This window comes from Diceros bicornis, chromosome 5 (assembly GCF_020826845.1).
Source record: "Diceros bicornis minor isolate mBicDic1 chromosome 5, mDicBic1.mat.cur, whole genome shotgun sequence".
NCBI classification, from domain to species: Eukaryota; Metazoa; Chordata; class Mammalia; order Perissodactyla; family Rhinocerotidae; genus Diceros; species Diceros bicornis.
In genome coordinates, this window is record NC_080744.1 from 38575042 (window position 1) to 38644213 (window position 69172).

The following is a 69172-nucleotide window of genomic DNA, read 5'->3' on the forward strand; positions in this document are numbered from 1 at the left end:
TTCTCCTACTACTTTGCCTCTTGACTATTGGCATGTCTTGTGGCGAGCAGAAGGCCCCACGTGGGGCAGTAATAGTTCCACCACCGAGAAACAAACCCAGGCCACCCGAAGCAGTGAGAGCACCGAACGTTAACCACTAGGCCATCAGGGCTGGCTCAACTTCTTGTAATTTTAGAAACTAAAAATACAGGATTTTATGGACTATGATTCCAATTTTATCATCAACATTTCTGAAGAGTTAAAATTTAGTTTATTTTAGTGACAGCCGAAGTATCTAGACCAGTCCTCCCAAAGTCCTTGACTAGATATATTTATTTACCTTTTAATTGTGAGATATTTTACACACAAAAGAGTACATTTAATTTATATGTACATTGTAAAGAATAATTTAAAAGCAATGAGGGGGGCCAGCCCAGTGGCATAGTGGTTGGGTTCACGGGCTCCACTTCAGCAGCCTGGGGTTCACAGGTTTGGATCCTGGGCACGGACATATGCACCGTTCATCAAGCCATGCTGTGGCAGCATCCCAGATGTAGAGGAAGATGGGCACGGATGTTAGCCCAGGGCCAATCTTCCTCAGCAAAAAGAGGAGGATTGGCAATGGATGTTAGCTCAGGGCTAATCTTCTTCACCAAAAAAAAAAAAAAAAGCAATGAGGTACCCACCCCATAGCTTAAGGAATAGAACTTCACCAATACCTTCCACTCATTTTTTTTTTAATTTTATTTATTTATTTATTTTTTCCCCCAAAGCCCCTGTAGATAGTTGTATGTCATAGCTGCACATCCTTCTAGTTGCTGTATGTGGGACGCGGCCACACCATGGCCAGAGAAGCGGTGCATGGGTGCACGCCTGGGATCCAACCCCGGGCCGCCAGCAGCGGAGCGCGCGCACTTAACTGCTAAGCCACGGGGCCAGCCCCCTTCTACTCATTTTTAAGGATTCAGTTCAATTAGTATCTCTTGAGATACACTAAGGGATTAACTACGATTGTGTTGATGGTGAGAAAAGAGTGTTTTTAATACCCTTTTTCCATTTTTTTCTCATTTTTCTGAAATAAGCATGTGTTTCCTTTGTAATAAGAAAAAATATTAACTTTATTTTAGAGAGAATAAAAATTCACTTCCTCTGGGAAACCTTCCCACACCACCACCTTGGTAGAATCAATCTTTTTATCTTTCTTTGCTCCTCATGCTCAGTTACCTCCATGACACTTGGTGCCATGATTATTTGCTATCTGTCTACGCCACTGGACTGCTCACTCTTCCAGGATGGGGTTCATGCCTGATTCATCTCCTCATCCCCTGTACCTAGCACAGCTCCAACGCAGAAGCCATCCATGAAAGCTGAATAGAGGAAGGAGGAAAGAAGGAATGACCAATATCCAGGCTCTGCCACTTTGACGATGCTTTCAGGACGAAAAGCTGAGTTGTGAAAGAACAATTTCTCCTCCTTTTACAGGGGAGGAAGATCTTCCAGATAAACTGATTGTGGCATGAGGCAAGGCCAGACGGGCAGACCAAGGGGAAATTCATTTCTCCCTGGATATTAAAGATGTTATCTGGCGAGCGTGCGGCTGCCAGGGCAGTCAGCAGCGGGGTGAGTGAATCTGGATGGAGCTCTCTATCTTACGCTGCATCTGCAGACCAGTTTTGCAAATGTAATAAAGCCCTAGCAGCCTGAGATATGCACTCCTTCCCATCCCTCCACAGCCCAGCCTTAGAGAGGAGAGCAGAGCAGACCCCAGATTCCTGTTCTGCTCTCTGCCCAGAACATGAGAGCCTTATCTACCTGGCTCTGCCCAGAGAGGTGACATAGTCAAATGCCTTGGAATAATGGCCTTACCCCTTATGTCTAACCTCTAAGGTACTTGACACTTTAAAAAATCATTCTTATTGTTTTAATTGTTCTTAGAAAATGTTTAATGGCTACAAAAGAGTATTTATAATACATGTATAAAGATTGAGGACATTTATAACCCTTTGCACCCACCCTTGTCCTAGTGGAAGAAAGAGAACATCAGTTTTGCCTTTTAAGACTCCTGCATGTCTGTCCCCATCCTGTCCCTTTCCCTTTTCTCAGGGGTAACCACTACCCTGAATATTACATTTATCATTCCTTTACTTTCCTTTATAATTTGGCCACATGTTTTTATCCCCAAACAATTTATTGCTTAGTTTTGCAACTTTGTGAGCCTTATGTAAATATAATTATTCCATATTTTTCCAAGATTTGCTTTTTCACTCAGCACTTTCATTGCTATACAGTTTCCACTGTATGAATCTAAAAATTTACTCCACTTTCGATGGACATAAGGACTGTTTCCAGTTTCTTCCTCACTACAAACAGTGCTGTTAGGAATATTCTTGCACATGGATCAGGATTCGTGTCAGTGAGTTTTCCTGAGGTTTATCTGGGAGAGATTTGGCTGGGTCATAGGGAGGCATCTAGCTTTACTAGATGATGCCAAATTGATTTCCAAGGTGATTGTAGCAATCATAACAATTTGCAATCCCAACAGTAGTGTTCCAGTTGTTAGACATCTTCACAAATACTTGATGTTTACAGATTTTTGTGTGTGTGCAAATCATTAAGGCAATATCTCACTGTGGTTTAAAATGTAGTTTAATTTGCATTTCTGGGATTTCCAATGATATTGAACATCATGTTATATGTTTATTGGCCAGTTCCATTCCCTCTTTTGAAAAGTGCCTATTTGAGTCATTTGCCCATGTTTCTTCTACTGATTTATCTTTTTCTCATTGATTTGTAGGAGTTCTTTGTATGTGCTGGACATTAATCCTTTGTCAGTTTAACAAATCTTTTGTTAAGCACGTATATGTCTTATCTCTCTAGCTAAATTGTTAGTCCTGGAGGTAGAGAAGAGGGGTAGAGACTACAGAATAATAAATTAGACCAGTAAAGATCCTTTAGGAGTACAACTTCCCACTTCCCTTAGAGCACTCTCCACATCCGTCCACGTGCTGGAGGCACAGGGCGCGCTCTGTAAGTACCCTTCAGTGAAGTGAAGATTTGTCAAAGGCAGGGAGGGAAGGTTACAGGCTGTTGTTTTGCTTTGTTTTTTAGAGAACCAATCACAACAAGGCAGGTCAGGAATGTTGAGGTGTCAGATTTTGATACATCCAGAAGAGGGCGTGCACACGTCGAAGTGAACTCGATGCCCTCTCATTGGAGGCTGGGGCGGGGGGAGTCGTTTCTGTTGCCCCAAGAGTCGCCCCGTGTTCTCCTGCGCGTGAGCCACGTTTCTCCAGCTTCGCGAGAAGCTCTCGGAACTAAGGGCCCAGATCGGTTGGGTTAAGTCCTTCCAGGCCTGGCACCCGGCCAAGCGCTCAGTTCCTTTGCAGATTTACCTACAGGGCCACAGAAATGCGAGGCCCCGCTGCTGTACTGGGAATTACCGTCGGGGAGGCGGGAATGAGCAGTGCACCCGAGTTGGCATTTCAGCTGTAGCCCCAAGCCTCCTTCTGTCTCCCGCGCGCTGACGTCGTCTCTGGAGACCGTGTCTTGGGGACGGGAAGTGGGGATCCGCTAAAAGCTTTAGAGGCGTCCCTGAGGTCGGCTCCCTCCTCTGCTTCACAGGGACGAGGGTGGGGACCAGCAGGACTTTGGAACCTGTTACTGGAGGTGTTGCAGTAAGAGGGCGCAGAGACAACACGCGCGCCTGGCGCCACGGCCCGCTGCAGCCGGCCGAGCCCGGTGGGCCACTCCTCTCCAGCCCGCGGGTAAGGGAGCGGCCCCCCTAACACGCACCCCTCCTCGCGGCGGGACCGCCGCGGAAGCCACGGTCGCACCCCGCGTCCCAGGGCGATGCCTGGAGGGCAGGGGGCGGGCCCCAAGTCGCCGAGGGCCGGGGCGCGTCACGGGCGCCCGCTCCTGATTGGCCGGCCGCGGCGGTCACGGGCCGGGCGCACCGGGACTGGAGCCACCGAGGCCGGAGCCGGAGTAACGGGACTCGCGGCGGCGGGTCGCGGTCCCGGAGCCCGAGGAGCTGGCGTCGACGCCGGCCTGAAGCCAAGGGTGGGAGCCCGGCCGGGACGCGCGCACCATGCCCTACCTGCTCATCAGCACCCAGATCCGCATGGTGAGTACCCGGCACCCGGCCAGTTGGAGTTGGGGCCGGGCCTGGGCCGAGGGGGCTGCGACCGCCCGTGGCGCCTCATTCCTGGGCAGCGCCCGCGGGTGCTTGGACCCGGAAGCCGCCCGGGACACGCCCCCTCGGGCCGTCGGGAGGGAGGCTGCGGATCGGACTCAGCCCGGGTTCTGGCACTCAGGGAGCTCTGGCCGGCCCGCCGCCTCCAGGGCCGCGAAGGCGGCCAGGTGCGTAGGTCCCGGCGGCTCCTGTCCTACCTGTCCGCGGGAGGGGCCCCGGAAGCCCTCGCCTCACCTGTGCAGCACGCACCGCCCCACACAGAGCCGCTCCGCGGGGGGAAAAGTGGAATAACCTGAGGGAAAGAGGTTTGGAAAAGAAAAGGACGTGCTAAGACACTAAAACACCTGTGCCAAGCGCCTGGCCTATCCAGAGCCACTAGCTGCAGCCATAGGCACTTCCAGGAAGAGCGATCCCGAGGCCCTAGGAAGGGAAGAGAAGAAAGAACTTCGTGCTCGTGAAGAAGGAAAGGGAAAACAGGCCTTAGCATGAGAGGTGGGGAGAACACCAGCCAGGAGTCAGAAGTCACGCCCCTTTCTCTGGCCGCAATATCCTGGTCCAAGACAGTGCTGGTCGCCCCAGGAGTTCCCTTTCAGCTTCAGAATGATATGACTGGGTCCCCCAGCTGGGCAGCAGGATGCTCCTCTGTCCCTTCCCACTCCCCAGTGCTTGGGTGATCCATCCGAGGGTACACAGCTTCCTTGGGATGAAGGAAAGGGCTAACCACATGACAGGAGGGGTCTCGGCAGTGCCCTAGGGCAAGAGTTTGAGAACAAGTCATCTGTGCAGGTGTTAAAATGTTGACTCCTGGGCCCGTCGCCAGACCTCCTGAAACATTGTAAGCCTGGGGCTTGGGAATTTAGTGCTCCTCAGGTGATTCTTTATATTTTTTTTAATATTGCAGCTTTATTGATATATAATACATACTAACCATAGAATTCACCAAAGTGTGCAATTCAGTGGGGTTGTTTGCTTTTTTTTAAAGCATATTTAGAGTTGTGCAACCATCAGCATAATCAATTTTGGAACATTTCCATCACCTTAAAAAGAAACCCTGTTCCCATACCCTGGATCTTACCCGTCACTCCTCATTTCCCCTGAGGCCCCCAGCCTTAGGTAACCATTAATCTACTTGCTGTCATAATACTTGGTCTTTTTGTGTCTGGCTTCTTTCACGTACGTAATGTTTTCAGGTTTCATCCGTATTGTAGCGTGTGTCAGTACTCATTCCTTTTTATTGCCAAATAGGATTCCATTGTATGGGTATACCGCGTTTTATCTATCCATTCATCAGCTGACAAACATTTAGGTTGTTCCTACTTTTTGGCTATTATGAAAATGCTATGAACATTGGTGTACAAGTTTTTGTATGGAGGTATGTTTTCATTTCTCTGTTCTCCAGATGATTCTGATACACACACACGGGCGGTGGTGCCTGGCATGCAGGTGCCAACAATCAGGCAATGCCCAGCTCAGCCTGGAAGGGCTAGAGAGGCCCCACACTGCTCAGCCTGATCACTGACAGGCCCCACCGCTTCCCAGCTTGTGCTCAGCCCCCAAGGTTCCTCATACCCGCTCTAGCCTTTAACTGAAGCTGGCTCAGGGCCAGCAGGCAGGGGAAGAAGGAGACATGAGACCTTCCACCTCTACCTGGCAGCCCGCCGAGCAGCCGCTGTGACTTACCTTGCAGGAGGTGGGCCCCACCATGGTGGGCGATGAGCACTCAGATCCAGAGCTAATGCAGCATCTGGGGGCCTCAAAAAGAAGCGTCCTAGGAAACAACTTGTAAGTAGTGGCATTCCTAAGTATCTTCTCCCTAACGGCCCCTAGGCCTGTCCCTGTTCCCTTTACACAACCATCAAGCCCAGGGACAGTACTACTGGCCAGCCTCAGAGCCCCTTGGCCTGCATTCTGGGGCTCTGACCTTTGCAGGGTGGGTCCGTCTGCAGCCTCATCACAGACCCCTGAGGCTTGCTCTGAAAGCTTTCCCACTGGCCCTCTCTTCACAAGAGAACCCCAGGACAGAGCCCCGTTCCCTGGGTATAGGACTCTGTAAGTGGACTGTTCCTTGCCCTGCCCTCTCATCTCCAAGCTGGATCCCATCAAGGCAAAGACAGGCACAGAGAGAAATGTTTCTGTCTTGAAGAGCCAGCTGAGTAACAAAGCGAAGCTCTAGAAACAGGGAGAAGGCAGCCTGTGTCCTACTTTCGGCTCAGCTGCTGCCTAGGGACTCAGCCACTTGATGCCCAGTTTGGGGCTTGAGCCCTTTACCCACTTGACGGCCCTTCAGAATCAACCCTGAAAGAAGAGAAACCAAGCATTTTCTATGCTGGGAAGCGGCACCCAGAGCCAGGAGCTATTATTAGGGGCCAACCTGTTGCTCCAGGACTGCAGAACAGCCAGGGCAGCAAGAGGGGGCAGAGGCCTGGGGGAGGACCCGGGGAGAGCACGCCACTCCTCTGGAATAGTGCAGTGGCCCAGGGCACGTGGGGCTGTCGTCAGACTAACACGGGTTCTGCTATCTGTACGACACGGGGAAAGTGGTAACTTCTTAGGTTGTTAGGAGGAATGATGAGATCAGGCAAGCAAAGTGCTGAGCAGGGGAGGGGGCAGGGAGTGTGCACTTAGCCTGGCACCCGGAAGGCACCCAGCAAATGCTGGTCACTGCTGTGAGTATTCCTGGCCAGACCCCGTCCTCAGCAGATACCAGCTTTGTATTTGTATGCAGAGCTTGCCCTGTGTCCCCCCCTCACACTGCCCTCTCTTCTCTTTGCAGTTGGGAGTACTACGTCAATGACCCCCCTCGCATAGTCCTGGACAAGCTGGAACGCAGGGGCTTCCGTGTGCTGAGCATGACGGGGGTGGGCCAGACGCTGGTGTGGTGCCTGCACAAGGAGTGACCCCCTCACATGAGTAGTAGACGGGGCACCCCTTTGGAGGGGTTGCCATGGGCCCCAACCTCCCCCCTCCTCCCACCCCCCGACCCAGCCTCACTCACTGCCCTGCCCTTCTCTTCCCAAATCATCACTCTCCTTGGCCCAGAACACTGGGCAGTGAACGGCCTTCCCTGAAACCTGCCTCAGCAGGAGGGAGGGCAGGGCCCCTTACCCTGGTGCTCCCTGCTGCCCTTCTGGCTTCAGGCCTGGCCGAGGGCCCTGGAAGGGGCCATGTTCTGTGGGCAGGCCTAGGGGCCAGCAAAAGCCAGGCTACCCCTGGCCAGGAGCTGGGCAGACCATGGCCCCAGGACTGGGCAGGAGGGTCTTGCATAGCTAGGCCAAGCCAATAAAGCGCTGTGATGAGTGGTTGGTCCTCTGCTGGGCACTGCCTCTCACCACGCCGAGCGCCTCTCGGGGAGGTCTGCCTGCTCCCGGGGAGGGAGAGCCAGGCCTGGGTGGAGCCCTTTGAGGCAGAGCCCAGAAACAAGGGCCACGCTCAGGCAGGCCAGCACCTCACACCTATGTATGCAATAGAAGTAGACTCTTTAAAAAAAAAAAAATGTTTATTGGTGATATGTAAGAAACGGGCTGTGGGGGGCAGGGCTGGAGGCTACGTGGGCTGTGCGGTCTTGTCCTCCTGCTGCATCTGGGCGATCAGCTGTTGCCGCTCAGCTGCCTGGCGCATGCGCATCATGACGAGGCTCTCGTAGTCCCTCTCAGACAGCACTGAGCCCTGGAGGACAAGGGGTACGCGGGGGGGGGGGGGGGGGTACAAGGGGGCGGGGAGGGGTTAAGAGCAGCAGAGCACAGCTCCACAGTCTCTAGACCTGGAGGTCGGGGCCCAGGCAGAGCTGCAGTCAAGAGTCAACGAGGGAGGATGCCAGGAGGGGAAGGCCCCTGGAATAGCTTGCAATCCCAACTTCCCCATATCCCTTCAGAGCAAGCAGGCCTTTCGCTGCCAGGCCCGCAGCTGGCTCCCCTTCCGCCCATCTCAACCAGCTGTCACTGCCAACTCCCCTTTCCCAGGCCCTTCACAGCTACAGTCAGCTCTGCTTCATCTTTCCCGGGTGAATCACTTCCTCATGCCCTAGCCAGGCCCTCATCTCCCTTCATTTCCTCTCAGCCCTTTATCTGACACTCATTTCCTCCACCCTGTGGTTTCTGCTTCTCAGTTTCCCAGTGAAGGCAGGTTGTCAGAGGTACAGGAATCCACTCCGCTCTGCCAGGCAGAGGCGAGAGCGCTGCCCCCGATCCCTGTAGTCAGGCTCCTGCCGAGGACACAGGGGCAGGGAGCCCCACCCTAGGAGGAGAGAGAAACAAGCATGGGGCCAGCTCGCCTCCTAAAAATACACACCAGGGCTCGCTCCTGCAGGGCAGGGCTCGTGGCTTTTTCTTTTATGATCTTGCCAGCACAGTCCAAGGGATTAAATGGTGCTATATTTTAATAATCAAAAGAATAATAAACAGTCACCTCATTGGGCCAAGGCTGTGGGGTGGAGAGGCTGCTCTACAGTGGAGCCCTGAACCACCAACGCCACACCCTGATAAGGTCTGCAGTGGGAATTAAATCACTTCCTCCCTCAGTGCAGCTGAAGCTGTGTGAAGTGTGAATCCCACCTGGCTTGGCACAGAAGAGAGCCAGGCCAGGGGGGCTGCACAGAAGAGAACACTGCTGAACCCTGTTCTCTGGTACCCCGAGCTGGTGCACTGTCATGGAATAAGCCCGGGAGGAAGCCTGGTGGTCAGTGACCCGGGGAATAAGAAGGGAGTGGCTGGGGTTAAGATGCCAGGCCAACTGGTTTGGAGTTAAGGGGTGTACAGAACCAGAAAGCGATATTCAGCTCAGATGCCCCTGCTCCTCCTCTCTCCCGGGCTGCAGCAGAAGCTCCGACAAGAGTTGCCCTCCCAGCCCGACCCACCTACCTAAGCTTGGCCCAGAGCACTAGCTGACAATTCAGGGTAGCCCCATGTGGCCCAGCCCCCTCCACAGAGGACAGACCCCAAATGAGGCCCAGGCAGCCAGAGGCGAAGGAGTGGAGCACAGGGGGGTAGGAGGCAGCAGGACTCAGGCCCTCAACTGCTCTTTCTTGCTGAGGCCATCTGGGTCAATCGAGGAGGGATGAGGAAACAGAACAGCTAGACTGGGTGTCAGGCCAAGGGGAGGACAAATCTTTCCTCCCCAAGGTAATGCTGCTGTGCCAAGAAAACTTGGAGTCACCCTGGCATGCCCCAAGCCCAGCCCTGGCAGGAGACAGCCCTTTACAGGCATGGGGCTGCTCGCTGCTAACACACCCTCTGCCTCCTTCCCCCCATACCTGCAGGTTCTGCTAATGAGGGCCTGTCACCAGGCCCCAGAGCTGAGTCACCCACACCAGGGACAGGTCTCTCTTCCTTCCCCAACAATTGTTCCACATGCCTGCCTTTCAATTAACTCCCACCCTCCCTGGGCTCCTCCCTCCCAGACACACTGGGGGCTGGGGAGCCGGGCCTGCCTCCTAGGGCCCAGGGTGGTGGGGCTATGAGGGAAAAGGAGGCAGCGTGGTGACACATAAAGGAAGGCTGCCCCCAGACGATTCCCCAGAGTAATCTTAAGCTCCCCAGTGCCCTGGGGTGTTGGCCACGGCTGCCCAATCCCTGCCTGCGGATGCTGCAATTACCTCAGAGTATGAAACCTGGCTTCCCACCTGACTGAGTCAGCTGCAAACAACAACACATCTCCACCGCCACACACCGGCACAAACAGCCACGCCACTCATCAGAGTCCAGGAGCCGCCGGCAGAGAGGCACAGCCCTGCACTGCTCTGGAGATGGGTGCAGGGGCCAGGGAGAGAAGGTGAGCTGGGCCCATGGGAAGCCCAGCACTGGGGAAGGGGCACAGGCTGCTCTTGCCTGGAGAGATCCACTGCTGACTCCACGGGAGCTGCCCTCACTCCGGCTCCAGTAAGTGCCGCTGCTTCCTCTTAGGGTTTTTTCCACTGCTCTATCAAGTCACCAGGCCACTCCTGTCCCTCTGGGAAACTCTCAGCTCTCTGCTCTCCTCGACAAAAGCACCCTCTTTCTGGGACCGCATCTCACCACCCAAGATGCTGGCCAGAGGCCTCTGCTCCTAGCCCACTAGGGCTGTCTCCCTGACTCCTGACATTCACTGCTCCAGCAGAGAACCAGATGGTCCCCAGCTGCTCTTGAACCAGGCTTCGGAGGTACCAGGCTTGTCTGCTGGCTCCCCTGGGTGCCATGGAGACCTGGCGGAAAGGCTCCTTCCGCAACGCCTCCTTCTTCAAGCGGCTGAGCCTGGGGCGGCCGCGGCGACTCCGGCGACAGGGCAGCGTGCTTAGCCAGGCCAGCACAGCTGGCGGGGACCATGAGGAGTACAGCAACCGAGAGGTCATCCGGGAGCTGCAAGGAAGGCCAGATGGCCGGCGCCTACCGCTGTGGGGGGATGAGCAGCCCCGGGCCACCCTGCTGGCCCCCCCGAAGCCCCCGCGCCTCTACCGAGAGAGCTCCAGCTGCCCCAACATCCTGGAGCCCCCACCTGCCTACACGGCTGCGTACTCGGCGACCCTGCCCTCGGCGCTCTCCCTGGCGGGCGCCCTCCACCAGTGCTCCAAGGAGGACCTTTTGGACACTCCTCCCTTCCAGAGGACACCTGCTCCGGACCTCAATGATGCCTTCTTCTCCTTCAAAGTGGACCTGGGGATTTCACTTCTTGAAGAAGTTCTACAGATGCTGAGGGAGCAATTTCCCAATGAGCCCAGCTTCTGAATGGGGTGAGGGTGGGCAGAGGTGGGGTGACTGGAAGAGCCAGAGCCTGGGGACCCAGGGAAGGAGGGTACAGTTGTGGATCAAGAAGAAGGTGGGGATAGGAATCCAGGGTCCTGCCTGCCCTCTGGGTCCCGAACAGTCCTCCAAGTCACCCCAGAGTGCAGGACAGAGGCGCAGAGGCAAGCTGGAAATGTTGTGAGGGGGGCACTTGCTGGCAGGAGCCCTGAAGGCAGCTGGCTGGGAAAGGGAGGCCACACCTACAACCACAGGGACCAGGCAGAGGCCAGCAGGGGGGAGGGCGGCGCAAGGGGCAAGTCAGGAGGTGGAGGACACACAGACCGGGCAGATCAGACCGGTGCCCTGAGCCAGCCCCCTCTGAAGCCACTGTCAACAGAGAGAGGTTACAGGACAGGTCTAGGCAAAAGTGTTCCAACTCAGGCCGCAGAGGAAAGTGGGGAGATGAGGGGAAAGGGATGACAGGCTTGACCTTGTCCAATATGGTAGCCACTAGCTACATGTAGCTGTTCAAGTTGGAATTAATTTAAATTAAGTAAAATTAAAAATTTAGCTCCTCAGTTGCACTAGCCGCATTTCAAATGCTCAGCAGCCACACGTGACTGACTAACGGCTACCACACTGGACAGTGCAGTGGGAATAATAACATCATTGGAGAAGGTTCTATTGGACAGCACTGGCCTAGACCATGGCCTAGAGCTCCCAGTGGTGTGGTGGGAAAGTGGGAAGCATACAGGCCTGCAAGGGAAGGGAGGGGCTGGTAGAGTAGGAAGAGCAAGGCACATACAGATAAAGAGCATAACTCAGGAGAAAGGCCAAACAAATCTTAGCAGAAAAGGGGGCGTGAGAGACTCAAGCTGCCAACACAGCTGCCCAGAGCACTCCCTAGTGCCCGAGGAAGGTGGCTCTAGGTAATGCCAGCCAAAGGCACAGACACAGCTTGCAAAGGGATGCTTTGGGGAATTCCCAGATTTATTAGTGATGGGAGCCCTCGCGAAATGCACCAAAAACAGTGGTAGATTTCCCTCCTTCCTGCTCCCATGAGAACACAGGAGGACTGGATCAGGGGATGGACCCAAACTCATGGCTGTTACCATGAAGAGGCACAGCTGGTGTCCAGAATCCTTCACCAGGACTGCAGAGCTCTGCCTTGCCCGAATCCTCTGACAATGGGGGCCTGCCACCCAGGGCCAAGCCCAGTGGGTCAAGGCCACAGGCTGTACTACCGCCCCACTCTGTGACCTGGCCAGAAGACTTGAAACCAGAGCCCAAGTCGGCTGGGCCATGTGGTTCTGACACACCAGGCCTTTCCAAGCAGGGCAGAGGGGGAGAGGGAAGCTTCAACGCACACTGCTTCCACACTCCAAACTTTGTGGCCTCCCCCTCCCTCCTCCTGTGTGGATGTGCCGAGCTGAAAGACTCCCCTCTGGATGCAGGAGATGATGAATAAAGTTCGTTCTAACACAGTTCTGGGGCTGGGAAACGCTGGGACTTAACAGTGGGGGAATGAAGTCTCTAAAGAAGGGTCTTGAGTCGGGTTCAGACCAGTTCATTTTCCTGCTCTGTCTAGCGTCCGGGACACACTCCCAGGAAGCTTCCCGTCCTCATGGCCAGGTGAGGGGCATGTAGGGGAGCAGGGGCGGCATGAGTCAGGCAGTGAGAGCAAAGCCCTTGCGACGCACCGAGGGCGTTCTCCCCACAGAGGGGACTGTGAACACATCAGCCTGAAGCTCCCACACAGCCCCCCAGGCCACTTCAGAGAAGGGAGAGTTCTTGGCCTGAAAGCTCTCTGTCCCACCAAAGTGGGGGCAGGTGTGACCAGGGCCCTATGTGTGTATGTGTGGGGAGTGCTGAGCGAAAGCCTTCATGGAGCTGGGAGGACTAAGAGCTAGTGTTGGGCACGTGTCAGCTAAAGTCTGCTTCACCACGAGTCGGGCACCCAGGCAGCACCTCAGGGTCAGCAGGTAGCCAGTGTTATTTCTAAAGAGGAGATATTGCCTCTTGACAGTAGGTCCCTGGCTGGGACAGACACATCTGGAAAACGAGTCGGGGAAGGAAGCAGCTGCCCGTGTCACCTGCCCCTTCCCCACAGCACTGGGTCATCTAAGCACCAAATGCTTCACACCACAACCAAGCAACCCACAGGCCAGGAAAACCCCTTTGGGTGATGCTGAGAGCTCCAACAAAAGACTGGGACGGGAGGGAAAGTGAGGTCTAAGAATTCTGTGTGGGGTGGGGCCCCCTGGCCCTCAGAGACAAAGAGGGGTCAGTATGGAATTGCAGTCCTGCTCGGGTGGGCGGACCTGCCAATCTCACTCTACTCCCTGTGACCTGGATTTGCAAGGAAAGGGCTCTAAGAAGAGCCCAAACAGGAAAAGGGCCCCCAAACCCTGAGCAGGCCCAGTTGGGTGAGGCCTGGCTCCTTACCTGTGACAGTCCCGGGTGGCCGGGGCCCACTGCGCCCTGGGGCCGTCCCTCCAACCAGGAAATCTTCAGAGGGTTATTGACCAGGCCCACTTCATTCTGGACAGCCAGCTCCTGCCAAACACAGCATCCAGTCCTGGTCCCATCACTGCCATCAGCTGTACAGTGGCTCTCTCTACCCCCACAGAAAGAGCCAGAGACAGCACTCACGTCCTCCAAGAGAGCCAAGCAACATCAGCAACCTTCCTATGGTGCTGTGCTGAAGCTCTGACCCTCCTCGTGGGCGAGTGGGGCGTATGAGCCTTCTGACTGAGGAGTGGGAGAAGGGGAGAAGGCAGTGCGGTGCCCCAAACTGGAGGTATGCCGGCTTCCACAGGAGGGTGGAGGAGGGTGTGGAGCCAGGCAGCAGAACACGAAGTCGGTCTGGAGCACTCTCCCATCCATGCCTTTGCTCATGTGTCACTACTCCCGGGAGCTGGGGGGCTTCTAGGGAACCCTGGCTCTGAGCTGAACCAGAGACCCCTGGGAGTGTGGATACCGAAGATCAGAGGGCCCACAGAATTGGGTCCCTGCCCTGAACTGGCAGGGCACGGGCAGACCCCCCAAAGCCTCCCGTGGCACTCACCGCAGCCTTGACGGTCGCAAACTCCACCACAGCAGTGCCTGCCTTCTTACTGGAAAGCACCAGGTTGAGCACCTCTCCATACTGTAGGGACAAGGGGGCCCTGATGAGCATGGCTCAGCCTTCAGGATGCCCAGTTCATGCCAGAGACAACCCGGGCTGCCCTGAGGCCCGCCGGGGCCTTTTCAGCTGGGGGATAACTTTTTGTTGCTAGGTTCCCAGAGAGGGGAGATCAGAGATGGGAAAGAAAGGACTTTTTCCAGGCATGCAGAAAGACAGCAAAGGAGAGCTGGGCAAAGGACAGGGGACTTAGAACGGCAGAGCTGCACAGCTGCCTCAGCAATTGAGGGTGGTGAAGAGAATGGGGCTTTCATGCCAGATGCCCACCTTCTCTCTCCCCACACTCAGCCAAGCCCTCTGCTTCTAAGGATGGCAAGGGCTAGACCTGGGCAGAGAGGGCCAGACCAGGCTGGAGGGGACACACGGCAACACAAGTGACTGGACGGCCGTGGCCTGGGGAGAAGTCTCTAGGCTGTCCTGTGGTCTATGAGACAGAAAACCAGAAGGCAGGTAGAGACGGCAAGGGAAGTTCAGGCACGGAGCTCCTGGGGTTTGGGCTGAGATGCAGCCTGAGATGATAGGACAGAGGGAAGTCAGCAGGGCAGACCTTCTGAAAAAGCCACAGGAGGACGTCTCTGGAGTAGCCGCCTTCTGACTTGGCCTCCTTCTTGCACCTCCATTTCAGCTGAGAAGACAGCAGTGGGCGTCACCATTAACCACTAACCTTCGCCTGAACGGTACAGACCCTGCACCTGAGCTTTAGTCTGCACACACACCCTGCCAGTCTTGAAGGCACCTGTAATCTAGGGAGCACTCCCCAAAAATGTGTTCCCCTTGAAAATGACAGGCAGGCGGCCTGCTCACCCACAGCCATGCTTCCAGCCCTGTAAGATACTCTCCTTCGAGAGCTTCTGGAGCGTGCTGCCCTGCAAGCGTCAGTGCTAAGAGCAGCCTTTCACGGTAAGCTCTGAGAGGCCATCCTGATCCCCAGGCAGCAGAATGGGAGGATGTGGGTAGTGGTGCTGGCTCCCAGAGATCCAGCATCCCCGCCAGAACCCCCTGAGCCACCGGAAGTATCTGTTTTTGCTGACAGAAGGTAGTGTGACGCCGCCCATGGATCCCCCAGAGCTCACCTTTAGCTTGGGGGTCACTCTGCCTTCAGGATTTTCTGCCTTTCCTAGAAAATTGGGGGAAATTAGCAAGGTAGAATATGAGGAAGCCAGAGGTTCTCCCAAAGGAGACACAGCCCAGGGCCATAAGGACCTAGAAAAAGTCACTCCTGACCAAGGGCAGCATCTGCCCTGCCCTGCTGAGGAGCCTGGCGGGCAGGATAGAGGCAATCCCACCGCCATCCCGAGGAGCTGCCACCCCAGGGCCGGTCTGCCCAGCTGCCTGCTGAGGGCCACAGTTAGCACTTTATCAACGAAGGGCTGTGAATACCTTCTGGGGGCAAGAGGTGGAGGTACAGACCACACAGTTCTACTGAAACAAAGTGTCCCAGAGCCTTTGCCCCTGTTGATCTGCTTCAAAATAGAGCCAGCTCTGCTTGGGGCTGAGACAAGAGAGGCCAGGAGATTGCAGGCAGAGTGAAAAGCAAATAGGCCCCAGAAAACTGGTAGGAAGAAGGGACAGGTGGCATGTGTCCCAGTGGGGTGTCCCTGGGGTTCCAGCAGGTGGAAGCCTCCACAGCGACTCCACCGAGCAGCCAGTGTGGCCACTCCGGGCATCTGGAGCTGCCTCGGAGGCGAGGGCGGGTGGGGGTGATGGACTCTCACCTCTCAACCTCTGTTCCCGTTCCTGCCGTATCTGCTCTTGGATCAGCCTCTGCTGTTCCTCCAGCTGCCGGGAACCCTCTTCTCGCAGGCGTTCTATCTGCAGAGCGGGGGTTGGGGGGTTGACAATTCTGTGCAGATCCAGTTCCAGGTTGGCTCACCTTGTAAAGGTCCCTGGGAGGTTCCACCTGCAGGCTAGGGCTCAGCAACCTGCGGGTGGGACAGATTACCCAGATCCCAAAGAAAAAGGTGGAAAGGGCATGCCCTCCCCACCCACAACCGACACCTAGGTCCACCCTCCTCCTCCTGCAGATGGCCTCAGGCCAGTGTGCCTGGACACTCACCTCTTGCTCTAGCGTCCTGGTGCTCCGGCTCTCCTCCTCCTCCTCACTGCCATGGGCCTGGGCCTGCTGTTCCCGGGCCTCCAGGTCTAGGCACAAAGGTTTAATGACCCAATGTCTGGTCTAAGCAGTTTCTACATGGCCTCAGCCCGCCCAGCTCGTGCTGCTTCCCCAAGGTCTCACACAGGATGAAACCATACAGTAACTCTGCCCCCTCCCTCCATGCCCATGTGCTCCCAAGTTAATTTCTACTGAGACAAGTCATAGCACAGAAGAATTATAGGCTCCAGCTGAGAGGCTGGGGTCTGGAAGAGTTAAGTCAGCTCACGATGACCAAGCTGGTTCTCGATCAGTGAACAGGGCATGGGTGGGTGCTTATGTCGGTGGCCCAGGGCCATGCCAGGGATGCCAGTGGGTGGAGCTGCTGGCCTCTGTTCCTGTGGTTTGGCACCACAGCCTGACCTGCGACCTTGCTTTGGCTTTGATGCTTTTCCCACCAGTGAGCTCAAGTTCCCATTGTCTCCTTTACCCTCCCAACTCATACCCACCGAGCCTCACTGTGGACCGGCTACAGCAGCTCGTACAGGCATGGCCGACTCTGTGAAGACACCACCCCAGGTCCCGAAGCCCTGCCCGCCTTCCAAGAGAAATGTGCTTGTGGCCCTATGCCAGGCCAGCTGCCGTGACAAAGCCTTCTCTCAGGCCTGAGACTCACTGCTTTCTTTTCTGTGCACTTTACTTACCTAGAACCTCCAGGTTTATTTGTTTGTTTTTGATAGAGAGATGGGTGTATTGGGATGGTATATGTACATATTAAATATACGGACATCAAATAGGCGAGAAGGGGAGAAAAATCCAGTAAAGAATGCCTGGAGCAATCTTACTGGGGTGATGGACATGTTCTAACATTGAATTACAGTCACAGTTGCACCATTCGGTAAATTTACTGAAAATCACTGAATTGTACACTTGAAATGGGTGCATATTATGATATACAAAATATACCTCAATAAAGCTGTTTAAAAAAAAAAAAGAATCAGGGTCTTTGGACCTCTTTGGATCTTTCTGAGGGGACTTCTCGGAGTGAAAGCTCTGTGCAGAAACAAGGCTGGGATGAGTAAAGATCCGGGACGGTGCAGTGACTGAGAACACTGCGTGGGCTTAAATCCCAGCTCCAGCAAGTTCTCATCCCTTCGGTGCCTTCACTTCTTTGTCTATAAAAAATGGGTGTAGTAATACCTACCTCCTTGGATAGTTGTGATAATTAAAGAGACAGTAAAACATTTTCCACAGTGCTTAGCTAATGGTAAATCTAGTCATTGTTATTATTTCTGAGTGTCCTTCAGGATCTGCCCCTAAGAACAGGGTTCTGCCCAGAGCCAGGAGAAAAAGCTGAGTTGTTGGAACTGAAGCTCCGAGAAGAAAGGTGAGGGAGCTGCGTGAAAATGGCCCTGGGAAACTGCAGGCCACCCAGCAGCACGATGTCACCTACCAAGTTTCACTTTCTTCCTTCTCTCATCAAGTTTCTGGGTCCTCTCTGCTGCCTGCTTCTTGGCTTTCCTGACCTTGTCATATGCAGCCTGGCAGGAGAAAGCAACACCAAGGAGTAGTCAGCCAGAGACGAAGCACAGAGCCCAGCCCCACCTGGCCCCACCACCAGGCCCCAGAGCCATTGGGAAGCAGCCCGGTGACCGGGTCTCCAGGCTGGGACAGCAAGGTCTGTGCCACATGGCAGAGTATAGAAGATGGAGGGTGAGGTGCCACGGTGGTCTCTATCCGTGGGGGACAATTCAGATAGAGGAGGATGTGCTCACCCTGGCTGCAGCATCGGTCAGTACCTCCAAGGCCTGAGAAAGCTGGTGGAAGAGTTCAGCTAAACATAAGGAGCAAAAAAGAGAGAAGAGAAAAACAGTTAGACTTGATGATGGTGTGCTCCCTCAAAAACGCCCCTCAAAGAAGCCATAGGCTGGCAGAAAAGCTGACGTCGGCAGATGATGGACCAGCAAAGAAGGGCGTGCGAATCAGCAACTGACCAGATGCCCCTAACATGCAAAGTGCAGCCTTGGGGCCCAGCACCCAAAGCCAGGCTGTGTGCAGCAGCACCCCACAGCACTCACATGGGAGCGGAGACAGGGAAACACCATACCCAGGTGAGCAGGTCTCCCTCTTCCCGTGCCTAAGAGTCTCACCTGCCCTGGGATTATCCGGATTTTTGTCTGGGTGGCAGGAGAGGGCCTTCTGCCTATATGCCTTCTTCACCTGGAAAGAGTCAGAAGATGTGGTTATTCACTCTCTGACCCCGGGACAGACAGGAAAACCTTGCTAAAGCAGTAACGGAAATTGAGGGAGTGTTCCCCACCGCTAAAAGACAGGCTGCCAGCTCCCACACTGACACAGTCACCTCACAACCACCAAGGAGATTTGCAGTTGAGAAGGCAGAGGCCATGGAGCCAGCTGGCTGCTGCCCCGCAGCAGAGGGGCAGAGCCTACTTCCTGCCGAGCACCCAATCTCACCAGTGTGGATGTCAAAGGGCTCCCGGCAGGGGCAGGTTTCTCTACCGCCACCTGGAAACTGGCACTCTCATACACTCTCGTCAGGCATGTAAAGTGGGGCAACCTTTCTAGAGGAAAATTTAGCCATCAAATTTTAAAATGTACTTTCCCTCTGACTTACTCCTAAGAGTTTGGACTTTTAGAAGTATGCCAAAATAAATATACAAGGATGTCCACTGTAATACTGTTTATATCAGCCCCCAACTGGAACCACCCAAAATCTCCATCAACAGGGAGACCCATTAAAAAAATTATGACAGAAGTCTATATGTGCTGACTAGAAAGATCTTCAATTCCTCATCAAAAGAAAAAAATAAAATTTTGTAACTATGTATGGTGATGGATGTTAATGAAACTTACTGTGGTGATCATTTCACAATATATACAAATATGGAATCATTACGTTGTACACCTGAAACCAATATAATGTTATATGTCAATTATATCTCAATTTAAAAAAAAAGAAAGATCTTCAAGGTACAGTGTGTAAAAAAAACAAGGCTTAGAACAGTATATACAATATGATCACTTCAGGGTTTAAAATAAACAAATAAAAGAAATATAAATAGTTACAGATACTCAGCTGTGTGCAAGACCTTTGTTTTCTTTTTTTCTTGAAGCAATCATAAGAAACTCAACGGTGGTTTCCTTTGGAGAGAGGCTAAGGTGGAGGGGAGGGAAACACTTCTCATTTTATACCTCTCTGTAGTTCAAATTTTCAAACTTCAAAAAAGTCTTATTTTATTATCATTTTTATTGTCAATAGGGGTTATCTTGGTGAGGAAGTTATTGTCCATTTTTAGTTTTTATCTTTGCATCTCTCTAAACTAAAAAGAAATAAATTATTATTTCTTATATTAGTAAAAATAAACAAACATAGCTACCAAGATTCTCTTTCATATATTACCACTCAGCTGTTCTAAGGGAAGGCAGAGCACAAAATCCCAGAATCTGCCCTCTGCTTCCTGAGGCCTTGCCCTCATTTCCACCTGCACATCTTACCTGCTGCTCAAACCTCCTGGGAGGAGCAGCCTCTGGACCCAGAACTTCCACCAGCAGCTAAACAGACTGGCTTTCCGGGCTTCTCAGAAGAAACCAATAAATACGTCTATCCGAAGCGTGCAAAATAAGGACCTGCAGAGGCAAGCAGCCAGTGCCCCCAGGGGAGGGCTGGTGGGCAGATGCCTGACTCCACTACCACCTCCACAGCTAAGGAGGTCCGGCAGCTGCCTAGCCCAGGACCTCTGGGGTGTGCTGCCACCTGCTGGGCCACAGCCAGCACCACACCTCCACTAGCCAGGGCAACTAAGCTCACCAGCTCGAGAGCGGGAGGAAGCAGGAACCACTCCCAGGACAGGCCTTGAGCAGCGAGGATGCAGAACTGCCTCTCACCTTCCCAATTGCCTACCTATGCTCACCTGGGCCACCTGCTGGCCTCCCCACTCCAACCTAGCTTTCACCATTAAAAAATAACAACAACAAAATCGAGCTGTTTTCACTATTAAAAAAATATAAGGGAAGGGAAAGTCATACTTTTATAAAGTCTTACATTTGAAACATCATCTTTACTCTTTAGGCCCCTTATCATTCACCTTTTCTCCCTTTCTCTTCCTTTTGCCTCCTCGATTGTGTCCCCGGCCTCATTTCTTTTCTTTTTCTCTTTTTTTTTTTTTGTGAGGAAGATCAGCCCTGAGCTAACATCCATGCTAATCCTCCTCTTTTTGCTGAGGAAGACCAGCTCTGAGCTAACATCTATTGCCAATCCTCCTCCTTTTTTTCTCCCCAAAGCCCCAGTAGATAGCTGTATGTCATAGTTGCACATCCTTCTAGTTGCTGTATGTGGGACGCAGCCTCAGCATGGCCGGACAAGCGGTGTGTCGGTGCGCACCCGGGATCCGAACCCGGGCTGCCAGTAGTGGAGCGCGCACACTTAACCGCTAAGCCACAGGGCAGCCCCACATTTTTTTATTTGAAGCCAAGCCTCTATTATATATTCTTTATATTTTAGGGTCTTTTGTTTTTTCAGTAAGTAAAACAATACAAAAATATATAACAGAAAGCTCAAAAGCTAATGTTCTTTCTCCATTTCCCCCGCCCTCTTGTCTAGATTCCAATGTTGACTGCATGGTGGGCCTTCTTCTAAACCTTCCCCCTTGATCATTCCAACACACAGGAGTCTTTTGAGGTTTGTTTCCGCCTCTCTACCCCCACTTCTCTCTCTGGTCCCAGGTCTGCCCTCTCTGCGATGGGTGACGGGAAGAGGCAGGGAGAAGGAGGTGTCTATCTCCTCACCCTTGACACCTCCCTCAGGATGAACTTCCTCAGAACCAGGATTAGCAGGCATGCCCTACTGATGTTGGGGGATTCTGTGGAAGATGGTTTCTTTTGTATCGCGGGGCTCTTTAAAAGTGTTATATGTTCTTTTTTGTAAATCTAAGAGGGACAGTAAAAGGGAGAGAGGGGGCAAGAAGGACCAAAAAGAAAGCAAGGTGAGGGCCGGCTCTGTGGCTTAGCGGTTAAGTGCACGCGCTCTGATGCTGGCGGCCCGGGGTTCGGATCCCGGGCGCGCCCCAAGGCATCACTTCTCCGACCAACCTGAGGCCAGGTCCCACGTACAGCAACTAGAAGGATGTGAACCTATGACATACAACTATCTACTGGGGCTTTGGGGGGAAAAAAATGAATAAATAAAATCTTTAAAAAAAAAAAAAAGCAAGATGAAAGGAACAATGGGTCACCTGGGTGGTAGTACACTCTTTGTTTTTTTTTTTGTTTTTTTTTTTTGAGAGAATGCTTTTGGGATTTCATTCTAAAGGAATGACATTAAATACTGTTTTGTGTTGTTGTTGTTGTTGTTTTTTTTTGTGAGGAAGATCAGCCCTGAGCTAACATCCGTGCTAATCCTCCTCTTTTTGCTGAGGAAGACCGGCTCTGAGCTAACATCCATGCCAATCCTCCTCCTTTTTTTTTCCCCAAAGCCCCAGTACATAGTTGTATGTCATAGTTGTACATCCTTCTAGTTGCTGTATGTGGGATGCAGCCTCAGCATGGCCGGAGAAGCGGTGCGTCGGTGCGCGCCTGGGATCCGAACCCGGGGCCGCCAGCAGCGGAGCACGTGCACTTAACCGCTAAGCCACGGGGCCGGCCCTGTTTTGTGTTTTGTAATTCATTTTGGATGTTCTATATCAGAAAACTGGTTTTTTACTTAAATGAGGAAACAAAATTGTTCAAACTGAAAGAAATTAATTATGTAATAATGGGAAATTAATCTACATATATTAATTTGCTTCCTTATCAATTCTCTTTCCAGAATGTGTTCCTTTGACAAATGTCTGTAACAGTCTCAGCAGATTTTATTTGAAGCAACAGTACAACTAGACCTAGGTCTAGTTGTGTAGGTTACCTCACTCCCCGTCTGGGTGGACCCCCATCTTACCCCAACTCCTCCAGCCTCCCATACTCCCAACATCTAGAACCAAACACAACTGCCCCAATCAACTTGATGAATCCCAGACCCCCATTACCTCAAGGCCTGGTATTTCCAAATCACCCTTTAAAGGTATAAGGGGCTGAACATTCTGTGTTTCAGGATCTAAAGGAAAAAATGACCAGTTTCATGCACTGGCTGGATACTAGTAGGGAGACAGGTGAGGCAAGAAAGTCAAGGTCAGGCTGCTATTCATTCCTAGGGAGGCACGTCTAAGGGTAGAAGGAGAGCTCTCTGAGCGCCCTTCAGTACAGCCTTGAATCTACCCCACCTCCTGGACCCACTGATGGAGCATCTAGGATATGCAGGGGCTGAGCTGGAGCTGGGGATACAGAGAAAAAGGCATTTCCCAGACACTAAAGAGGGAGGACACTGCTTAGCAAGGAAGATGGCCATGAAAACAATGAATTACGTTATGGTTACAGTGTGAGATGCCACAAAAGTGGTCCATAAGAATGAAAACACAGAGAAGATAGTTACTAATTTTAGCCCTGAAGGCTTCCCAGAGGAGGCAATACCTGAGCTGGGTCTGAAAGGTGAGTAGCAGTTCTCCCAGCAGAGAGCTGGAAAGAATATTCCAGATAGGGTGTAAAAGAGCCCACTTCTCTTCAAGCCCCAGACCAGCTTAAAGGATAAATATAAGAGTTTTGGTTTAATGAGGAAAAGGTACTGAGAAAAGAAAAGGACGTAAAAACAGAGAGACATGGTTGCAATAAAACATTGAAATAATGTTTTTGTTAAAGGATATTCTGGTTAATTAAAAAACTTCAACCCAAGAAAAGTAATGGAAGAAAACTAGAAAAAGAACAAATTCGTACAAACAGGTTTTAATGCACAGACTCCGGATGAAGAAATGCTTCACAGGAAGCATTGGGGTGAAGAGCAAATGAGAGCAGACGTACAGGCAAAGAAATGCTAACCTGGCAGAGAAGAGGAGAAAACAAAGATTAAAGAATGATGACGTTAACTCAGGTATAGTACTGAAAATATAAGAAAGTTAACGTGATTCGTAAGGAATGTGTGATTCATAAAACAGAGGGTAGAACAATTAGAAAGGAAAGCCCCCTGGTGCGTATGAGCAGGGCCAGATGTGGATCGCCTTCTGAGTTCAGAAGATGAGGCTTTTGGGGTCCCCAAGGCCAAAGAACTTGAACCTCGACATTCTCTGTCAGCTGAGAAAGTGTATCGTAAAACAGAAAGGCAAGATTAATGGGACATATAAGCCTGGCTTATACAGTAGGAAATGTAAAAATTCAATGTATGGTAAAAAGTATTATTAAAAAGTATTACACTGGGGCCAGCCCGGTGGCATAGTGGTTAAGTTCACAGGCTCTGCTTCGGCGGCCCGGGGTTTGCAGGTTCAGATCCTGGACATGAACCTACACATCCCTCGTCAAGCCATGCTGTGGCAGGTGTCCCACGTGTAAAGTAGAGGAAGATGGAAACAGATGTTAGCCCAGGGCCAATTTTCCTCACAAAAAAAAAAGTATTATACTGAGTGGAAAAAAAGTTAGATGTTCACCTCAAACCATATACCAAAATAATTCCAGATAGATCAAAAACTAAATACAAAAAACAAAATTAAAAGAACCTAAAAGAAAGAAAATAATGGGACTATTAATCTGCCTTTAGGATGGGGAAGAAATTCCTAAGCATTAAAGCAAGAGAAGAAATCACACACACGTGTGCACATGTGCAGGCACACATACACAAAATGAACAGATTTACGAGGAAAATTTTTAAATTTCTTTAAGTCAAAAATCATAGACAAAATAAAAGACAGGGGAAATGAAAACTGAGGGAGATAACGCCATGAAATATGACCAACAAAACAATCCTTACTATATAAAGAACTCAATACAGAAAGAAAACTACAAGGAAATACAGAAAGAACATGGAGACAATTCATAGAATATAAATGGTTAATAACATGAAAAATGTTCAGCCTCACACACAAAAATTAGTCCTTTTTCACCTGTCAATTGACAACGAGGGAAAAAAAAGGATGGTATTTATTAATGTTGGTGGCTTTGTGGTGAATATGTAAATTGATAACAATGATTCTGGAAAGCAATCTGGCAGTACATATCAGGAGGTTTTGAAAAGTTCAGACACTTTGATCCAGCAAGGCCTCTTCTAAGAGTCTGATCTAAAGAAATATTTAAAAATTCACACAATATTTATAAATACTGCTGTTCATTTATAGCATTATTTATAATAGAGAAAGTCAGAAATCATTTACATTCCAAAAAATAGTAGCTAGCACTTACATAATGCTTACTGTGTGGCAAGCTGTTTGAAGTGCCCTATATATAATAACAGCTAACATCATACTCAATAGTAAAGAGCTGAAAACTTTTCCTCTAAGATCAGGAATAAGACAAGGATTTATTTATTGAAGATTTATTTATTTATACTCTCATCATTTTTATTCAACATAGTACTGGAAGTCCAGCCAGAGCAATTAGGCAAGAAAAATAAACAGAAGACATCCAAATTGAAAAGAAAGAGGTAAAACTCTCACTATTTGCAGATGACATGATTTTTTTTTTTTTTTGTGAGGAAGATCAGCCCTGAGCTAACATCCATGCCAATCCTCCTCTTTTTGCTGAGGAAGACTAGCCCTAAGCTAACATCCGGGCTGATCTTCCTCTACTTTATGTGAGACGCTGCCACAGCATGGCCTGACAAGCAATGCATCGGGGCACGCCCGGCCGCCAGCAGTGGAGCACGTGCACTTAACTGCTACGCCATGGGGCGGCCCCCGACATGATATTATACATAGAAAACCCTAAAGACTCCACCAAAAACTGTTAAAATTAATAAACAAATTCAGTAAAGTTGCATTTTTACACACTAATAACAAACTATCCGAAAGAGAAATTAAGAAAACAATCCCATTTATCATTGCATCACAAAGAATAAAATACCTAAGAATAAATTTAACCAAGGAGGTGAAAGACCTGTACACTGAAAACTATAAGACACTAATGAAAGAAACTGAAGACACAAATAAATGGAAAGATATTCCATGCCCATGGATTGGAAGAATTAATATTGTTAAAATGTCCTTACTACCCAAAGCAATATACAGATTTAATGCCATCTCTATCAAAATTCCAAAGGCATTTTTCACAGAAATAGAAAAAACAATGCTAAAATTTGCATGGAACCACAAAAGACTGAATAGTTAAAGCAATCCCGAGAAAGAAGAACAAAGCTAGAGGCATCACACTTCCTGATTTCAAACTACATTACAAAGCTATAGTAATCAAAACAGTATGGTATTAGCATCAAACAGACACACAGATCAATGGAACAGAACAGAGAGGCAAGGAATAAACCCACACATACATGGTCAGTTAATTTACAACAAAGGAGCCAAGAATATATAATGGGGAAAGGACAGTCTCTTCAATAAATGGTGTTGGGGAAATTGGATGGCACCATGCAAAAGAATGAAACTGGACCGCTCTCTTACACCATACACAAAAATTAATGCAAAATGGGTTAAAGATTTGAACTTAAGACTTGAAACCATAAAACTCCTAGAAGGAAATACAGGCAGTAAGCTCCTTGACATCAGTCTTGGCGATGATTTTGTAGATTTGACACCAAAAGCAAAAATAAGCAAGTGGGACTATATCAAACTAAAAAGCTTCCGCACAGCAAAGAAAACCATCAAGAAGATGAAAAGGCAACCTACCAAATAGGAGAAAATATTTGCAAATCATCTATCTGATAAAGGGTTAATATCCAAAATGCATAAAGAACTCATACCACTCAACAGTAAAAAAAACAAACAATCTGATTAAAAAATTGGCAGAGGATCTGAATAGATATTTTTCCAAAGAAGACATACAGATGGCCAACAGGTACACGAAAAGGTGTTCAACATCAGTAAGCATCAGGGAAATGCCAATCAAAACCACAATGAGATATCACCTCACACTTGTTAGAACGGCTATTATCAAAAAGACAAGAAATAACAAGTGTTGGCCAGGATGGGGAGAAAAAGGAACAACCCGGTTCGTTGTTGGTGGGAATGTAAACTGGTGCAGCCACCATGGAAAACAGTATGGAGGTTGCTCAAAAAATTAAAAATAGAATTACCATATGATCCAGCAATTCCACTTTTTGGTATTTATCCAAAGGAAATGAAAACACTAACTCAAAAAGATACATGCAGGGGCTGGCCCAGTGGCGTAGTGGTTGGGTTTGCGTGCTCTGCTTCGGCGGCCTGGGGTTCGAGGGTTCAGATCCCGGGTGTGGACCTGTGCACCGCTTATCGAGCCATGCTGTGGCAGGCGTCCCACATATAAAGTAGAGGAAGATAGGCACGGATGTTAGCTAAGGGCCAATCCTCCTCAGCAAAAAGAGGAGGATTGGCAACAGATGTTAGCTCAGGGCTAAATCTTCCTCATCAAAAACAAACAAAAAAAGGTATATGCACCCCCACGTTCACTGCAGCATTATTTACAATAACCAAAACATGGAAGCAACCTAAGTGTCCATCAATGGATGAACGGATAAAGAATGGTATATATATACAATGGAATATTATCCAGCCATAAAAAAGAAGGAAATCTTGCCATTTGTGACAACATGGATGACCTTGAGGGCATTATGCTGAGTGAAATGAGTCAGAGAAAAACAAATACTGCATGATCTCACTTACATGTGGAATCTAAAAAAAACAACAAAAACTGAACTCATAAATACAGAGAACAGACTGGTGATTGCCAGGAGTGGGGGTGGGGGGTGGATGAAATAGGTGAAGGAGGTCAAAAGGTACAAAATTCCAGTTATAAAATAAGTCATGGGGATGTAATGTATAGCAAGATGACTAAAGTTAATAATAAGTATTGTATATTTGAAAGTTGCTAAGACAGTAGATCTTAAAAGTTCTTATCACAAGAAAAAAAAATTTGTACTGTGTGGTGATGGATTTTAACTAGACTTATTGCAGTGATCATTTCACTATACACATATATCAAATCATTATGTTGTAGAGCTGAAACTAATATAATGTTATATGTCAATTATATCTCAATAAAAAAACAGGGATGTTTAGCTTCTTTCTACTATTCTAAGCTAGGAGGCAGCATGGTTCACTGAAAGAAGGTTCTAGAGTCTAAAAGATGTGTTTTCAAATTTTGAATTTCCTCATACTACTAGCATGACCTCAGGCAAATTACCGAATTGCCCTCAATCACAAAGTGAAGGAAGTAACCCCTACACAGAGGGCTGTTGTGAGGATTAAAGAAAATAACCCATGTGAAGTACCTGACAAAAACTAGCACTCAACATAAGTTCCAAACCTCTCGCTTAGCCACTCCTGGGAGGGAGGTAAACTGTGACACTAGCCCAGTATACCAACTTGACAGGAACTCCAGGGACTGATGTGGGTCCACAGTGGGCCCAGGTCAGCCCAATTGGAATTCTTGAGGTGGACAGGGCTGGTTTCAAGTCTGCTGGGGGCAATTCTAAAATTCTACCCTTGGTTAGCCCCAGGGGCTCTGAAATACTCTCATTCAAAGTGTGGAGGGCACAGGTAGGTAGCCTGAGATCTTCCAGGGCAGCTGTGAACCAAAACCCAGCTGGTCTAAGAATGCTGGTCAAGTGTGTCTGTCCTGATTAACTAGTTATCACTATCTTTAGCTGCTAAACCTGCCCTGGGCAGGGCCCATTCCTGGGTTTTAGCCTGGAAGGTCAGTTTTGACTTTAAACCAGTTGGCCTGAAGTTTGGTGTTTTGTGTTACAAACTGGATTCCCAGCTTTGCCCAGCCCTCCTGGAATGACTGCTGCCTGAAGAATTTCTCACCATGTAAACACAGCAGGCCACTGAAAAGCTTCCAGTGTCAATATTGTTTATTATGAAATAATTCTACCTTATTAGCAGCTCAAGAGGCTGGGTTCAGGGCAAAAAGATGCAACAGTATTTTTCTTAACTATGATCAAGTTGGGAAGGAAGAGGAACTTTCAGGACAAAGAAATTGAGAGGCACCATGTATAATGACATGGGATAAAGACAGGACTGTCTAATCCCAGGCATCAGGGTTGGCAGCTCCTCCATGAAACTGAGTCTGCAGGGGCTGGGACCACTGAGGCAGGGTTGAAGCAGCCACAGGAAGTTGCCAAAGGCTCTTGGGTTGTCTTAACACTTGTAGCTTTCCTTCTTGACCTATAGGTTTCCCCTAACCGCCCTGGTCTCCTTAGCACTTGGAAACATTCATTTGCATCTCCTGAGACTTCACAGAGAGGAGCTAGGTGACAGTTGAGGGGCTTCCCACCCAATGCCCCCAGCCCAGACCATGGTTTCTCAGAAGACCAGGCTGTCTCCAAGGCCCAGCCCCACAACGACAAAGATCTCAGATCAACATACAACCCACGAGGACTTGAAACTCTCGTTTGCAGAAGTGTGGTCTTTCTCTTGACATCTTTCTAAAATGTTACTGCCTACCCTCTCCCCTTCTCCATCCTAGGACACTACTTGAGTTTAGTCTGTCTTCCAGGTCTCAAGATCATCATCCAGAACATAAACTACTGAACAGTACAACACATACAAGTGATACTGAGGGCTAAGAGTCAGGCTTTTCCTATGCTTCCTTAGGTGGCGATGATCTTAAATTCTACTTTTTATAGGTTTTTTATCTCTTCCCTAGTCAGCCCTTACTAGACTGTACCAGATTCCAGCATTTCCCTAGAAGTGCTTTCTAACCTGCTGTTTCTTTTCTGGTATGGCCTGGAAAAACAAACAAACTGCTTATAATGACACCTTAAATGAGAGCATACAGGTATTATGGGGGTTCCCCTTACAAATAAAGGGAACGTGCTTCAGGGGGCAAGGAGTTTTGCTTATCCCGAGGGCCCAGAACAGCACCAGTGCACAGCACCTGGCTCTTAGTAGGCACACAATAAAAACCTATTGAATGAAAGGGGCAAGCATTCATTTGTTCGAAACCTAAACATAGTAAGAAAGCCTCAACTATGTCAATTACTTCAGGCGCGCTGAGGAGTAGGAGGAAGCGGTGCTGTCTGGACGCTAGGAGACCTCACCACTATTTCACAATTTCCCCTTCTACCTGCTAACACCTCCTCTTGAGAAACCAAGTCTGGAGAAGGGAAGAAATCACTACCGCAGACCGCCAAGAAAACCACAGTGGGAACGATATGTTATTCCCCCAGAGCCCACATCACAGAGGGGAAGAATGAGTCATGAATTAGCAGCCACCCAGCCCGTCCCGGAGCCTCCATAACTGGTTCTGCCACTTGCAGCAACCTGAGCCCAGAGCAGGGGAGGGGGCTGGAAGCTGGGTCCCCACCATCTCCACTGGGTTTGGCACCAGGCACAGAAGGGCCTCTGACAATCCATCTGTCTCCAGTTTCACCTCTTGAGGGGAATGAACTCCTGAGTCACCCACAAAAGCAAGGTGTTAAAGGGTCCAATAAATATAAAATAGCCATCATTAACTTAAAAGATAGGTGCCCTACAAAGAAGACATTATTTTTTTTAAAAGGCTGCTGTCCTTTCTTATAATAAAACTTGGAGCCAGGTAAGTAAGTGGTACAAGTAATTAGGCCCAGTTCTCAAAAGCTAGACTCATAGGTCGGACTTGGTTACAGATGACACACAGGGAGGCCGCTCTATGTTACAAGAAGTATTGAATGCACAAACCATCCCAGTCAATCGGCTAGAAAGCCATTACCAGGCCCAGTTCCAGGAATGGAAACAGTCAGTAACCTCAGTGCAGGCAGTAATTTCTCCTCAAGCCTGAGGGAGGCAGACATCTCCCCATCCCCGCACTAGCCGAAACACCAGAGGTTATGTGACTGTCTGATGGTACAGGCAGGAAGTAGACCACAGAGCTCTGGGTACCTATCCAGAAGTCCCTCTGCTTGAAAGATTGGTCACTCTCCCTCCTTACAGCCTGTGGCCCACACTGCAAGAGCACTACAGAAAAATCCCCAAATACCTGGTGACTACAGAAACCATGGACTGCTCCTAAGGCTCAGAGCAACCAGGGTGCCCGCTGGTGGTACCGAGATGATTCTGGGAGAACTCGGGCCTCACACCAACATCTCCCTTAGTCTGCTAACCATGCCCATGGTCCAGACTCAGGACAGTGACCTGTGCAGCCTGGACCAACTGGGACCGTGCACAGGGCCTGGCCTGCTTCTCCCCAAACGTTGCCACTATGCGCCCTTTGGGATCTGGATCCTCAGCCCACCCCTGAGGTCACTCGTCAGCTCCTCCCATCCCTTGGGCTCTCACCTCTGGGTCCCCCCACCTTTAGCTGACCTAATACTCACTCCTGGGCCTCAACCTCTGCTCTGCCCTCCTTCTTAGCCCACTTCCCCAAACCAGCTGCCCACCTGGAGCCCAGTCCACGGTCCTCCTCCTCCTCAGAGACCCCCTTCTCTCAGGCCCTGTCTCCTCCCTCCCACCCTGACCCTAAGCACCCCTATATCAGGCTCAGACTCCAAAATCCGTGCCCACCTTCTTGTCTCAGGTTGGAGATGCTCACCCCTCAGATGTGTCAGATACCCTGGGTCTGGCCGCCCCTCACTTCTCCCCACTGCCTGCTGTTGCCATCAGCCCCTGGAGACCTGGGTTCCCAGCCCCAGAGCCACTCTCTCTGCCCAGTCTCTGCCCTCTCCCAAGGTGGAGAACTCCTTCTCTCTGGGCCCTGCTACTTCCTACATGTCATTCATTTCTTTTTTTCCTTTAATGCACTGATTTCCTTTATAAAAAAATTTATATTAGTAAAAAGAAGTGAACTGATTTAAAGAAAAATAATAACAAATAAATAACAGTACTCAAGAACAGCAACAATAGAGAAAGCAGTTATGCAAACAGGGAATATTTTGAGTGCTGCCTCACTGCAATGGAAACTGCACTTCGGTAGTTTGAACGCAAACTTTAATGCACTTCCTCAAGCTGTCCAGATCAGCTTCATACCTGTCGGGTTTACCCGGGTCAGGCAGCTTTACTCACAGAGTCAAATCTCTATCTATGTCACAGACGGAGCTGCGAGGCTCTCTGGGGCCTACAGACCTGTCTCTTGTCCTAATTCTCTTAAAGGATGGGTCATGGAAAAAATCTCTGAAAGAGGAATAGAAAATTCGGGTTTGCACAGGCACTCTGCATTTTCCAGCCACCTTATGCTGGGCAAGTCAAGTAAACTCTTTCAGCCTTAGTTTTCTTATCTATAAATTGGAGCTAATAGTCCTTGCTTACCTCACAGGCTTGTTTTAAAGATCACATCAAATGAGGTAATTTATGTGAAAGCACTTTGGTGTCACATAAATGTGAGGTATGATTTTGAATGTTAATGAATAGCTTACAGCTTACAAACACAAATGAATCATTCCTTTTGACTTAACAGGCAGCCAAGGAACTTCAAAAATCCAGAGCTTCAGCCAGAAAGCCAAACCCAGGAGTGAGTTAACCATCAGAGAGATACTTTTCTTTGGTGAGGAATATCAGCCCTGAGCTAACCTCAGTTGCCAATCCCCTTCTTTTTCCTGAGGAAGATCTTCCTCACCAAAGATCAGAGGACTTTGAGGCCTGGCTCCAACCCAGCGCTGGTCAGGCCCTTGGTGAATGAACAACTGTTGACAAGTGAAACCAGGCTGAGTGCCCAACCTCGAGGCCTCAGCACCTGGTCTGGAGGTAAGAGGCTTTGGGAAAGGCTCCTGTTGGAGAGAGTGGACTGAATCCACAGAATCAAGTCCAACCACTTGAGGGCCTAGAGGCCTAAAGACACCACATTTTTCAGATTCAGCTCCAGCCATATCCTCAACAAGCCCGAGGCAATGCCCCATTCCTTGTCATGCCAGGCACTTTTACTTCTACACCTTCATGCTCATGCCTTTCGTTCAAGCCCTTCTCTGTCCTCTGTCCTCAAAAACCTACTCTTCTTAAATCTCTAAGAAACAATGTTGGTACATCACCTTCTAGAGTATAACAGAAATATGTAGTTTAAATAAAGATAATAGCTAGCATAAAGGCAAAATAGCCTTTTCCTTAAAGCAATAAAAAAATATAACCTCCCTCCCTGAAAATGTCAATATTAAGTTTCCACGGTAGCTTTTCTGGTAAACAGACTTAAAATTTGAGTCTCGAAAGAGTTTATCAAAATGTACTTTCAAGCACCTGCCTTCACCAAGCGATACCTGCTAAGGTACAGCAAGTTATACCCTTCAAAAGGCTGCAGATGTGGAGCCGGCCGGTGGCGTAGTGGTTAAGTTCGCACGCTCTGCTTCGGTGGCCCAGAGTTTGCAGGTTCAGATCCCGGGTGCGGATCTGTGCACCGCTTATCAAGCCATACTGTGGCAGGTGTCCCACATAGAAAATAGAGGAAGATGAGCACGGATGTTAGCTCAGGGCCAATCTTCCTCAGGAAAAAGAAGAGGATTGGCAACTGAGGTTAGCTCAGGGCTGATCTTCCTCACCAAAGAAAAAAAAAAGAGGCTGCAAATGAAAGGGGAAGCTGCGGAGAGAAAGACACACGTTGGCTGCACAGGAGTGGAAAGAATATTAAACTGGGGCTCCAGTCTGGCCCAACCCTCACTCACTGAGTGATCTTGGGCAAGTTCCATAACCTCTCTGGACCTCCATCCTCCTGTCTATAAAATGAAGAAAGTAAATGACCACAAAGATCCCTTCTAACCCTGCTGCAATATATTCTTTTCTCCCCTCAAGGATTTGCACAAAAATACCTCCTCAGGGAAGTCTTCCCTGATCCTGCCAATCATATGAATCATGTCTTCCTCTTTATCCCTACAGCATTTTCCTCATATACTTTTATTGAATCTTTTTCACTGTACCTCAGAATTCATTGTTCACTATACTGTGTGAGCTGCCAGAAAGCAGAAGTGATGTCTTAGCTCTAAAGTCCCATCACTCCCACCCAGTACCTTGTCTATGGTGATGAATTCCGTTCATTTGTAGGTTTGAACTAAACAGTGAAATCTGGTGATGCTCAGTTGTGTTCTACCTGATTCCCCACCTCCATTCTACCCTGACCACTGCCTCAGTCGAGAATTACCAGTGTCGTGTTAGGTAAATCAGCACGGGTCTGTCAGGACTGGAATGAGAGAGAAGGGGTCGGGGTGGAGAGAACCTCGGATGTGAGCTGTGGAGACCTGTATTTGACTTCAGCGCTCACATGTAAGGATGGTAGAGCGACAGTGGTAACAGCAAGAGCTCACTGGTAGCGCGCACTCAATCTGTGCCAGGCGCCGTGCTAAGGGCTTTATATGGATCGAGCCCACAACAATGCCAACAAGGGGGGACTGCCAGCACTCCCATTTTGCAGACGGGGAAGCCAAGGCACACAGAGATTAAATATCTGCTCAAAGGTCACAAACTAGGTAAGTCATGGAGCCAGTCAGTATCCAGGGAGTCTGACTCCAAAGTCCACTTTCTTAACTATCACTGGGGACAAGCACAAAGGTGATTATAAAGGCGCATTTACAACATTGCTCAATGCTCTCTATTATGATTTCCATCCATTCTGAACACACAGTAGATGCGACAAGCAAGAATTCCTGGCCTTACTTGTTAAGATCAGTTATAAAAACCGTTATTTTCTGTACCACATTACACTCTCTAGGAAATCATCATCTGATTAGAAAGCATCAGCTTCTAGAATTATCAGCTTTAACGTCTGTATTTCAAAATGATGCGCCATAGGAGCAAGAGACAGAGAAGCTGGAAACAGAAAAACAGGGCGACCTCACAGAGACTGCTCTCTTCACTTCTGTATCTCTAGCACCAGGCTCTGAGGCTGGCACATGGCAGGCACTTACTAAAAGTTTGTAGAATCAAATGTTGTTTGTAGGAAATGTTTCTACCCTCCTCTAAACCACACATGGAGAAAGGGAAAGGGAACGAAAATTTGAATTTGTAGAACACTGTAAAGTTTGACTGAATAAAGATCCAGCATGTGCCTGCTCTGGGCAAGGCCCTGGGCACTGCGCACACAGCATGCTGCCTTAGAGAGCTAGGACGGGGGCTGCGCAGAGAGAGAGGTGATCTCCTACCTAGCCGATGGGAGTATGAGTCAGTACCACCTTTCTGAAAGACAATTTTGAAAAAGCTTTTAAATATATTTACTTTTGGTCTAGTAATTTCGCTTTATCACAAAGTTTTACTGCCTAAGAAAATAATAATGCATATTCATGCAATCATTCAACAAGGATTTATTGAGCACCTGTCAAGGGCTAGGCATTGTTCTAGGTGCTAGAGATAGCAGTGAAAAAACAGAGGAAGTCCCTTCCTTCCTGGATTTGTTACATTCTACTGGAGGAGACCAATGATAGGCAAATGGGTATGTAATAAAATGTGCAGTAGTGAGATGTACCACTTGGAAATATATAGCAGAGTAAGGGTGTGGGGGAAGCTAGTTTAAATAGGTGGTCAGGGAGAGCCTCGCTGAGGCGGTGATATCTGAATGGAAATCTGAATAAGGTATGGGAGTGCGATACACAACTGCCTGGAGAAAGATGATCTAAGCAGAAGCATCAGCAAGTGGAAAAGCCCTGATGCAGGAATGTGTTGGGTCTGAAAAAATATCACTGGAGGTCCATTTCACACCCATGAAGATGGTTATTATCCAAAACACAGACAATGACAAGTGTTGGAGAGGATGCAGAGAAACTGGAACTCTTGTGCTGGTGGGAATGTGCAACGGTGCAGCTGCTGCGGAAGGCAGTATGGCAGTTCCTTAAAACATTAAACATAGAGTTACCATAGGATCCAGCAATTTCACTTCTGGTTATATACCCAAAAGAAGTGAAAGTAGGACTCAGATATTTGAATACTCGTGTTCACCGAGGCATTATTCACAATAGCCAAAAGGTGGGAAGAACCCAAATGTCCATAGACAGATGAACGGATAAACAAAATGTGGTATATATACATACAATGGAATATTATTCAGCCTTAAAAAGGAAGGAAATTCTGATATATGCTATAACATGGATAAACCTTGAAAACTTTAAGTGAAATAAGCCAGACACAAAAGGACAAATATTTATGATATTTGTATGTTCACTTCTATGAGGTACATAGAATAGTCAATTTCATAGGGAAAAAAGTAGAATAGCAATTACCAGAGGCTGAGGGGAGAAGGGAATGGGGAGTTAATGTTTAATGGTATGGAATTTCAGTTTGGGATGATGAAAAAGTTCTGGAGATGGATAGTGGTGATGGTGGCACAACAATGTGAATGTACTTAATGACACTGAATTGTACACTCAAAAAGGGTTAAGACGGTAAATTTTATGTTGTGTATGTTTCACCACAATTAAAAAAAAAATCCCAGGAGGACTGATGTGGCCGGAGCACACAGAGCACAGGGAGAACGGCAGGGAATGTGCAGGAGGGGCAACGAGGGCCCCATGGGCCAGGAAAGGGCTTGGGGTTTTATTCTAAGACTGATGAGAAGCCACTGGAGAGGTGGGAGCAGAAGTGAAACAATCTGATTTACAATCTAAAGGCTCACTCTGGCTGCTACATGAAGAGGCTCAAGGGAGCAAGAACCGAACCAGGAAAAGGGTTAGAAGAGCACTGCAGTCACCCAGGTATTTCCTGAGGTTACCTCATAATCTCTTGAGGATTTGCAAATGGCATTAATCCACGACTTACTCTTGACTCTGGCAGGCCCTGGGGCCCTGCCCCGTCCCATGAGCGTATGTGTGTGCATGCGTGCACAAGCATGTGCACATGAGCACGTAAGAATCTGGGGCTCACTGCTTCAGCTTCTAGCAGGAGACTGGATTCCCCGGAGCATGATACTCTCCCCAGGAGCACTTCCATACCAAATCCAGGTCCTCAACTCAAGGCTTTTACAAGCAAATGACACCTTCGCCTACCTATCTCCTCTAGGGCTGGATGGGGAAGAAAAATGTCATCTTTGGGAATTGCTGACTCCCTAAATTTCCATGAATGGTGGTGTTTAGCCCAGTTCTGGGCCTCTGAGGTTTGTTGTGAGAGGAAAAAGCATTTGCAGAAGTGCTAGCTCCACGTACAGAAACGTGAAGTTGGACTTGTCCCTAATTCTAGCAGGTGTGGGCAAACTTTTTCCGTAAAGGGCCAGACAGCAAAAATTTTAGGGGGCCACATACGGTCTTGGTCACACATTCTTCTTTGTTTTGGTTTGGTTGTTCGTTTGTTTTTATTGTAAAATACATTTAACATAAAAGAGATATAAAATTTACCATTTTAACTATTTTTTTTTGTGTGTGTGTGAGGAAGATCAGCCCTGAGCTAACATCCATGCTAATCCTCCTCTTTTCTGCTAAGACCGACTCTGAGCTAACGTCTATTGCCAATCCTCCTCCTTTTTTTCCCCCAAAGCACCAGTAGATAGTTGTATGTCATAGTTGCACATACATCTAGTTGCTGTATGTGGGACGCCGCCTCAGCATGGCAGGACAAGCGGTGCATCGGTGTGCACCCGGGATCCGAACCCCGGCCGCCAGCAGCGGAGCGCTCGCACTTAACCACTAAGCCATGGGGCTGGCCCTCCAGAACTCTTTATCTTGTAAAACTGAAACTCTGTACCAATTAAACAACTCCTCATTCCACTCCCACTCTCCAGCCCCTGCCAACCACCATTCTGCTTTCTGTCTCTAGGAATCTGACTACTTTAGGAACCTCATATAAGAGGAAGCATACAATATTTGTCCTTTTGTGACTAGCTTATTTCACTTACCATATGTCTTCAAGTTTCATCCATGTTGTAACAGCATCAGACTCTCCTTCCTATTTAAGGCTGAATAATATTCCATTGCATGTATATATCACATTTTCCTTATCCATTCATCTGTCGACGGTCACCTGAGTTGCTCCCACCTTTTGGCTATTGTGAATAATGCTACTATGAACAAAGATGTACAAATATCTGTTTGAGTCCCTGCTTTCACTTCTTTGAGGTATATACTCAGAAGTAAAATTGCTGAATCAGATGGTAATTCTATGTTTAATTTTTTGAGGAATCACCATACTGTTTTCCACAGTAGCTGCAGCACTAGTAATGCATAAGGGTTCCAATTTCTCCACATCCTCGCTAACACTTGTTACTTTCTGGGGTTTTCTTTTAATAGCCATCCTAGTGGGTGTGAAGTGGTATCTCACTATGGTTTTGATTTGCATTTCCCTAATGACTAGCGGTATTGAGCATCTTTTCATGCACTTATTGGCCATTTATATATCTTCTTTGGAGAAATGTCTGTTCAAGTCCTTTGCCCATTTTTAAATCAGGTTGTTTTTTTTGTTGTTGAGTGGTGGTTGTTTTTTTACAATCCTTGAAACATGTAATAACCATTCTTAGCTCCTGGGCCATTAAAAAAACAGATATGAGCCATTTGACTCCTGAAGCCATAGTTTGCCCAACTTCCTCATTTTACCTTTGAGGAAAATCAGGCCCTGAGTGGGGCAGTGCCCCAGGTCTCCTGATTCTTAAGTCAAGTTGTCCCAGTGGTCTCTGTAGCCACTACTTGATTCATTCAGCAGATATTTATGAGAGCCTACTCTGTGCCAGTCACCAAGGAGGGGGCTGCTACAGAAGTGAATGGACCAGATCTGCTCTTCAGAGCTCCCAGGTCTACTTCCCTTACAGAGGGGAGTAAGGCATGAGACAAATAATCACACAAATGAATACATAACTGCAAACCAAAATAAGTGCTGGAAAGGAGAACTGGCTGCCACGAAATAGAATAATAGGCAAGACCTTTCTGAGGAAGTGCCATTTAAGCTAAGTTCTGAAGGAAAAGTAAAAGTAATCCAGATTAATGGAAGAGGAAGAAGAGCATTCTTGGCTGAGGAAAAAGCATGTATGAACGGGTAGGAAACTAGAGGAAACTCTACTGAGTATTTTATTAAAAGTGCAATAGAATTTTTTTTTTTTGGTGAGGAAGATCAGCCCTGAGCTAACATCCATGCCAATCCTCCTCTTTTTTTGCTGAGGAAGACTGGCCCTGGGCTAACAGCCGTGCCCATCTTCCTCCACTTTTATACGGGACACCGCCACAGCATGGCCTGACAAGTGGTCGGTGCACGCCCGGGATCTGAACCCAGGCCGCCAGCAGCAGAGTGCAAGCACTTAACCGCTACGCCACGGGGCCGGCATCGGCAATAGAATTTTAAGAGAGTACCAAGATCATTCCATTTTCTGTGAGAAGAGATTGGAGGAGCACAACAGATCGAAATAGAATAGATTGGAAGCAGGGAGACAAGCTGGCAGATTACTCTAACTGTTCAGATGGAAGTTGATGGGGGCTTGGGCTGGAGTGGTGGTGGTGGAGATGGAGATAAGTGAACAGGTTTGAAATTTATTAGGGAGGTTGACTCATTAGGACCTAGTGATGGACTAGAGGGCAGGAGTGAGGGGATAGGGAGGTGTCAGGAATGACTCCAGGTTCCTAGCTCAAGTGGATGGACACTGGTGCTGTTTACTGAGATGGAGAAGTCCAAGGAAGGAGGAGGTCTGGAGAGAGAATTTCCAGTTCAATTCTGGATATCATAAGATTTAGACTCCTGTGAAGCATCTAAACAGAGACATCAAATAGGTAGATGGTTATACAGATTTGGGATTCAGAGAAGTGGTCTGAACGATGTTGGTGCTCATCACTACCACCGAGCTGTATGGTGCTGGACAGGGCCAGAGTGACACAGTGTGAGGAGCACTGACCTGGGCTGGGCATCAGGGGGTCTGAGTTCTAGTCCCAATTCTATCACTAACCACCCTCTCTGAGCTTCAGTTTTACCATCAGTAACACAGGAGGTTGGCCTAGAGCAGAGTTTCTTTAACTTTTTTTGGATAAGAATTACCTCCTCTCCTCAAAAATGAATACACAAAAAATGTATATATAAATATATATATATATATATATACGATTTCAGGGGTTTATTCAATTCTTGGCACCTTTCTTTGGACCCCAAATTAAGAACTCCTAGACTACATGATCAGACAACCAAAGTTTAGGAGGCTTTCCTTGTATATACTTTAAATATCTGTTGGTCCTCCAGGTGGCCCTACAGAATATGACAAGGCCCCAACCTACTTTTCAAGGTTTATCTTCTTTTACTCTTTCTTTTTGGCCTATGCTCCACACAACCTGGACTGTATCCACTCTCCCCTTTCTCAGAATACACTTCCTCCATCTCCACACATCCAAACTCTGCCTATTCTTCAAGGCTTCAAATGCCTTCTCTATCTCCCCCACCCCTTCTCCCAAACTAGAAGCTACCTCAGCCTACTCTGAACATCCACAGCACTCTGTCTGTATCCCTCTTAAGGAACTGACCACACTCTCCCTAGTATTACAAAGTTGTGCTTCCCCTACTAAATGGAGCAGCACCTGTTACCCTTTGTAAAGAGCTTTCTCACATATCCCTCATCTCATCTGAGTGAAAACTGGATCCCAACCGCACTGCCCTGCTTAGACCTTGGTCTCTTGCCTAGACAACAGTCCCACCTGATTCACTAGTGGTAGCTCCTCTATCCACCCTCCACTCGTGTCCATTCTGCATACTGATGCTGAATATTTTCTCTAAAATCTGATTGTGTCACTTCTCTGATTAATATATACATCAAGGGCTCACAACTGCCTTTCTCAAGAGTTCTTACTTTCAGAGTTCCAACATACTTCACAATTACAACACATGTCCAAAGTAATTTCTCCTATTAATAAAGTACTAATTAAACAATTTACAAATGTAGAGCACTTAGAATAGTGCCCAGCACATAGTAAGCATTATATAGGTGTTAGGCATTACTAATACCGAAATTTTAAGACTTCTAAGACAGGTGTAGCAGATGCTTTTGGTGCTCTGTACACATGCCCAGGGCCCACTTCTGAGTGCAGCTGCAGCTGCAGCTGCAGACGACAGTTCTGAGCAGGCTGCCAGCACCCTCCTCAAGGGCCCTATGGGTCTCCCTGAGCTGCTGCTTCTCACAAGCTCACTCAACCCATGAACAGAGCAGCCTGGAAGTACAGGGGCATTCGTAGGCATGCATTTTCATCTGATGAATTATCTGCCTTCCCTTCCTACATCACTACAACTACCACTGTGATCCAGGAGAAGATAGCAATCTTAATTACAGCTTGATCAGTGTCCCACTCCCTGGCACATTTATCAACACCTTCCTGTGGAACTCCAAGTCATCTGCCTTACCCTTCTGATCCTCCTGCTTTTAGCCCACTAGCACATGTTGAGAAGGCAACACTTGAGCATCTGCTACTCGAAAAGAGTCAATGGGCTGGGGTGGATAAAACACAGAGACGGCAGAGTCATAGGTAACAATGCCAAGAAGGAGATGAAAAGGGAGTGGAGGACCCCTGAGACCTGGCCTTTCTTCTGCCCTAGGCTCTCAGCGGAGTTAAATCATCCTGCAGGAGAGACGAATCAAGCACCCTGCAGCCACAGTCAAGACAGAAACGAAACAAGAGTCTGCCAGTGCGCAGGCGCAAGGAGGAGGCTAGCGTTCCTTCCCAGGCTCACCCCGCGGCCTCTCCTAGACAAGAGCCACAGGGACACCGCGGTACCTCAGCCAAGGAGCCTCCCACCTGTGAGGCCCTCAGACCATCCAGAAAAGTTCTGCGGGCCCGCCTTCTGAGGCCCTCGGGCCACCCCTCGCTCCCCGCCTAGGGCCCGGCCGAACCTGGAAGGCGGGTGCCAGCCGCGGGCCAGGCGCCTAGACAGGAAGGGCCGCCAGGCCGCCGCTCGGAACCGGCCCTCCTTGCCAACTGTTCTCACCTCTTTGTCCGCCGCCTTCTCCTCAATACCTAGCAGCGCGTACAGGTCCATCTGTAACAGCTCCTTGGCCACCGCCATGGCTCCAACCCTGACTGAATTCGTACTACAACTCCCAAGAGTCTAAGCGTGCGTGGGGATTCCCGGGGACCGTCGGCCCCGTGCCGGCTAAATGACGCTTAGCTCCCTGGGAAATGTCGTGTTCTGGGTCAGGCTTGACTGCGTCTGAGGGAAGCGGGTAGTCATGAATGAACTACGACTCCCAGCAGCCCCCACGCCGCGTTGCCGCTCTCCAGCTGGGGTGGCGGGTCGCCATTCCCCTGCCAGAGGCCGTAGCTGGCGCGCGCGAGTGGGTGTGAGGGGCAGGGGCGGGGCTCGGCGAAGGTCCAAGGGGCTCTGGACCCGGTGAGTGCGATCTCAATACTGCTGATCCTGCCGCGCCGCGCCAGGAACCAGGATGGAGAGTAGGTGCTATGGCTGCGCTGTCAAGTTCACCCTCTTCAAGAAGGAGGCGAGTCTTCTCTCCTCGGGGGCTAGAGGGCTAGGGAGGAGCGGAGTGGAGGGAAAAGCATAGGACTTGCATTCTGTAGACTTGGTTTTACGCCCCTTTCCAGCTGTGTGGTTTTGATGAAGTCACTGAGCCTCTGTTTCCATTTCTGTAAAATGGTGCTAACACTCTCTCGCTTTAGGAGTTGGTGTGAGGGTCCAGTGAGGTGCTCGAGGTAAAAGTTCCCTATAAATTGTAAACTGTGCTCCTGTCGTTTTTGGAAAGCTAGGCTTTTCTATCTGCGAAGTGGAGGATCCGGCTGTTTCTTTACTTCCACCCTGCTCCTCCGCAGCCCTATCTTAGTTCATACCCTGTGACCACTCTCCATCATGCCATGCCTGTACTCTGCTCTGAAACCTTCACCATCATGCAGCCTGCCCTTCCCAGGTTTCTTGAGTTAGGTTACCAACTGCCTTCCTCCTGCCCTCAGGGCACCATGGCAAAGTCTCTTTTGTCCTCAGCACAGACCCCCCCAAGTCCCCGTGGTAAACGGCAGGCTTTCTCTGCCTCAGTTGTGACCAGGAGATAGGCACCAAATAGAATGAATGAATAGCAGGTTGGGAGGCAGATCCGTGTAGCACTTAGAAACCTGAGTTTTGGAGTCAGGGTGGTCAGGGTTCAAATTTGAGCTCTGCTGTCTTTTTCACCAAATGACCTTGGTTTGGGCAAGTCATATAACCTCTCTTTAGACTCCATCTAAAATAGGAATAATAATGGTGATCATCAGGATTAAGTAAAATAGCGTGTGTAAATTGTGAGGATTAAGTCAGATGATGAATGTTAAGTACTGAGCTTAGTGCCTGGCACACAGTAAGTGCTTAATAAATGGAGGCTATTGTTACCATCTCGTCCTGAGCCAAGCCTTCCTCCATCTCTGCTAGAGCAGAGAAGGCGTGGGCTCTGCACTCTATGATTCTCCTCCTGTGTTGAAGAGTCAGTGACCCGAAGCATGGGGCTTTGCCTGTTTTTTTTCTACACCCCAGTGTCAGGAAATTGAAGACAGGGTAAAAAGCATGGGAATGAAGCTTTACTTGATTTGAATCAAGTAAAGACTGGAGATAGAGGAATCACTTTACCCTCCACCTCTGTCTAGGCCTTAGGGGCCCCTTCTCATCCTCTTCCCAGCACCTGGTCACAACTGCAGTGTCTTCTCTCTGTGTGTGCTCGGAGAGTCCCAGGGAGGAGCCTGTAGGGGTGGGTGAGAGGTAGATTCCCCTGCTTCGTGTTTCTTGTAGTATGGCTGTAAGAACTGTGGCCGGGCCTTCTGTTCTGGCTGCCTTAGCTTCAGTGCAGTGGTGCCTCGGGCTGGAAACACCCAACAGAAAGTCTGCAAGCAGTGCCACGAAGTCCTGACCAGGTGAGAAGCCAACATGGGCACAGACTCAGCCAAGCATGGCAGTGCGCTGCTGGCCAGCCTTTACAGCCTTGTGCTCTGTGGCTAGAGGTCAGCCCAGGAAGTGTTTGGGGTGGGGGACACTGGCTGGTGGATGGCAGGACTTCTGACACCAGACTTCTTCTCTATAGAGGATCTTCTCCTGGCAGTGCCTCCAAGTGGTCACCACCTCAGAACTATAAGAAGTAAGTGCTGAGGGGACAGAGACAAATGGGGATGGGGAAAGGACAAGGGAGCCATACGGTAGGACTCTCTTCCCAGCCTCTAGATCAAATGGGCACAGAGTCAGGAGAATTTCTGCCTCTTAGGCTCCTGAATGCCCCCTTGGACTCAGAAAGCAGCTCATCAGCCCTCTCCTCAGAAAAGGTTCTTTTTTTTTAAATAATTTTATTTATTTATTTTTTTTTAAATTTTTTCCCCCAAAGCCCCAGCAGATATTTGTATGTCATAGCTGCACATCCTTCTAGTTGCTGTATGTGGGACACGGCCTCAGCATGGCCAGAGAAGTGGTGTGTCAGTGCGCGCCCGGGATCCGAACCCGGGGCCACCAGCAGCGGAGCGCACGCACTTAACCGCTAAGCCACGGGGCCGGCCTGGCAGCAAAGGTTCTTAGTAGACCTTGCCCTGTCAGCTGGACCCTCCAGCTGGTCAGCTGGGTTGGGCTGCAGGGCGAAATGAGTGAAGACTAGAGAACATTGTCCATTGGAGGCCTCCCTAGATGCCTAGAAATGATTTGAGTGGGAAAGAGTGAGTGGGTGCCTTCACCCCTCCCTTCTGCCTTCTTCAAGAGCCTCTATCTCATCCTGCCAGGCGTGTGGCAGCCTTGGAAGCCAAGCAGAAGCCCAGCACTCCACGGAGCCGGGGATTGACCCAACAAGACGAAGTCATTGCTGAGCGCCTAGCACGGCTCCGCCAGGAGAACAAGCCCAGTGAGTGGTGGCAGCAGGGTGGCCTAAAGGACACCATCCAGGGCTCCAGGGACTGGGATTTCTCTGGATCTTACAAGGTTCCCCCATGCCAATTGCAGAGTCAGTGCCCTCACTGGCAGAGATAGAAGCCAGGCTAGCCGCGCTGAGGGATGAACCCTGGGGTCCCATACCTTCCACCCAGGAAATGGAGGCACGGCTTGCTGCGTTGCAGGGCAGAGTTCCACCTTCTCAGACACCCCAGCTGGTGAGTGCTATGGCTTGGGAGGGAAGGGGGTCCTAGGACCCAGAAGAAGCCCAGATCCATGTATGCTTATGTATTTCGCAGGAGTTGGCAAAGCCTCCCACCCACGTGCCCCTCTCCTGATCCTCAGGCCTCCTGCCAGGCCAAAGAACGAGGAGCAAGCAGCAGGATTGGGTGGGGCAGGAAAGAGTGGCCCCTCGGTGCTGTTGGAGACTGCCAGACCTACTCAATCATGTGGGCCCTGGATTAGTCCACTTTCTCTGAGCTTTGAGATCTCCTCAACATCCACCCCTGACCTAGACTGCTCTGGGGCTTACAGTGTGGCTTCCCCCTACCCCACTCCCGACTGAGATTTCCTCTTCTGAACAGGCACATCAGCCATCAGACACCAGGACCCAGGACCAGCAGGCACAGGATCTGCTGACACAGCTGGCAGCTGAAGTGGCTATTGATAAGAGCTCGGAACAAGGAGGCCCAGGTAACCCCTCCACCTGGCTCGCCCAGGGACCTGCCCCACCTCTTTCCCCAGGTGGGAGAGGCTCTGCTGCCCACCCTCTGGGAGGTGCATATAAATCAGAGAACAATAAACATTATAAGAGCTACCATTTATTGAGTCTTTACTCTAACGGGAGCCAGTGTGAGCCTAGTGGATAAGTGTAGGCTCCAGAATCAGACAGTGATTCCCAGTTCCACCACTTAATAGCTGTGTAACCCTGGGCAAGTTACTTGACCTATCTAAGTCTCACTTTCCTCATCTGTAAAATGGAGATATGTGTGGTAACACCCACCTCCTGGGGAAGTCCTGAGGAGTAAATGAGATAATTTAATAAGTGCTTAGGACCCTGCCTGGCTCACAGGACGTGCTCAGTGAATGTTCTCTGCATTGATGATGATGATGAGGAGGAGACTATTTAAAATTAATTAAAATTAAATAAAATTTAAAAATCAGCTCCTCAGTGCTCAAGTGCTCAGTAGCCACATGTGGCTCATGGCTACCATCTCGGACAGCACAGATACAGACCACGATATGGAACGTTTCCATCATCATAAAAATTCTATCAGACAGTGCTGTTCAAAGGCTTCAGAGCAGTGGTTCTCAACCAGGGATGATTTTCCCTCCAGGGCCCATTTGGCAATATCTGGAGACTTTGGTTGTCACAGCTCAGATGGTACCGTTGGCGTCTAGTGAGCAGAAGCCAGGGATGCTGCTAAACAATGCACAAGACAGGGCCGGCCCCGTGGCTTAGCAGTTAAGTGCTCACGCTCCGATGCTGGCGGCCCGGGTTCGGATCCCGGGTGCCCACCGATGCACCGCTTCTCTGGCCATGCTGAGGCCGCGTCCCACATACAGCAACTAGAAGGATGTGCAACTATGACATACAACTATACTGGGGCTTTGGGGGAAAAATAAATAAATAAATAAAATTAACAATGCACAAGACAGCCCCCCCGACAAAGAATTATCCTGTCCAAAATGTCAATAGAACTGAGATTGAGAAACCCTGCTTTAGAGACACAATCTCATTGAATATCCTCAGTAATCCAATGAGGTACCTACTATTATTATCCATATTTAATAAAATGATGAAACTGAGGCTTGGTGAGCTTAAGGAACTTAACCAAGGTCACACAGCTATTAAGCGGCAGATCTGGGACTTAAAGCCAAAGCTGTCTGATTTCAAATCTCTTGCTCTGAAACTCTGAGCTAAAGGGGACCATGTCAGAGCCACATCCACTCTGGTAAAATTCTTCCTGCCTAGTTGACATACAAGACCTCAGTTTCCCTCCTGTCTTCTCTCTGCTGCTCCCTGAAGATGCCTCCAACCTGTAAGGCAGAGAGACTGGCTGAACCTTGGCTTCCCCATATCCTGATCCTTTCGGGCAGTGATTCTCATACCATGGATGCCCACCCTAGGGCAGCATGTTACAATATCAAGTGGGTGGAGATGGATGTGGTTGAAAAAAACATGTCTAAGATTACTAGATTTTTACATTGGGAAAAATGGAGGAAATGCTCATTTTCCTTATAATATAAACCACAGGAGCTAGTGCTGAACAAAAAGCTGATAATCTATGTTTTTTTAAAAAAAGTTGAGAAATGGGCTCAGTGGTTTCTGATGAGTGGCTGGAATGTCTCTGCCTCCCTGACTGCATTGCTCCTTCCAGCTGCCTTGATCCAGAACGACCTCAACCAGGGTGGCCCAGGGGACCAGAGCACTAATTCCAAGAGGCAGACCACCTGGTCCCTGGAGGAGGAGAAGAGCAGGCTGCTGGCTGAGGCAGCAGTCGAGCTGCGCCAGGAAAACACGAGGCAGGAGCGAATACTGGCCCTTGCCAAGCGCCTGGCCGTGCTGCAGGGACAGGACCCTGATAAAGGTAGAGGCTGGGGAGCAGCCCCCCACTACCATTCCCACTCCCAGGCCAAGCTCTGCAAAATGGCTGCACTCCCTGCTAGGCTGAGTCAGGTGCCTAGGTCGCTGTGCCCAGGGGTCCATCGAGCTCTGCCCAGAGTCACTAGGAAGGTACTCGGGCAAAGCAATGGATGAAGAATAAGTGGCAGCCATCAGGAGACAGGGGACCCTCAGTCCCTTCAGGTGCAGGGCCTTCTGTTCCTGCCCCCCAGCCCTGCAGAGTGGGACACAGAGGGGCAGGGTCTGATCAGAGTGGCTGCAGAGCTGCTCAGCTCTGGAACAAGTGCCACTGGAAACCCATCCAGTTCTGGGGGCAAGAGTATAGCTGCTCAAGTGAACTCTCTCAGCCTCACTCCTCCCCTGCTCCCATCTCTCCCTCTCCAAGTGACCCTTCAGGACTACCGCCTCCCAGACAGTGATGACGACGAGGATGAGGAAACAGCCATCCAGAGAGTCCTGCAGCAGGTGGGGCCTACCTCACCCACCAACTACCCCTGGTCCTGTCTGCCTCACTGCCCCACCACCCACCTGGCCCCGTTCATCTTGCCTCTGCTCTGAGGCCAGATGGCCGGTCACTGTGTAGCTCCTGTTCTAGCTGGGCCCTACTGTCCCTGTGACCCAGACCTGCCCCTTGGCCCATTGAGATCAGGTATCAGCACTCACAGGCAACAGATAAAGAAAGATGGGTTGAGAAGCTAAGGCCACAGAGCAAATAAATACGGGAGATGGGGGCGCTGGGCCTGGGCCTGGAGCAGGGAGCTGTACCTCTTCGCCCTCTCCACAGCTCACTGAAGAAGCTGCCCTGGATGAGGCAAGTGGCTTTAACATTCCCGCGGAGCCAACTCTTCGACCCCGGGCCCCATTCCACAGGGCAGAACCTGAGGTGAGAAAAGCCCCAGACACAGACCCCCAGGCCGCCACCACAGCCTGCCTGGCTGGCTCTTCCTGCAGCAGCCCTCCCCTACCCCATTGGGTACCTTACTCTCCCCATGCCTTTCTGGTCCCTGAAGGCCCAGGCCGTGGCCCCCAGGCCTGAAGCTGAGGAAGAGGAGCTCCCCTGGTGCTGCATCTGCAATGAGGACGCCACCCTGCGCTGTGCTGGCTGCAACGGAGACCTCTACTGTGCCCGCTGCTTCCGGTAGGTGCAGGTAGAATGTTCTGTGAGACTGAGAGGGTTCCAGGGCTGCCTGTGATTCCTGACCTGTATCTCTGCTCCACAGGGAAGGCCATGACGCCTTTGAACTTAAAGAGCACCGGACATCTGCCTACTGCCCCCTGCATGCAGGCCCAGAGCACTGAGGAAACCCTAGTCGTCGTGGGAAGGCAATCCTACAGGCAGTTGCATAGGCTGGGGTGCCCACTCTGGGCCCAGCTTCAGGGCATCTGATGGGAGAGCATGTCAGGCTAGACTGCTCATGGATGCCTCCTTTCCTGAGTCGTGGTGTCCCTGGAAGGAGGAAAGATTCTCCATTCGAGATGATGACTGGAGGAGCCAGAGGGAAGGCAGAAGTCGGGAGCCCTCCAGCAGTGAAACCTGGACTGGGAGGGAGAGGCAGGATGGAGAAAGACCAGACTGAATCTAAGTATGAGCCTTGAAACCTGCTCAAGGGCCCAGGGCCCTCCCCTGACACTTAGTGGATATAATAAAGTGTGTTGATTCCTTGGACCCAGCATCTCTTATCTCTAAAATCCTGTGGGCCCTTGAGAGGTGGCAAGAGCAGAGTAGGCCAGTCTTGGCGAGGAAAGACCAAGTGGGGTGAGGAAAAACGTTGAGTCATCCTGAGAGCTTCTCCAAGCAGGAACAGTCCCACCCATCCTGGTGGCCTCATATGCAGTAGGCATGAATATTCATTAAACTGGACGGGACTGTGCTTCCTGCTCTGGGCAACCCAGCTTAGCGCCCAGGCCCCACCATCTTGGATTTCTCAGCCTCTCTAATAATCAAACACTGCATGCACAAACAATGAATGCATACCCTGCTTTGAGCCTTACTCCCAAAGGATGCTGCCTGCCAGGGCCCCTGTCCCAACCTGCCTGCCATTCAGACCCAGTGTCTGTTTCCAGCAACTCCTCCTGACCCCTCAGCCTGTACCCTTGACACCCCTCTGCTTAGCCCCTGCTTATTCTTTTCCTGCCTCTTGCTGGAGCCAGCTCAAGAAGGAGTCTTCAGCTTCAGGCCTCCTGCATCATTTAGGGAGGAAGGAGGGTTTAGCTTTCCCTGATGCCCCCAGACCCAGCTAGGTTCTTCCTGTTACCTCTTTTCTGGGATTCAGAACTAGTCTTTGCCACTTGGGCTCCTATTGTTGGTGATGCCAGGATGCTGTGTCTTAGCCAAGTGCCTGCTGCTTGGTCTCTGGGCCTTGGTAGATTATGATCTCTCTGAAGCAGAACTGTGACCTTCATCTTTGAATTCTCAAGGTCTTTTTGGTTGGACGGATGGATGGATGGATGGATGGATGGATGGATGGATGGATGGATGAGGTGTACAGATAGAGCCTAGTGACTCAGGGTGCTGGCCTTCTGCTATATCACTTCACCCTCTCCCTCCCCATCCCTCAGCACAGATATGCTCCACACTCCATTCAGCTGGAGCTTCTAAAGGTTTTATCCACTTGGCTGCCAAGGAAAGCACTGGGCAACAGCCATGACTGGTTCCTAGAAAGCCCAGCTGACAGGAACTAACTGTGACTGCACAAACACCAGCGGTGTCCAAATGTCCCTCTTCATCCTCCACATTCCTTGTCTGTGTCCCAAGGAGCCATTTCCCTTGCAGCCTGGAATCCAGAGGTTCAGAGCAGGCCTGGCAGTGCTGAGGCTGCTGAAAGTAGTCTCACAAGGCTTATTTCTGAGGCCGACTGAGTCTCTGGAGTTTCTTGAGTTCACCAAGTAGCTCAGAGATAAAAGGCTGAGAGAGAAACAGGGATGAGATCAAGACATGGAGTCATACTCACCCACCACGCTGCCCTCCCTAATCTCCCCCGACCCCATTCCCCCAGAGCCAGGGAAGGGGAGAAGGACCCAGGTCCACACTTTCCTTTCATTAGCCACCTCCCCACTGGGCCTCCTCTTACCCCTAGACCAGCAGAGCATCCTTACCTCTGTGGGGCGGGGGCAGTTTTGGAGAATAGCCTGGGTAGAAGAGAGCAGAGAAATGGGTCCCTGAGCCACAGCACTTTCCCACAAACCCCACTCAGTCTCCCAGGAACTCTCTCCTCTGAATTGGTTCTCCCCACTCCACTCAAACAGGCAGAGCCTGGGTTCCTGGTTTCCCCTTAGTCCAACCCCAGCTTCCATCCCCCAACCCCTGAGGCTGGGATCCAGCCCCCCATTCTACCTCCAACTGAGTCTTCTGCTCCTCTGTGGATAGTTCCATGAGAGCCTCCAGGTCAATCTCAGGCTCAGAAGGACTTGGTTGATCCTGTTTGGGAATCACATGGGGCTCAGAGGGGCCTGGCCAGCTGGAGCTGTAGTGAAGGTTACCGTCAAGGGCTCACCCATCTCCCACCCTATTTCCTATGTTCCGTCCTTCTCCTCTCCTGACTCAAACCACCCACTCATTCTTCCATTCAACAGTTACCGAAGACCTACTATATTCTACCTGAAACTGTGCTAGGGTTCTTCAAAAAGAGCATCTGTTTAACTTCAAAAGTTATATACATTGTTGGTAGGGATGTAAAATGGTACAGCTGCTTTGGAAAACAGTTTGGCAGTTCCTTAAAATGTTAAATATAGAGTTATCATGTGACCCAGCAATTCTACTCCTAGGTCTATTCCCAAGAGAAATGAAAACATATGTCCACACAAAAATTTGCGTGCGAATGTCCATAGCAGCATTCTTCATGATAGCCAAAAAGTGAAAACAACCCAAATGTTAATCAACTGATGGATAAATAAAATATGATGTAGCCATACAACATTATTCAGCAATAAAAAGGAAGAAAGCACTGATTCATGCTATAACATTGATGAACCTTGAAACTACTAGGTCAGTGAAAGAAACCAGTTATAAAACGCCACACAGTATATGATTTAATTTTTATGAAATGTCCAGAATAGGTAAGTCTATAGAGACACAAAGTAGATTAGTGGTTTCCTAGGGCTGGGGGTAGTGGTGGTAGGGAATGAGGTGTGATTGCTAATGGGCACATGGTTTCTTTTGTGGGTGTTGAAATATTCTAAAATTAGATTGTGGTTATGGTTTTACAATTCTGTGAAGATACTTAAAACCACTGGATTGTACACTTTTAAGTGGGTGAATTGTATGGTATGTGAATCATATCTCAATAAAACTGTCTTTAAAGTTATTATGGTCATTGAAAAAATTTAAACAACACAGAGTTTATAAAATTAAAAATGAAAGATGCACAAGAGAATGAGAAGACAAGCCACAGACTGGGAGAAAATATTTGCACAAGACATATCTGATAAAGGACTGTTATCCATAATATACAAAAAACTCTTGAAACTCAACAATGAGAAGCAAACAACTCAATTAAAAAATGGGCAAAAGATCTAAACAGCTGCCTCACCAAAGAAGATGTGCAGATAGCAAATAGCATAAGACAAGATGCTCAACATCATGTGTCATTAGAAAATTGCAAATTAAAACAACAATGAGATACCACCACACACTTATTAAAATGGCAAAAAATCCAAAATGCTGAAAAATCAAATGTTAATGAGGACGTGGAGCAACAGGAACTCTCATTTATTGCTGGTGGGAATGCAAAATGGTACAGTCGCTTTGGAAGACAGTTTGGCGGTTTCTTACAAAAGGAAACATACTCTTACCATATGATCCAGCAATCACGCTTCTTGGTATTTACCCAAGTGAGCTGAAAACATGTCCACGCAAAAACATGCACATGGATATTTATAGCAGCTTTATTCGTATTGCCAAAACTTGGACACAACGAAGATGTCCTTCCATAGGTGAATGGATAAATAGACTATGGTACATTCAGACAATGGAATATTATTCAGTGCTGAAAAGAAATGAGCTATCAAGTCAGGAAAACACGTGGAGAAACCTTAAATGTATATCACTAAGTGAAAGAAGCCAATCTGAAAAGTCTACATACTGTCTAATTCCAACTATATGACGTTCTGGAAAGGGCAAAGCTATGGAGTCAGTAAAAAAGCTCAGTGGTTGCCAGGGGTTGGGGAGAGGGCAGGATGAATAGGTGGTGCACAGAGGATTTTAGAGCAGTGAAACTACTCCGTATGATACTAATGGTGGATACATATCGTTATACATTTGTCAAAATCCATAGAATGTATAACACTAAGAGTGAATCCTGGGGCCGGCCCGGTGGCTTAGCAGTTAAGTGCGCGTGCTCCACTACTGGCGGCCCAAGTACGGATCCCGGGCGTGCACCGACCCACTGCTTGTTGGGCCATGCTGAGGCAGCGTCCCCCTTACAGCAACTAGAAGGATGTGCAGCTATAACATACAACTATCTACTGGGGCTTTGTGGAATAGAGGAGGAGGATTGGCAATAGATGTTAGCTCAGAGCCGGTCTTCCTCAGCAAAAAGAGGAGGATTAGCATGGATGTTAGCTCAGGGCTGATCTTCTTCACAAAAAAAAAAAAAAAAAGAGTGAATCCTAATATAAACCATGGACTTTGGGTGATTATGATGTGTCGATACAAGTTCAAGTGTAACAAATGTACTGCTCTAGTGGGGGATGTTGATGGTGGAAGAGACAGTGCATGTGTGGGGACAGGGGAATATGAGAACTCTGTACTTTTTGCTCAATTTTACTGTGAACCTACAACTGCTCCAAAAAATAAAGTCTATTAAAAAAAGATGTGAACTCAAGGGCCGAGATTTAATAAACTTAATAACTTTTTACTGCTTCACTAAGAACACTATTACTAGTACAGGTTGGTGCCACTTTCTTTTTTCTTTTTTCTTTTTTTTTTGTGAGGAAGATCAGCCCTGAGCTAACATCCATGCTAATCCTCCTCTTTTTGCTGAGGAAGACCGGCTCTGAGCTAACATCTATTGCCAACCCTCCTCTTTTTTTTTCCCCAAAGACCCAATAGATAGTTGTATGTCACAGTTGCACATTCTTCTAGTTGCTGTATGTGGGACGCGGCCTCAGCATGGCCAGAGAAGCAGTGCGTCGGTGCGCGCCCGGGATCCGAACCCGGGCCGCCAGTAGCGGAGCGCACGCACTTAACCGCTAAGCCACGGGCCGACCCTGGTGCCACTTCCTTGATTCATGCTAAGGGCCACCATTGCTTTTGCATCATCGGTGCAAATGTCAACATAGTGAAAAAGGCAAACAACATCTTAGTATTATTATGAAAATAATCATGGCCCTTCTGAAAGGGTCTTGGGAACCCTGGAGTCACCAGAACATAAGAACTGCTTCCTTATCCATTCTTCTATTGGTTTGTTCTTTTTTTCTTACTGACTTAAGAGTTGTCTTTTTTTTTTTTTTAATTCAGATTAGCCTAGCATTCCATACGTGATGGAAATATTGTCTATGTTTGGAGGAGGGGCTGGAGAAATAGGTGTTCGTGTTTATACAGTTGAATCGAATGGTCTTTTCCATTCCAGTTTGGGTTTTGCTTCATCTTCTCTTTTTTGATGCTTAGCAAGTTCTTCCCATACTGACTTGGGTAAATATTTGATATTCACCTTTATATTTTTCTAGAGGTTTGATAATTTCACCTTTTCCATTTGATTATTTAATCCTTTGGAATCTATTTATTCAACAACTATGTGTTACTACTATTAATCCAGCACTGTGAACTTGGGAACTTCAGTGAACAAAACAAAGATCCTGCCCTCAAAGAGCCTACATGTTAGGGACAGTTGAGGAGACATAATAAAAACAGATGTACTAAGTAATTAAGTTGTATAATTTGTCTAAAGGTAGGTACTATTTGGGGAACTTTTTCAATGATGGAAATGTTCCACATCTTGATTGGGGTAGTGGTTACATATGGCGAAGAATATCCAAATGTATGCCTCAAACGGGCAGATCTTATTCTCCCAATTATACTTCAGTAAAGTTGATTTTTAAAAAAAGAAAGAAAAAGAAACCTCACCTACCCTCTCACTCCTCCCACTGCCAACAGGCAGCCACCGTTAACCATTTTGGTCCTTCCATACCTTTTTAAAAATAAATAGTGTTAGAGTTCTAAGTTGGCTTTTTCACCGTAAACTCTAGACTCTCCCTTTGCTTCCTTGGTTTCTAGCTCATCTGATTCAGCATTGATTCATTTAATGCAAATTTATCGAGTGCGTGCTATGTACCAAGCATTGTGATGAGACCTGGGGCCGTAACAGCAAGACAGAGACGATCCTGCCCTTGAAAAGCTTACAGTCTCCTGAGGGATACAGACAAGTGAGAAGAAGTAACAATACAGGGTAATAAGCACTCTGATGAGATCCTATGGGAGCACCTGGAAGGGGAAGCTAACCAAGCCTGGGGTTTAGGAAGGCTTCCTGGAGGAAGTGACCTCTAACCTGAGACCTGAAGGCTGAGTAACAGTTAACCAGATATTTATGCTTATCTGGTTATGGGACCGGACTTATTCTCCCAACACAAGTAACTAGAAAACTAGATAAAAATATATGAACAATGTCTTCAGACATTGGACAACAGGTAGCTCAGGACTACCTGAGAAAGAAGGGAAACAAAAGAGGTAAACTCTATAATTGCCTTGTATTTCTTCCTGGAGACAATTTCCAGACCTCAGAGCAGAGAGGAAGATCCCAAGCAGAGCACTGTGGTCTTGCTAAATTGATGTGACAGAGATTGGAGTTCAAGGTTGAGGTGGCTAGAAGTTGTTAGACAAAGTTGTGGATAGGGAGGAGTTATGAAGAAAGAGACCTCCAGAAGTCTGCATAAGGTTTCTCTTGAGTCTTTGCTAAACACAAGATGCACATTCATAGGGTAAAACTTCACAAAGCCTGGTGCTATGAGGCTCTGAGGGCACAGAGATGAACAGTTCCCAGACCTCACACGAGACTGGGGACAAATCAAGTTCCACCCAGGGGGAGTGGACAGTTGTTGCTGATCACGCAGGAATTCAGCAGAGACCTCAGAAGGGCCATGCTTTACAGGGGGGTCAATTATTCCTTAGATTAAAGGCTACTCTAGACTCACCCTAACGGAGCTTAAAAGCAAGCCTCAGGAGGATCAAACTGAACCACAAGTAACTAAACCACCTACTAGAACAAAGCCCAACACTCTTAAAAAGAAGGAAAAAATTCAGTTACCCAACAACATGAAACTCACAATATCTAGTATCCAATAAAAAAGTCACTAGTTGTGCCAAGAACTGGGAAGTGTGACCTATAACAAGGAGAAAAATCAGTTAACAGAAGCAGACCCAGAAATGACAGAGATGATGGACTTAGCAGATGAGGAAAACATAAATATAGTAATTACAGAAATGGGAGATATGAGTAAGAACCAAATGGAGCATCTAGAGATGAAAAATACAATATTTTAAATGAAAAATTTACTGGATAGAATTAACAGCATGTTTGACACTGCAGGAAAAAAGATCAGTTGAACTTGAAGATACAGCAAAGAAACTAGAAAAAATGAAGCACAGAGAGGAAAAAACCTGGAGGAAAAAAAAGAAGAGAACAGAACAGAGCTGTGGTGACCTGTGGGACCATATCAAGTGGTCTAATATATCAGTAATGGGAGTCCCAGAAGGTGGAGAGTGTGGTCAAAAAATAAAGATACAATCTAACGATCAGAACTTCACCTCTAAAAATGTATCAGTCCTGCCCCCAAAATTATTTCTATATCTCTTATGACATTAACTATACATATATTGAATATAAGGTATGTATATTACTGTTAGGCATTTTGCCACTGCAGTCTGGAGTTGAGAATATGGGCTCATATCATAATCCAAATATTCTTTCCCTCAAGTATTTTTTGAATTCTCAGAAAATAAGCAGAGATATCAAACAACTCCCACTGAGATGAACAAGTGTGGTAAACTTGTGACTCTGTATCTACATGTGGTAGTTTCCTGCCAGGTGTTGCCCGATGTTACTCCCTTTCTCACCTCCACTCCATACTCAGGTCCCTCTGCCATGGGGACCAGCAATGGAGGAAGGCTCAGAGATGAGCTAACAGACTTTTGTTTCACATATTCATTGACAATACTTTTGTAAAGTTGGAAGTTTAATAGATTGTTTCTTACAATGTCACCACATCAAAAGTGCTGCATCAACATGCCAGCTGCCACCAGAAGATAGTGTCATGGAAGCTATAGGAAAGGAACATTTCATTACTCCAGGGTGGTCAACAGTGTCCCCTGCTGATGTGTACATTAGATTAAGCCCCAAGGCAGTGACCTTAGCAAGAGGTCTCAATAGAGTGGTGGGAACAGAAGGCAGATTTCAGTGGTGTGAATGTGATAGGAAGGGAGATGGTAAGTAAAGGCTGTGAGTGTGGACAAATCCTCCAAGGAGTCTTGTAAAGGAGACACGAAATAGGGGATGGTAGCCAGAGGGCGGCAGGTTGTTGAGCAAGAGTCTCCTTAAAATAGGAGAAACTCATGAGTGTTGAAGTCCCTGCTTAGAAGCCAAATCCACACTCTACCTCTGGACAGTGGGAGCTATAGGGCCCCAGGTCTGTTTGTTGTGTTGAACCCAAACTTGGTTCCTCTGAAGACCCCAAAGCAGGCTGCACGCCCTGTGAGAAGAGGTGGGGCTCTCCAACAAAGGAAAGATAGATCCCGTTAAACTAAATTAAACAAGTGGTGACTGACGCATGCCTGGAACCATTCCTAGTGTGCTATCCAAGTGTGCTATCCTAGTGTGAGCCAACTGTGTTGCCTCAATCTCTGCCCAAAATGCCCAGCCACCTGGGGCTTCCCCAGCCACTTGGCTGCTTCCTGCTGAAAAGAACAGGGATTGGGAGAGGAACTGCCACCTGGCACCTTTGGACAATTGCCATGGCCACTGCAGGCCAGGTATTTGATTTTGGCCATTGCCTGGGAGCGGTCCTCCCACACGTCCTGTTTTCCAAGGTTATAAGCTCATTATTGTACAGCTTTCCTCCCTGCCTTGCTCTTGCAAAACAAGGTTCTTTGGCTAGTGTGTTTCCCCTCTGCCTGGAAGGATTTTCCCTGAGGTGTCTGAAATATGAAACTTGTCATGCAAGTGTACAACAGTCTAAAATTGAAACTGAATCAGAAAGAGAGGGTGCTGGCAGTCAGTGAAGGGCAGCAGAGGTGCCTTGCAAGATCAGGGCAGACACAGGCCAACAAAGTTTGCCTCTCCTGCTCCCAGCTCCAGGCCATCTCCCCACCTTCCACGAGCAGGCCCAGGATGCTACACGGGAGATGGACCAAACTGACACATGACCCAGTGAGCTTCACAAGACAGCCCGGGCCACACGCATCACTCTTCCCCACCCCAACAACAGGGCGGCTGACACAGCCCTTACCTGGAAGAATCTCAGGCCCTCACTGCCCCAGAAAGAAAAGATAGGATCTGAGTCAAGAAAGAGGAGAAACAAGGACCATGGAATGTGGACAAGGAGGACTCCCAGTCTCTGGCTTGGTGCAATGGTTCTCAGCTGGTCACATGCTAGAATCAGCTCTGGAGCTTATAAAAAAGGCCTGGGCCCCATTCTAGTAGATTTAAAGTCAGTTGAGGTACAGTTAGGGCACTGGGTTTTTTCTGAAGTACTTCAGGTGTGGAGAACCACCAGCTCCTCCAATAAGTGCTCAGGCTCTGAGAGCAGAGCCCCAGCTGTAGCTCCTGGTCCCACCGCTTCCTAGTTGTGTGACCTTGGGCTAGTTTCTCCACATCTCTAAGGCTCCATTTCCTCCACGGTAAAGCAGCACCTACCTAATGGAGTTGTGGGGCAGGCTGAATGAAATAATGCATGTTGAGTGCTGGGCACTGGGCCTAGCGCAGAGTTAAGTGCTCAAAATATAATTCTTGTTGAAGCGGCAGTTGTCACTATCTAGGATCCTGATGGAGGAATCTAAGCAAGAAAATTCCGCTTCTCTTAACAAGGGGCCAAGACCTGTCCTTTTCCCCTGGAGGGGTTGAGGGGGGTCAGTCAGAGCCGGGGCCAAGGCTGGGTCACGTGCTGGTGTTAGCCTCACTGTTGGTTACTCTGAAATTCTAGTCCAACACTGTCCATTCTGAGATGATGGAAATGTTCTATATCTGTGCTGACAATATGGTGGCCACTAGCCACATGGGGCCGTGGGACACTTGAAATGTGGCTATTGTGACCAAGGAATTGGACTTTTAATTTTGTTTAATTTCTATTAATTTAAATAGCTAAACATGGCTGATAGCTACAGTAGTGGACAGTGTAGCTCTAGACTGAATGTGTGTTGAGGATGAGAGTAAATAAACACATAAAATGAAGAAAAATAGCCCTTCTACTATCTCATTTGAGTGTCAAAAAGTCCTATGAAGGAGATATGACAGGCATTGATGGCCCCATTTTATCAATTAGGAAACTAAGTCTCAGGGATATTAAAAGACCTGCCCCAGATTATGATGAGAGTTAGAGGTAGAGCCAGACCAGAAGGAGGCAGATTTCTGGGCTGCAAACCCATGCCTCACCTGATGGGAAAAGCTTTTTCTCCATGGGAGCCTCCCACATCAGCCCTCCAGCTCCCCCTGAGGTCTCCAGGCAGGCTCTGCCCCAGCCCCCGGGCCAGGCCCCAGGCCCCAGGCCCCAGGTCCTCCCACCCTCCCCCATGCTACCCACCTGGAAGAGTTTCTGAACCTGTGCATCCACCCACTGCTCCATGTCCAGCCAGCGCTGGAGCTGCCCCCGGTCGTACTTCACCGTCAGCCGGCTGGGTCTCCGGGACCTGGGCAGTTTGGAGGGGTCTGGATGGGACTTTGACTCTGAGTCTGTGGATGACGTCCTCCTCCTCCCAGAAGCCCACTGGACCTTCTTACTGGAGTTCTCCCGGTCAGAGTTGGGAGATGTGCAGGAAGGAGGGCTTGAAGACAGCATGGAAGGATTGGCCTGGGCAAGGAGCTGGGGAAAACTGCCGGTCAGAGCAAGGGTGCCAGGAAAAAATGAGGAGACAGAGAACAGAGGGAGAGGCCAGCAGAGAAGAAAGGAAGGCGGGCAGGCGCGAGGGAGGCCCAAGGCTCCGGGAAGGGTGGGGGTCAAAGATCAACAGGCCTTTATCTGGTGCTGGGAATGCCAGTCTCCTGGCTCCTTGCTGCCAGTTAGTGGCACTCCGGAGCAGTGCGCCAGCCTCCCTCCCGCAGCTGCTGGGGCCCAGAGTGATATAAACTGCAGTCGAGCAAAGGTCAAGTGGGTGTCGTGCCTCAGGAGGAAGAAAGGGCCCTTGTATCCCGAGGGGTGTGGGGCCCTCATTGGAGCTCTATGGCCAGCTCTGGAGCAGGACCTAAGTCACACTCATCTGAGAGCCCTCGGCATCCCACCTTCCTGGGACTAGATCCACCTGCGCTTTAAGAAGCAGCGGTATCCTGCTGGAGCAGGGTCCCTGGCTGGCAGGGTCTCCTGTTCAGAGTGTGGTGCAGCTGGGGGCAAAGTCTTGCTGGGGATGGTTAGAGCGGGGGTCATCTCTGGCTCTCATGGGGTCAGTATCCTCTTGTAGTTGGGTGTGTCTGAACGTGAGCTGCCTCTGGGAATACGTGAGGGAAGAGGCGCTCCTCTGTCGGCCTGGCCCTGTGTGCTTGCAAAGGCAAATTGATCAAGCTTGTCTCCCATGCCCGGTTCCCAGATGCAACTGCTTAGGAAGCCATGTTTATCATCACATGATCCTCCTCTGACTCACGTCCTTCCTGAGGAAAAGGAAACCTGCAGACCTAACTTATACCCAGGTATCAGGACTAATACTTTTAGACATACTCGCATTCTAAAAGAAGGGTATTTTTGTTTATTTAGTCCCTTGTAACAAAAATTTCTAAACTTTTTAAAAAAGTTACAGGAGAACACTATAATTTTTTTAAAATAATGAACAGCTCAGAAGGACAAATGAAGAATGAAAGTTTCTCTCCTCTCCCCAGCTCCCCACCAACAGCTTCTATTTTTAATTCTCCTCTGATCACCATTATCCCTTCATGTAATATCATAAATGTGTCCGTTTTAGACAGTATCTCTTTTTTTGTGTGTGTGAGGAAGATCAGCCCTGAGCTAATGTCCAATGCTAATCCTCCTCTTTTTTTTTTTTTTTTGCTGAGGAAGATTGGACCTGGGCTAACATCTGTTAGACAGTATCTCGTTCCCTCAATATGAAGGATGAGGAATTAACTCCCTCGCACTAACTCCCTCATGTCCTTTATTTTCCATGTTCCCATTTTTGTTTATATATTTCTTTTCAGGTCTTGTAGTGGTTGCCTTTATGATGTTGAGTTTCTGTTTCCAGTGTATCGACTTCAACCATCATACACTGTTTCCTAAAAGAGAGCTTTAGACAAAGGCCAATAGATGACTCTTTTTTTTTTTTTTTTTAATCTACCTGCTCATTTTTTTTTTCTTTTTTTTTTGTGAGGAGGACTAGCCCTGAGCTAACATCCAATGCCAATCCTCCCCTTTTTCTTGAGGAAGATTGGCCCTGGGCTAACATCCGTGCCCATATTCCTCTGCCTTATATGGGACGCCGCCACAGCATGGCCTAACAAGCAGTGCGTCAGTGCACGCCCTGGATCGGAACCTGTGAACGCCGGGCCGCCGCAGCAGAGTGCACGCGCTTAACTGCTGCGCCACGGGGCTGGTCCCCAGATGAGTCTTTAATGATGAAACTTTGGGCCCTCCATTAACAGTGTGGGGGAGGTGTTTGAGGCTGGAGGCCAGGATTGCAGGCTGGAAAAGCCCAGGCTCTGGAGGAAGGCTGACAGATCTGAGTTCACACTTAGCTTTTCTCTGCATTGGTTTTATAACCTTCAAGTTTCACAACCTCTTTGAGTCTGTTTTCTCACCTGCAAAATGGGATTTGGGGAGGATTAAATGAGATGATGTATGTAAACATTTAGCATGGTGTCCAAGATACAATAGACATCTATTCCCTTCCTTTCTTCGCCTTCCCATTCTCCCTGCCTTCCTGTTGAGGCTCTGTCCACCAAACGCCGGCCCTGGGATTTCTCTGCAGTGGCTTCCTTCCAGGCCCTCTTTGGAAGAGGGTGGAGGTGAGCAGGGTAGGAAGGCCTCTAAAACGCAGCCTGTAGACTCAGCTCTTACTTCGACACTCTGTGATGGGCAGGCATTATTATGCTAGTTTCCTCCCTCTTCTGTTTTCCTGTCTTCAGAAGGGTTTGGGAGCCCTTTCAGGAAAAGGAACCAGATCAGAAGAATCGTTGGGTTGTGTTCATTCATTAATCATTCATTTAACAAGGATTTTATGAGCTCCTCTAGTAGGCCAAGAACTATGCCCAATACTAGGGAAAAGAGATATAGTCCCTGTCTTGGTGGAACTTACAGTCTATTGTGAAAATAAATATTAATCAACTAATCAAATAAATATAAAATTACAAATGTATTTAGTGATCTGAAGAAAAGGTAAGAGGTGCTGTAAGAATGTCTAGTGAGGGTGTGACCTAGCAAATGGTAACATCTAAATTGAGTTCTGAAGGATGAGTAGGAGTTAACTAGGCACAGGGGCTAGCAGGAGTGGATCTGGAAAAAGGCAGAGTATTTGCAAAGGCCCTTGGCAGGAGGGAGATGGTGAGTACAAGGGACTAGGAGAAGGTCAATGGCGCTGGAACAGAGAGGAGGGAGGGAAAAGTGAGCCATGAGGCAGAAGGGATGGAGGTATCCCCACAAGGCCCTGTGAACCATGTTGAGGAGTTTTGTCTCCATCCTAAGAGCATTGGGAATCACTGAAAAGTCTTAAGCAATGGTGGTTGGGCAGGCTGACATGTTCAGATTTAAATTTCCAAAGACGCCCCTAGCTATTGAATAGAGAGAGGATCAGAGGGTGCAGAAGACCTGGAGGAGACGAGTTAGGAGGCCACTGCCATAGGGCTTGACTGGGGAGGTAGTGCTGTTAATAGTGCGAAGTGGACAGAGTGGAGAGCTATTTAGGGGGTAATATTTAACAGAACTTGATGATGGATTAGGGACACATAAATATGCAAACTTCATGGATGCCTACACAGGGACACAGACAGGTTCATGCATGGAGCCTTTCTGAGCCTGCTTCCTTATCTGTAAACTAGGGGTTGGTGAGGTGCTGCACAAGCACACAGCATGGCCCCAGTGAAGCTCGATGGCACACAACTGAGTTATGTCCGTTATTTATAGCGTGAGGCTCCTTATTTACATTCTTTCACCTCAGCGTTGACACACATCTCACTGGCCTATGCGTCACCATTCCTCGATAAGTTTGCCCAAGACAAGGGAACTCAAGACCTGAGATAAGATAAGAAGAAAAAACCACCAGGACCACAAGGCCACATCAGGGCACGGAAAGAAAGAGGATGCGGGCCTGGGCAGAGGCAAGGGTGTCTGCCCTGCTTTCCTGGCCCGCTTTCCTGGCCCGGGTCCAGTAGTGGGATAAAATGGACAGCAGGCACACCCCATCAAAACTAGGCTGTTCTTAATGCCTCTTCTTTTCTTTCTCTTATTAAAAATTCTTATTATAGGGGCCGGCCCGGTGGTGTAGGGTTAAGTTCATGCACTCCGCTTCAACGGCCCGGGGTTCGCAGGTTCAGATCCCGGGCGCTTGATCCTTATCAAGCCATGCTGAGGTGGCATCCCACATACAAAGTAGAGGAGGATGGGCACGGATGTTAGCCCAGGGCCAATTTTCCTCAGCAAAAAGAAGAGGATTGACAACAGATGTTAGCTAAGGGCTAATCTTCCTCACGAAAAAAAAAATTATTATAAAAGAAAAACATGTTCATTTTAGAAACATTTCTAAATTTTCTAAAATATTCAAAATTCCCCATAACCCCACCACACAAAAACATTGTGGCAAGTTTCTTTCTAGTCTTTTTTCTTTTTTTTTTGCTGAGGAAGATTCCCTCTGAGCTAACATCTGTGCCAATCTTCCTCTATTTTGTATGTGGGTCGCTGCCACAGCATGGCCGCCAACGTGTGGTGTAGGTCCGCAATAATATATATACATATAGGGGCCGGCCTAGTGGCGCAAGCGGTTAAGTGCACGTGCTCTGCTGCGGCGGCCCGGGGTTCGCCAGTTCGAATCCCGGGCATGCACTGACGCATCGCTTGGCAAGCCATGCTGTGGTGGCGTCCCATATAAAGTGGAGGAAGATGGGCATGGATGTTAGCCCAGGGCCAGTCTTCCTCAGCAAAAAAAAAAAAAGAGGAAGATTGGCAGATGTTAGCACAGGGCTGATCTTCCTCACACACACAAAAATATATATATATGTGTGTGTGTGTGTATATATATATATATATATATACACACACACACACACATATATATAAGAGAATGCTATATATAATATATTATTTGGAAAACTGTAAAAACTATTATTATTCAAGAAATAAGTTTAAAAAAGACATTTTCGTTGTAGAAAATTCTAAAATATAGATAGAAGAAGAAAAGAATAAATGATTTGTTTGATGTATTTATATTCCATTTTTCATATAGATTTACTTGTTTTGGATTTTCATGAAATTAGATCATTTTGTAGCAGATGCATGCTATTTTGTAACTTCATATATTTTGAATGCTTTTTGTGTCATTAAATAGTTTTGTACATACCTTTTTTTAACACTGAAGAGTTTTTCAAAATTTGGGCCATAACTTAGAGTAAGGAATTCATTTAACGTAACAACATATACATATAAGAATATGAAACAAAAATTTCTTATGAAGCAAAACTTACCCTTACTCTGATATTTTCAACTCTATTCTAGTCTATTTTATTTTATTTTTCAAATGCTGATGGCAAGTCACTTTGTTTTCAAGACTCATTAATAGATTCCAACCTGTTCTATTAGAGGCAATTCCATGATCTAGTTACTCAACCCCCTGTTATTAGATATATGGATTGCTACCAACTTTTTGCCATTATAAATAGTGCTGCTCTGAACATCCTTATAACTATTCCTTTGTTAGCATTCCATGATTTTTTTTCCCTTAAGAGAAGTTTCTAGAGGAGAAACTACAAGGACAAAAGATGTGTAAAGTTGTAGGAGAGTTGGATATTTATGGCCATATTAGCTCCCTGAAAGGCTGTACCACATAAACTGTCTATACTTTGATATCCTAATTTTTTCAGTTAATGAATATGTTAGTTACATATTGCTGCATAACAAATTATCCCAAAATTTAACAGCTTACAACAATAAGCATTTGTCATATCATTGTTCCAGTAGGTGGCTTAGGTGGCTCTCCTCCTCTGGCTCAGGGACTCCCAGAAGGCTGCAGGCCAGGTGCTCGTCAGGGCTGTTGGTGAGAGACATTAGTTCCTTGCCATGTGGACCTCTCTAGAAGGCTACTCACCACATGGCAGCTGGCTTCCACTAAGCCAGGGCACTGGAGGGAGCGGGGGGAGGAGGCAAGATGGAAGTTACAGTCTTTTTGTAACCTAATCTAGGAAGTGACATACCATGACTCTTGCTATGTTCTACTCATCAGAAGCCAGTCACTAGGTCCAGCCACACTCCAGGGGAGGAGGTTACCCAAGGGCATGAATACCAGCAGGTGTGGATCACTAGTGGTCATTTAGAAGCTACCTACCACACTGGAATATTGTGAGTATTTTTGACGTTAGTAGAATTCTTCAAAAATGCCCCTTTGAGAACCAGCCCTGAAGGCCTAGTGGTTAAAGTTTGGCGATTTCACCACTTCAGCGGCCTGGGTTTGGTTCCCGGTTGTGGAACCACACCACTTGTCTGTCAGTTGCCATGCTGTGGCAGTGGCTCACATAGAAGAACTAGAAGGACTCACAACTAGAATATACAATATGCCCTGGAGCTTTGGGGAGGAAAAAAAAAAGAGGAAGGTTGGCAACAGATGTTAGCTCAGGGCGAATCTTCCCAGCAGGAAAAAAAAAAAAATGTCCTTTTGAGGGCTGCAGCAGTATCTGAGAGGACCTGTCTCCTTTAAATAAACATTGAACCAATGACAGCAGCCTCACCTTGAAAAATATTGCATTACTTTCCCCCAAATTTGTTATAAAAAAATCCTCAGTTCTGCATTATCAATGGAATCAGTGGGCTTTTACTTAGATCATTAAAACCAAAATTTATTCTGTAAATATATTATCCTTCTGTTTCAGTTATTATTGCCACATAACAAGCCACCCCACAATTTAAAGGCTTAAAACAAACAGCCATTTATTTGCTCACGATTCTGCAACTTGGGCAGAGTTGGCAGTGCAGCTAGTCTTTGCTGAGGCGACTCGACGGGGCCAAGGATGCAAGATGGCTTCATGCAGCGCCTCAGCTATGGTGGTTGGGAGATAGGTGGACTCCTTTCTCTCCCTTCATAGTCTCTTATCCTCCAGGGTCTTGCTCTCTGCAAGTAGCCTCTCTCTCCTGCAGGGCAGTCAAACTTCTTTACATCACAACTGGTTCTAAGAGGGAAAATAGAAGCCACAAGGCTGAGATCTGGAAGTCACCCAGCACCACTTCTGCTATGTCCTATTGGTTAAAGCAAGTTACAGATTCAAAGGGAAGGGAAGGAAAGACACCACCTCTTGATGGGAGGAGCAGCATGCACATACAGGAAGGTGAAGTTCAGTCCACTATCTTTGCTGGCCATCTTTGTAGACAACTCACCACACCTACCTATAGAAACCACCACACCACTATCTGAGACAAGGCACTCAGTGTTCCTTTTCTAGTAGTGGGGTTAAGGACTGAATATTCTCACCAAACCACCCACTTCTCAGAGCAATTGTGGGTACTGGTGATATGGCAAATGGGAATGAAGGCTTTAGTGTAAACCCAGGCCTTCTCTTCCCCAAATTCACAGAGGGAGGGTGAGCCACAGGGTCTAACAAAAGAGTGAACTCATCCAGACAGCTCCCGTTGGGCCTGAGAGATAGAATTAGAAAACAATATCATCTGGAAATGCTTTGCAGGAAGGCAGGTCAGAATCATAAAAAAGGGCCCAAGAATGGCAGTCAAGAGACCTGAGGGCCGGCGCCATGGCTTAGGGGTTAAGTGCGCGCGCTCCACTGCTGGCAGCCCCAGTTCGGATCCCGGGCGCGCACCGATGCACCGCTTCTCAGGCCATGCTGAGGCCGCGTCCCACATACAGCAACTAGAAGGATGTGCAGCTATGACGTACAACTATCTACTGGGGCTTTGGGGGAAAAATAAATAAATAAATAAAATTATAAAATAAAAAAAAAAGAGACCTGAAATCTGGGCTGGCCTCTGCCACACACTAGCTCTGTGTCTCTGAACAAATCAAGGACAAATCTCAGCCTCACTAAAAAGGGCTTTAACTAAGGCCCCCAACAGCTCTGACACTCTCTGCCTCCCCACAAACTGAACTTTATGAATCCATCCAGGGAAGAGCTGGCTCTACACACACTGCCAGAGAGGCTCTTGGGGGTCACTAGGGTCTGAACAGGTGAAGGGCAGATGAAGGCAGGACTGGAGGAGGGAACCTCATGCCTTGCAACAAGGGGCTGGGAGTCTATCCAGAAGCTGGCACAGAGCCCCGAACAAGGGCAGCAGTGGCAATAGACAAGAAGGGATGGATGTGAGTGATTATGAAGGAAGACCATCAGGACCCAGGGACTCTGGATGGTTGCAGAGAAAGCCCATGGAAAGGCAGGAGGCACGGGTAACTCCAAAGTGTCTGGGATGATGAGACTGGGAGAGAATGTAGAGAGAGGAGTGATTTGGGGCTAAACATAATGAATGTGAAGGTTGTCATGATGTATTTCTCTCTTTATTATGGAAGCATTCCATGCTCACTAAAGGGAACTTGGAAAATAATTTAAAAACAAGAAAGAAGAAAATGTTACCCCATATTCCCACCATTCAAATGCCATCACTTTCACCACTTTGTTGGACTTAGTCTTTTTTCTCCTCATGTGTAGTTTTTCTTTTTAGTATGTAAGAAGCAGCATAAGCTAGCGGGAAAAGTGTAGTTTGTTTGTTCCATTCTATTTTCCTTTTAAAAAAAATTTTTTATTGGTGTCATAATAGTTTATAACACTGTGAAATTTTATTTGTACATTATTGCTTGTGAGTCACTGTATAAATGCATCCCTTGCCCCCTTAAGCCCACCCCCAGCCCCTTGTCCCTAGTAACCACCAAACAGTTCTCTCTGTCTGTGTGTTAGTTTATCTTCCATTTATGAGTGAAATCATGAGGTGTTTGTCTTTCTCTCTCTGGCTTATTTCGCTTAACATAATACCCTCCAGGTCCATCCATGTTGTTGCAAATGGGAGAATTTTGTCTTTTTTAATGGGTGAGTAGTATTCTATTGTATATCTATACCACATCTTTATCCAATCATCAGTTGAGGGACACTTGGGTTACTTCCACTTCTTGGCTATAGTGAATAATGCTGCAATGAACATAGGGGGGCATAAGCCTCTTTGGATTGTTGATTTCAGGTTCATTGGATAGATTCCCAGAAGTGGGATAGCTGGATCATAAGGTATTTCTATTTTTAATTTTTTGAGGAATGTCCATACTGTTTTCCACAGAGGCTGCACTAGTTTGCATTCCCACCAGCAGTGAATTAGGGTTCCTGTTCTTGGCAACCTCTGCAACATTCATTGTTTTTTGTCTTGGTGATTATAGTCATTCTAACGGGTATAAGGTGATATCTTAGTGTAGTTTTGATTTGCATTTCCCTGATGATTAGTGATGTTGAACATTTGGAAAAGTGTAGCTTTTTTTTTCTTGTGAAATTTTTGTTGTACATTATTGTTTATCAGTCACCATATAAGTGCATCCCTCCACCCCTTCTGCCCACCCCCCACCCCCCTAGCCCCTGGTAACCACCAAACAGTTCTATCTGTCCGTGTGTTGGTTTATCTTCCACATATGAGTGAAATCATGCACTGTTTGTCTTTCTCTTTCTGGCTTATTTCACTTAACATAATACCCTCCACGTCCAGCCATGTTGTTGCAAATGGGACGATTTTGTCTTTTTTTATGGCTGAGTAGTATTCCTTGGTATATAATAACCACATCTTCTTTATCTGATCATCAGTCGAGGGACACTTGGGTTGCTTCCATGTCTTGGCTGTAGCGAGTAATGCTGCGATGAACATAGAGGGGCACAAGCCTCTTTGGATTGTTGATTTCTGGTTCGTTGGGTAGATACCCAGTAGTGGGATAGCTGGATCATAAGCTATTTCTATTTTTAATTTTTTGAGGAATCTCCATACTATTTTCCATAGAGGCTGCACCAGTTTGCATTCCCACCAGCAGTGGATTAGGGTTCCCATTTCTCCACAGCCTCTCCAGCATTTGTTGCTTTTTGTCTTGGTGATTATAGCCATTCTAACAGGTGTAAGATGATATCTTAGTGTGGTTTTGATTTGCATTCCCTGATGATTAGTGATGTTGAGCACCTTTTCATGTGCCTATTGGCCATCTGTATATCTTCTTTGGAGAAGTGTCTGTTCATTTCCTCTGCCCAATTTTTGATTGGGTTGTTTGTTTTTTTGTTATTCAGTTGTGTGAGATCTTTATATATTATGGAGATTAATCCCTTGTCAGATATATGGTTTGCAAATATTTTTTCCCAGATGGTGGGCTCCCTATTCATTTTGATCCTGGTTTCATTTGCCTTTAGAAGCTCTTTAATCTGATGACGTCCCCCTTGTTTATTCTTTCTTTTGTTTCCCTTGTCTGAGTAGACATGGAATTCAAAAAGATCCCTTTATGGCTGATGACGAGTAGTGTACTACCTATATTTCCCTCCAGGAGTTTTATAGTTTCAGGTCTCACCTTCAGGTCTTTGATCCATTTTGAGTTAATTTTTGTGTATGGCGAAAGAAGGTGGTCTACCTTCATTCTTTTGCAAGTGGCTGTCCAGTTTTCCCAGCACCATTTATTGAAGAGACTTTCCTCTCTCCACTGTATGTCCTTAGCTCCTTTGTCAAGGATTAGCTGCCCATAGATATGAGATTTTATTTCGGGACTTTCAATTCTGTTTCATCGATCTGTGTGTCTGTTTTTGTACCAGTACCATGCTGTTTTCATTACTATTGCTTTGTAGTACGTTTTGAAGTCAGGGATTGTGATGTCTTCAGCCTTGTTCTTCTTTTTCAGGATTGCTTTAGCTATACGGGGTCTTTTGTTGCCCCATATGAATGCTAGTATTCTTTGTTCTATTTCTGTGCAGAATGTCCTTGAGATTCTGAGTGGGATTGCATTGAATCTGTAGATTGCTTTAGGTAGTATGGACATTTTAACAATGTTTATTCTTCCAATCCAAGTGCATGGAATATTTTTCCATTTCTTTATGTCATCATTGATTTCATTCCACAATGTCTTATAGTTTTCATTGTATAGGTCTCTCACTTCCTTGGTTAAATTTACTCCTAGATATTTTATTCTTTTTGTTGCAATTGTAAATGGGATTGTCTTCTTGAGTTCTCTTTCTATTAGTTCGTTGTTGATACATAGAAATGCAACTGATTTCTCTAAGTTGATTTTGTACCCTGCCACTCGGCTGCAGTTGTTGATTATTTCTAATAGTTTTCCAATGGATTCTTTAGGGTTTTCTATATATAAGATCATGTCATTTGCAAACAGCAAGAGTTTCACTTCTTCGTTGCCTATTTGGATTCCTTTTATTCCTTTTTTTTTGCCTAATTGCTCTGGCCAGAACCTCCAGTACTGT

At 48.0% G+C, this 69172-nt stretch overlaps 5 protein-coding genes across 6 annotated transcripts; 3 read left to right on the plus strand and 2 right to left on the minus strand.

The window, feature by feature from the left end:
- Positions 1-3924: 3924 nt before the first annotated feature.
- GCHFR (GTP cyclohydrolase I feedback regulator) lies at positions 3925-7858 on the plus strand. Its single transcript, XM_058541258.1, has 3 exons — positions 3925-4102; positions 5859-5953; positions 6945-7858. Exons 1-3 carry the CDS (start codon positions 4067-4069, stop codon positions 7066-7068), a joined length of 255 nt encoding a protein of 84 aa, XP_058397241.1. The 5' UTR covers positions 3925-4066; the 3' UTR covers positions 7069-7858.
- On the minus strand, positions 7649-41018 carry DNAJC17 (DnaJ heat shock protein family (Hsp40) member C17). 2 transcript variants are annotated; one of them, XM_058541256.1, is made up of 12 exons: positions 40913-41018; positions 18290-18359; positions 17915-17973; positions 17593-17680; positions 16104-16189; positions 15763-15859; positions 15121-15164; positions 14595-14672; positions 13931-14011; positions 13309-13419; positions 8459-8538; positions 7773-7837 (listed from the first exon to the last, which is right to left on the minus strand). In XM_058541256.1, the coding sequence occupies exons 1-11, from the start codon at positions 40988-40990 to the stop codon at positions 8500-8502; spliced, it is 831 nt and encodes a 276-aa protein (XP_058397239.1). In that variant the 5' UTR covers positions 40991-41018; the 3' UTR covers positions 7773-7837; positions 8459-8499. The 2 variants fall into 2 exon arrangements, with proteins under 2 accessions (XP_058397237.1, XP_058397239.1); XM_058541254.1 differs by lacking the exon at positions 8459-8538 and having other exon boundaries at positions 7649-7837.
- C5H15orf62 (chromosome 5 C15orf62 homolog) lies at positions 8351-12380 on the plus strand. Its single transcript, XM_058541257.1, has one exon. It carries the CDS (start codon positions 10339-10341, stop codon positions 10864-10866), a length of 528 nt encoding a protein of 175 aa, XP_058397240.1. The 5' UTR covers positions 8351-10338; the 3' UTR covers positions 10867-12380.
- ZFYVE19 (zinc finger FYVE-type containing 19) lies at positions 40957-48096 on the plus strand. Its single transcript, XM_058541250.1, has 11 exons — positions 40957-41420; positions 42692-42813; positions 42981-43034; positions 43660-43778; positions 43877-44022; positions 44389-44497; positions 46186-46395; positions 46816-46895; positions 47215-47313; positions 47441-47568; positions 47651-48096. Exons 1-11 carry the CDS (start codon positions 41367-41369, stop codon positions 47727-47729), a joined length of 1200 nt encoding a protein of 399 aa, XP_058397233.1. The 5' UTR covers positions 40957-41366; the 3' UTR covers positions 47730-48096.
- A 921-nt stretch (positions 48097-49017) lies between these two features.
- Positions 49018-58446, minus strand: PPP1R14D (protein phosphatase 1 regulatory inhibitor subunit 14D). The gene is made up of 4 exons (XM_058540449.1): positions 58158-58446; positions 49765-49848; positions 49527-49559; positions 49018-49335 (listed from the first exon to the last, which is right to left on the minus strand). Exons 1-4 carry the CDS (start codon positions 58410-58412, stop codon positions 49270-49272), a joined length of 438 nt encoding a protein of 145 aa, XP_058396432.1. The 5' UTR covers positions 58413-58446; the 3' UTR covers positions 49018-49269.
- Positions 58447-69172: the final 10726 nt, after the last annotated feature.

Excerpts from the sequence above, each read along its gene's own strand:
- ZFYVE19 (XM_058541250.1), top strand. The coding sequence starts at position 41,367 with ATGGAGAGTAGGTGCTATGGCTGCGCTGTCAAGTTCACCCTCTTCAAG. Across the intron at positions 42,814-42,980 it reads TGCCACGAAGTCCTGACCAG|AGGATCTTCTCCTGGCAGTG; the intron begins GTGAGAAGCCAA and ends TCTTCTCTATAG. Across the intron at positions 46,896-47,214 it reads TCCAGAGAGTCCTGCAGCAG|CTCACTGAAGAAGCTGCCCT; the intron begins GTGGGGCCTACC and ends CCCTCTCCACAG.
- C5H15orf62 (XM_058541257.1), top strand. The coding sequence starts at position 10,339 with ATGGAGACCTGGCGGAAAGGCTCCTTCCGCAACGCCTCCTTCTTCAAG.
- PPP1R14D (XM_058540449.1), bottom strand. The coding sequence starts at position 58,412 with ATGCTGTCTTCAAGCCCTCCTTCCTGCACATCTCCCAACTCTGACCGG. Across the intron at positions 49,849-58,157 it reads AGGTTCAGAAACTCTTCCAG|GATCAACCAAGTCCTTCTGA; the intron begins GTGGGTAGCATG and ends ATTCCCAAACAG. Across the intron at positions 49,336-49,526 it reads ACTGCCCCCGCCCCACAGAG|CCTTTTATCTCTGAGCTACT; the intron begins GTAAGGATGCTC and ends TTTCTCTCTCAG.
- DNAJC17 (XM_058541254.1), bottom strand. The coding sequence starts at position 40,990 with ATGGCGGTGGCCAAGGAGCTGTTACAGATGGACCTGTACGCGCTGCTA. Across the intron at positions 17,681-17,914 it reads TGACCGATGCTGCAGCCAGG|GCTGCATATGACAAGGTCAG; the intron begins GTGAGCACATCC and ends TTCTCCTGCCAG. Across the intron at positions 15,860-16,103 it reads CCAGGACGCTAGAGCAAGAG|ATAGAACGCCTGCGAGAAGA; the intron begins GTGAGTGTCCAG and ends CCCGCTCTGCAG.
- GCHFR (XM_058541258.1), top strand. The coding sequence starts at position 4,067 with ATGCCCTACCTGCTCATCAGCACCCAGATCCGCATG. Across the intron at positions 4,103-5,858 it reads TCAGCACCCAGATCCGCATG|GAGGTGGGCCCCACCATGGT; the intron begins GTGAGTACCCGG and ends CTTACCTTGCAG. Across the intron at positions 5,954-6,944 it reads AGCGTCCTAGGAAACAACTT|TTGGGAGTACTACGTCAATG; the intron begins GTAAGTAGTGGC and ends TTCTCTTTGCAG.